The sequence below is a fragment of the Dendrobates tinctorius genome, unplaced genomic scaffold (assembly GCF_039654945.1).
Source record: "Dendrobates tinctorius isolate UK_male_01 unplaced genomic scaffold, ASM3965494v1 ptg000223l, whole genome shotgun sequence".
NCBI lineage: Eukaryota > Metazoa > Chordata > Amphibia > Anura > Dendrobatidae > Dendrobates > Dendrobates tinctorius.
The window spans coordinates 27298263-27370351 of record NW_027361890.1 but is presented as its reverse complement, the minus strand read 5'-3'; the positions used below and the strand labels follow the sequence as shown (position 1 = coordinate 27370351).

General features: G+C 44.6%; 2 protein-coding genes across 2 annotated transcripts in view; one reads left to right on the top strand and one right to left on the bottom strand.

Moving 5' to 3' along the window:
• Positions 1 to 23652: 23652 nt before the first annotated feature.
• On the top strand, positions 23653 to 49535 carry PIGU (phosphatidylinositol glycan anchor biosynthesis class U). The gene is made up of 12 exons (XM_073555412.1): positions 23653 to 23943; positions 29070 to 29134; positions 31973 to 32032; positions 32269 to 32331; positions 32790 to 32899; positions 35742 to 35842; positions 38559 to 38656; positions 38732 to 38886; positions 40349 to 40492; positions 45294 to 45418; positions 46135 to 46277; positions 46409 to 49535. Exons 1-12 carry the CDS (start codon positions 23742 to 23744, stop codon positions 46520 to 46522), a joined length of 1380 nt encoding a protein of 459 aa, XP_073411513.1. The 5' UTR covers positions 23653 to 23741; the 3' UTR covers positions 46523 to 49535.
• Positions 49536 to 61162: 11627 nt separating this feature from the next.
• The window catches only part of MAP1LC3A (microtubule associated protein 1 light chain 3 alpha), a 17551-nt gene continuing 6624 nt past the window's right edge, over positions 61163 to 72089 (bottom strand). The window contains exons 3-4 of the mRNA XM_073555411.1: positions 66890 to 66996; positions 61163 to 62756 (exon numbers count right to left, since the gene is read on the bottom strand). Of these exons, the coding sequence (XP_073411512.1) occupies positions 62597 to 62756; positions 66890 to 66996 (267 nt within the window). The 3' untranslated portion in view covers positions 61163 to 62596. The remainder of the gene's footprint in view (positions 62757 to 66889; positions 66997 to 72089) is intronic.

Here is a 72089-nt window from a genome sequence, read left to right as displayed (position 1 = left end):
AACAATGGTCATCCTCGACTATTCGGGAACCTGGAAGGCACCAATTCACATAAAACCAATGGTCTCTTTCTTCAGGGGTATTTAATCTACATTGCCAGAGATGCACTGACTCACAAAATACAGAGTCCAAGTTCTTTACATCAATAGACCAACACACAACAGTTTTGCTAAATAGTTCATGGCCCACACAACAATGATCCATCAGTCCATGAGCATAGTCCATTTTCTTCAACCTCGTTTGGACATCCATTTCCTCACCTACCCATTTTGTGAACAACAGTCCCCTTCATTGCACAATGCAGCTCTCTTGTCAAGCTCACTGTCCCTAAGGACAATGTGCACAGTGCATAGAAACAAAAAGGGTTTGGGACCCTTTGACAGTCCACAGTCCCTTTATCCAGCAGGGAGAAATGCAACCATGAATAAAATAAAACAGGGGAAGGGGACAAACCTTCATCTGTCCTTGCCCGGTCATTATAGGGCCTTCTGTTCCAGGAATGCCAAAAGTTCCGTTGCTGATTCTTTGGATCAAGTGCAACTAGCACAATTGCAAGGGTCAAGACTGACTTCTGCCTTTTTCTTTCTTACTTCTGCCATATTGGATCTCCATGGCTGCTTTCACACTCAGGTCTCCCTGGCACCACATAGGTGGTCGAGTAAGGGACTTGATCACGGACGGAACACTGGCCGCTTCTGTTAGGCCAGAGGTCTGTTTGTTGCCAGTAGGGTTTCCCCACTGCTCTTCTGGGAGCATTCTTTGGAGCCCAAGAGTGTAGGACTCGGAAGGGTGGGAGCCCTGGCTGTGGGCTGCTCTTGTCGGATGGGGCTGCTGCCTGGAGATTCGCTTCTTCTGGCTGGATCACTGCCACTCCTTCCACATGCCATCTGCCGTCCATCCTCTTTAACAAAGCAGGTACAGTACCCTTTTTGGCGTGGGCGGGTACTGCAGGTAACTGGCTTTCACATAGAATCAGTGGCCAGTTCATTCCTTCTGCACAAAGTCGTACCCCTTTCTTCTTTCAAACTATCTTATGCAACCGCTGGTCATCCGTTTGCTGACCTCTCCACCTCTGTGAAGGCTCAACAGGGCCTTTACTCAATTTTCCCGCTCTTTCTTCCCTTGGATCACCCTCATCATCCACCTGGTCTTAGCAAGTTCTAGGGCTGGGGTCTCTTCCTCATATACCAGTGGCAGGGAGGATGCTTTCAGGGTTGGTACCTCTCTAAGAGGCCAAGGTGTACTAACTGCCAATGTCGCCACCATGGCTTTTGGCCCTACTTGTCCAACCACAGGGCCTTTGTCACACTGACACGGTCGCCTCTGCCTGGGGCTTGGTTTCTGGTTTTGGGAACTGCAGTGAAACATCCATTTTGGGATCAGACCCTGGATCCTGAGCCTCCACTGGGACCTTCATAGGGATCGTCATTGCTCGCAATTATGCCTGCCGCATTTCTTCCTGAAATGCCTGGCCCCGCTATAATGCACCAAGAGCCTGTACTTGGTTTGAAAACTCATTCTATGTTGACAGAGTGTTTTTAATATTGCACTTCTGGCAGTAAACCACAATCAGCGTAGGGTGAAGTCAGTCATATATTTCTATGCAGCTGTCACCTTTTGTCAGTTGGGACGGTGTATTTAAATGATTGTCCATGCCTTTGTGCACCAAGTGGGAGTACTAGGAACAGTCATCCTATTTCAGGGCCTGAACCGAGGGGACTGTCACCAAGGTTCCTAGGGGGACTGTTTCCGGGGGACATAATTAGGGAACGGAACACAGAGAGTTCTAGAAAGGTTGGGGGTGGAGCCAGTATAAAAGGGGCCGAGGACGCCAGCAGTGGTCAGTCGACGGAGCAGGAGAGAAGGAGCAAGGAAGCTAGAGGGCGCCAGAGCGAGAGCCAGAGCTAGAAGAGGAGAGCAGTGACTGGAGAGACTGAAGGGAGACTCACCGCAGACAGAAGGGAGATGGCACCGAGCCATCCAGCAGAGAGACACTGACCGTCCGACCATGGGGACCACAGCCTTTCAGCATGTTGGTGTTGCTTGTCTGTTAACAAGATTTGAGGAGTTTTCTAAACAATATTGATAGAGCGTGTATATTATGTTCACACCATACATAACACTGTCCTCCTGCCTTTGCACATCCTTCTGTTTGATCACTTTGCAATATTACTACTTGTTAGTAACATTTGCTTCTTCACAATGAATTCATGTTGGTTGGCGCCACCTACTGTCCGACCTTATTGTGCCGTGTCATTTTTCTTCAACATGTATTTTTTTTACAAATGAGCTGGGAGAATATAGAGAGGCGATTCTTATCCGGAAGGCGATAAATAACAGTCTGCTACGAGGTTCCCCAAAAGAACAGTAGTTGCTCCAGGTGCACAATGTAGGACGCTTATTCTGAGGAGGTATAAAATGAGGAATGTTAGCATAGAGGAATGTTATACTGCATGCCCTATACAGGGTTATACAAAATAAGGTTGCACTCTATCATGCTAAAGCATGTAAATGTAGAATATAAGAAACTTGAACAGCAATACAGCTATGGAATATTAAGAAAAAATATGAGACTCTTAGTATATAACTTGGCCAAATTATATCTGCCCATCAACCAACATCAAGGTGGCCTCAAAATCTGATGGGTACCTACACTGTGTGAATACCTCTCTAAGGCCAGTTTCACACGTCAGTGGCTCCGGTACGTGTAGTGACAGTTTTCTCACGTACCGGAGACACTGACACATATAGACACATTCTAATGAATATGTCTATGCAGATGTCAGCGTGTTTTCACGGACCGTGTGTCCATGTGCAAAATACGCTGACATGTCCGTTTTTGTGCAACAGCACGGATCACACGGACCCATACAAGTCAATGGGTCCATGTAAACACATACCGCACATGGATGGCATCCGTGTGCCATCCGTGTGCGTTTTTAGGAGTCGTAGGGTTAATATTGAAACCAATTTTTCACTACACGGACCCACAGACAGCATACGGATCACACACGGATGGTACACACGGACATACGGATAGCACACGGATGGCCTATGTATCCACAAGAACACACGGATAGCTCCGGTACCGGTTTTTCCGGTACCGGCATTATCTGGACGTGTGAAACCGCCCTAAGGCTGGTCTGAATTCCTGGGTGAATATGGACACCTCTGTCAGCAATACCTGCATTTATGGGTAAGTAGAGACCTGCTGTAGTTAAAATCACCACCTGGTGCAGGGCGGAGTGCTCGGTCAGTAGGCTAATATACAAAAGACAAAAAACTCACTGGCACATCCAGACTAGTGTGAATAGGTGCATACCAGGAGGAGCTACCTCCATATACAATACACAAAATAAGGTTGCACACTATCATGCTAAAGCATGTCAATTTAGAATATAAGAAACTTGAACAGCAATACAGCTATGGAATATTAAGAAAAAATATTCCATAGCTGTATTTTAACCCCTTCCTGACATCCGACGTACTATCCCGTCCATGGTACCCGGGCCCGTATGACCGTGGACGGGATAGTACGTCTACCGCAATCAGCGGCGCCCACGTGGTGAGCGCCGCTGATCGCGGCCGGGTGTCAGCTGATTATCACAGCTGACACCCGGCACTATGTGTCAGGGGCGGTCACGGACCGCCCCCGACACGTTAACCCCTTGCACACCGCGATCAAACATGATCGCGGTGTACCGGGAGTTAAAGGGAAGCATCGGCAGGGAGGGGACTCCCTCCGTGCTTCCCAGAGCCCCCCACGGCAGCGCAATGTGCAGCGCTGCTGCGGGGGGCTCCTATCCTCCAGGCCCCCGAATCCAAGATGGCGACGGGGGCCTTCGGGGACCTGAGGAAGCTGGCTTCCTCAGTGCCTGCAAAGCGCAGGCAAGAGGAAGTCTGCTTCAATGCCTGTGACAGATTGCTGATCTGTCACAGTGATCTGTGATGTGACAGATCAGTGATCTGTGATGTGACAGATCAGCGATCTGTCACAGGACAGTGATGTCCCACCTGGGACTATGTAATAAAGTAAAAAAAAAATTAAAAAAAAATGTAAAAATAAATTTAAAAAAATCGCCAAATAAATTAGTAAAAAAAAAAATAAATATTCCCCAATAAATTCATTTTTTGAAAATAATAAAAAAAAAAACCAATAAAAGTACACATATTAGGTATCGTCGCGTCCGTAATGACCCGCCCTATAAAACTGTCCCATTAGTTAACCCTTTTAGCGAACCCCTTAAAAAATAAAAATAAAAAACGAAGCAAAAAATAATGATTTATTATCATACCGCCAAACAAAAAGTGTAATAACGCGCGATCAAAAAGACGCATATAAATATCCATGGTACCGCTGAAAACGTCATCTTGTCCCGCAAAAAACGAGCCACCACACAGCATCATCAGCGAAAAAATAAAAAAGTTATAGCTCACAGAATAAAGCGATGCAAAAATAATTATTTTTTATATAAAATAGTTTTCATTGCATAAAACCGACAAAAACATAAAAAAACGACCTAAATGAGGTATCGCTGTAACCGTACTGACCCGAAGAATAAAACCGCCTTATCAATTTTACCGCACGCGGAACGGTGTAAACGCACCCCCCCAAAAGAAATTCATGAAACGCTGGTTTTTGTTCATTCTGCGTCCGAAAAATAGGAATAAAAAGCGATCAAAAAATGCCACGTGCCCGAAAATGGTACCAATAAAAACGTCAACTCGTCCCGCAAAAAATAAGACCTCACATGACTCAGTGGGTCAAAATACGGAAAAATTATAGCTCTCAAAATGTGGTGATGCAAAAACTATTTTTACAATAAAAAGCGTCTTTTAGCGTGTGACAGCCGCCAAAAATAAAAACCGCCATAAATAGTAAATCAACCCCCCGTTATCACCCCCTTAGTTAGGGAAAAATAATAAAACTAAAAAAAAGTATTTATCTCCATTTTCCCGTTAGGGTAAGGCTGTGTGCACACGCTGCGGATTAGGTGCGGATTCTGTAAAATCCGCAGGTGAAACCGCAGGTCAAAAGACCTGCGGTTTTACCTGCAGATTGCTCTGCGGTTTTGTCCTGCAGTTTTTCATCTCCTCAATAGAGGAGATGGCAAACCGCAGGAGAATCCGCAGAAAGAATTGACATGTCAATTCTTTCTGCGGATTGAAAACCGCAGATAATCCGCGCGGAAAATTCCGCACCGTCTGCACTGCGGTTTTTGATTCCCATAGGGAATCATGGTACTGGGGTCCGCAGCAGCCAAAACCGCTGCGGAACCGCAGCAAAATCCGCAGCGTGTGCGCACAGCCTTAGGGTTAGGGCTAGGGTTAGGGTTAGGGCTAGGGTTAGGGTTAGGGTTAGGGTTAGGGCTAGGGTTAGGGCTAGGGTTAGGGCTAGGGCTAGGGTTAGGGCTCAGATTAGGGTTAGGGGTGTGTTGGGGTTTGGGTTGGAGTTATAATTGGGGGTTTCCACTGTTTGTGCACATCAGGGGCTCTCCAAATGCAACATGGCGTCTGATCTCAATTCCAGCCAATTCTGAGTTGAAAAAGTCAAATGGTGCTCCTTCCCTTCTAAGCTCTGCCATGCGCCCAAACAGTGTTTTACCCCCACATGTAGGGTATCAGCCTACTCAGGACAAATTGCAAAACAATTTTTGGGGTCCAATTTCTCCTGTTACCCTTAGGAAAATAAAAAATTGGGGGCAAAAATATCATTTTTGTGGAAAAAAAATATTTTTTTATTTTCACGTCCGAGTGTTATAAACTTCTGTGAAGCACTTGGGGGTTCAAAGTGCTCACCACACATCTAGATAAGTTCCGTGGGGGGTCTAGTGTCCAAAATGGGGTCACTTGTGGGGAGTTTCAATAGTTTAGGTACATCAGGGGCTCTCCAAACGCACATGACACCCGCAGACCATTCCATCAAAGTCTGCATTCCAAAACGTCACTGCTTCCCTTCAGGCCAAATTGGACAACAACTTTTGGGGTCCAATTTCTCCTGTTACCCTTGGGAAAATGAAAAAATTGCGGACTAATTGATCATGTTTCTGGAAAAAATACGATTTTTTTATTTTCATGCCCTGGCATTATAAACTTCTGTGAAGACCTTGGGGGTTCAAAGTGCTCACCTCACATCTAGATAAGTTCCTTAGTGGGTCTAGTTTTCAAAATGGGGTCATTTGTGGGGGGTTTCCACTGTTTAGGTACATTAGGGGCTCTCCAAAGGCAACATGACACCCGCAGACCATTCCATCAAAGTCTGCATACCAAAACGTCACTACTTCCCTTCCGAGCCCCGACGTGTGCCCATACAGTAGTTTTCACCCACATATGGGGTATCAGCATACTCAGGACAAATTGGACAACAACTTTTGGGGTTCAATTTCTCCTGGTACCCTTGGGAAAATAAAAAAATGGTGACTAAAAGATCATGTTTGTGGAAAAAATACGAATTTTTTATTTTCACGCCCGAGCGTTATAAACTTCTGTGAAGCACTGGGGGGGTCAAAGTGCTCACCACACATCTAGATACTGTAAGTTCCTTGGGGGGTCTAGTTTACAAAATGGTGTCATTTGTGGGGGGTTTCCACTGTTTAGGTACATTAGGGGCTCTCCAAAGGCAACATGACACCCGCAGACCATTCCATCAAAGTCTGCATTCCAAAACGTCACTACTTCCCTTCCGAGCCCCGACGTGTGCCCATACAGTAGTTTTCTCCCACATATGGGGTATCAGCATACTCAGGACAAATTGGACAACAACTTTTGGGGTCCAATTTCTCCTGGTACCCTTGGGAAAATAAAAAAATGGTGACTAAAAATCATGTTTGTGGAAAAAATACGAATTATTTATTTTCACGCCCGGGCATTATAAACTTCTGTGAAGCACTGGGGGGGTCAAAGTGCTCACCACACATCTAGATAAGTTCCTTAGGGGGTCTAGTTTCCAAAATGGTGTCATTTGTGGGGGGTTTCCACTGTTTTGGTACATCAGGAGTTTTCCAAACGCGACATGGTGTCCGATCTCAATTCCAGCCAAAAACGTCAAATGGCGCTGCTTCCCTTCCGAGCTCTGCCATGCGCCCAAATAGTGGTTTACCCCCACATGTGGGGTATCAGTGTACTCAGAACAAATTGCACAATAACTTTTATGGTCCTGTTACCCTTGGAAAAATAAGAATTGAGGGTGAAAAGATCATTTTTGTGGAAAAAATATGATTTTTTAACTGTATGGCTTTATGTTATAAACTTCTGTGAAGCCCATGGGGGTTCAAAGTTCTCACCACACATCTAGATAAGTTCCTTAGGGGGTTTAGTTTCCAAAATGGTGTCATTTGTGGGGGATTTCCACTGTTTTGGTACATCAGGGGTTTTCCAAATGCGACATGGTGTCCGATCTCAATTCCAGCCAAAAACGTCAAATGGCGCTGCTTCCCTTCCGAGCTCTGCCATGCGCCCAAATAGTGGTTTACCCCCACATGTGGGGTATCAGCGTACTCAGGACAAATTGCACAATAACTTTTAGGGTCCTGTTACCCTTGGGAAAATAAAAATTGGGGTGAAAAGATCATTTTTGTGGAAAAAATATGATTTTTTAATTGTACCGCTGTACGTTATAAACTTCTGTAAAGCCCTTGTGGGTTCAAAGTTCTCACCACATATCTAGATAAGTTCCTTGGGGGGTCTAGTTTCCAAAATGGGGTCACTTGTAGGGGGTTTCCACTGTTTAGGTACATCAGGGACTCTCCAAACGTGACATGGCGTCCGATCTGAATTCCAGCCAATTTTGCATTGAAAAAGTCAAACGGCGCTCCTTCCATTCTGAGCTCTGCCATGCGCCGAAACAGTCGTTCCCCCCCACAAATCAGGTATCAGCGTACTCAGGACAAATTGCACAATAACTTTTGCAGTCTAATTTCTCCTGTTACCCTTGGTAAAATAAAAAAAATTGAACCTGAAGTATTTTTTTTGTGAAAAAAAGTTAGATGTTCATTTCTTTTTAAATATTCAAAAAAATTCCTGTGACGCACCTAATGGGTTAATAAACTTCTTGAATGTGGTTTTGAGCACCTTAAGGGGTTCAGTTTTTAGAATGGTGTCACTTTTGGGTATTTTCTATCATATAGACCCCTCAAAGTGGCTTCAAATGTGATGTGGTCCTAAAAATAAAATGGTGTTGTAAAAATGAGAAATCGCTGGTCAACTTTTAACCCTTATAACTTCCTAACAAAAAAAAATTTTGGTTCCAAAATTGTGCTGATGTAAAGTAAACATGTGGGAAATGTTACTTATCAAGTTTTTTGTGTGCCGTATCTCTGTGATTTAAGGGCATAAAAATTCAAAGTTGGAAAATTGCGAAATTTTCAAAATTTTTGCCAAATTTCCATTTTTTTCACAAATAAACGCAAGTTATTTGAATGAAATTTTACCACTAACATGAAGTACAATATGTCACGAGAAAACAATGTCAGAATCACTGGGATCAATGGAAGTGTTCCAGAGTTATGACCTCATAAAGGTACAGTGGTCAGAATTGTAAAAATTGGCCCGGTCATGAACGTGCAAACCACCCTTGGGGGTGAAGGGGTTAACTACAGCAGGTCCCTACTTACCCATAAATGCAGGCATTGCTGATAGAGGTGTCCATATTCACCCAGGAATTCAGACATCAGCCTTAGAGAGGTATTCACACAGTGTAGGTACCCATCAGATTTTGAGGCCACCTTGACGTTGGTTGATGGGCAGATATAATTTGGCCAAGTTATATACTAAGCGTCTCATATTTTTTCTCCAAGCGCGAATGGCAACCTCCATTGATTCCAACCAATTTTGCGTTCAAAAATTCAAACGGTGCTCCCTCCCTTCTGAGCCCTGCCATGCAACCCTACAGTGGCTTTCCCCCACATACGGGGTATCGGCGTACTCTGGAGAAATTGCACAACAAATTTTGTGGTCCGTTTTCTCCTGAAACCCTGGAGAAAATAAAAAAGTTTGGCTCCAAACAAAATTTTTATGTAAAAAGTAAAATGTTCATTTTTTCCTTCCACATTGCTTTAGTACTCGTGAAGCATCTGAAGGGTTAATAAACTTCTTGAATGTGGTTTTGCGCACCTTGAGGGGTGCAGTTTTTAGAATGGTGTCACTTTTGGGTATTTTTTGTTAGATTGATTCCCAAACTCACTTCAAATGTGTGGTGGTCCCTAAAAAAAATGGTTATGTAAATTTTGTTGAAAAAATGAGAAATCGCTGGTTAACTTTTAACCCTTATAGCGTTCTAGTAAAAAAAATATGTTTCCAAACTTGTGCTGGAGTAAAATGTGAAATGTTATTTATTGCCTATTTTGTGTAACACGACTCTTTAATTTAAGGGCACAAAAATTACAATTTGAAAAATTGCAAAATGTTCAAAATTTTTGATAAATTTTCATTTTTTTCATAAATAAATGCATGTCATATTGAAGAAATTTTACCACTATTATGAAGTGCAATATGTCACGAAAAAGCTGTCTCAGAATCAGTGGGATACGTTGAAGCGTTCCAGAGCTATAACTAAGGAGGAAGACCGAGCTGCGGGTACTTGCACGACGCAGGGGTGTGCCACGCTCTGCAGACATAGGGAAAGTGCGGAGTCGGGACTCAGCAAAGGACTCGTGAGGGCCACGCAGAGACAGTTTGTGCGCAGAGCATCGGGCGCCCAGCCATACAGCATGCGGTGCTCGCATTGAGAAGCGAGTACCAGGTGCCGGACTGTCAGCATGATCCTACCCGGTTGGCCAGAGTGCTGCGGAGCACATACCGGGTAGAGACTTCCACCCCATTGCCTATTACAGCTTTGCAAATTGAAGGACTAGGGGCTCAACAGGTAAAACCGGAGGCCGCCTGTTGTCGCCAGAAGCTTATTCGTGTGTTTGCGGGTGACGCTTGAAGACTTCATACTGGCGGTTGATGATAGTACTACCCCCAGCGGACTGCCTGCGGCTGAAGAACATAAAGACACGATAAGTTTAACCCCTTAACGTCCAATGACGGACATAGCCCTTCATTGAACGTCTCCCCCGCTTTGATGTGGGCTCCGGCGGTGAGCCCGCATCAATGCCGGGACATGACAGCTGTTTTAAACAGCTGACATGTACCCGCAATAGGCGCAGGTGGAATCGCAATACACCTGCGCCTATTAACTAGTTAAATGCTGCTGTCAAACGCTGACAGCAACATTTAACCGGCACTTCTGCGCGCATCGCTGACCCCCGTCACGTGATCGGGGGTCAGCGATGCATTGGCATAACAAACAGAGGTCTCCTGGAGACCTCTATGGTTGTTGATGCCGAATTGCTATGAGCACCACCTGGTGGTTGGTGCTCATAGCAATGCAGTAATTCAGCTACATATAGGCAATCTGCTCACTGCCTATATGTAGCAGAGCCAATCAAGTATGGGATGCTTCTAGCCTCCCATGGAGGCTATTGAAGCATGCCAAAATTAAAAAAAAATGTTTTAAAAATTAAAAAAAATAAAAGTCTAAATCACCCCCCTTTCGCCCCATTCAAAATAAAACAATTTAAAAAAAATCACACATACCCATATTAGGTATCGCCGCGTTCAGAATCATCTGATCTATCAATAAAAAGAGGATTAACCCGATCGCTAAACGGTGTAGCAAGAAAAAAATCAAAACACCAGAATTAAGCTTTTTTGGTCGCTGTGACATTGCATTAAAATGCAATAATGCGTGATCAAAAGAATGTATCTGCACCAAAATGGTATCATTAAAAACGTCAGCTCGGCACACAAAAAATAAGCCTTCACCCGACCCCAGATCATGAAAAATGGAGACGCTACAGGTTCTTTTTTTTTTTTTTTTTTTGTTACAAACTTTGGAATTTTTTTTTTCACCACATAGATAAGAAAGAAATCAGACATGTATGGTGTCTGTGAACTCGTAATTACCTGGAGAATCACTTTTAGCATTTAGTGAACCTAACAAAAAAGCCAAGCAAAATCACAAGTGTGGGATTGCACTTTTTTGCAATTTCAACACACTTGGAATTTTTTTCCCGTTTTCTAGTACATGACATGGTAAAACCAATGGTGTCTTTCAAAAGTACAACTCGTCCAGCACAAAACAAGCCCTCACATGGCCATATTGACGAAAAATAAAAAAGTTATGGCTCTGGGAAGAAGGGGAGCGAAAAATGAAAATGCAAAACCAAGAATACCCCTGGTCATTAAGGGGTTAATAATTGGACTGTTGTGTTACATTGCAATTGCTTTTGTTGCTTTCCCTGTTGTCTCCCTGCTAGGAGTTCCCTTATTGTTAAAATTACAGGGTGGGCCATGTATATGGATACACCTAAATAAAATGGGAAAGGTTGGTGATATCAACTTCCTGTTTGTGGCACATTAGTATATGGGAGGGGGGAAACTTTTCAAGATGGGTGGTGACCATGGCGGCCATTTTGAAGTCGGCCATTTTGGATGCAACTTTATAAATGGCCCACCCAGGTGTATCCATCTAAATGGCCCACCCTGTAGATTGTTTTACTGTTAACCCTTGCTCTGCCTTCCCTGCATTGCTGCTTCTTCTCGTAACCTGCTTTCATAACCTGATAAAGTGACAGTGGTCAGAATTTTAAAAATTGGCCTGGTCATTAAGTACTAAATTTGTTCTGTCACTAAGGGGTTAAAGATTCCTCCTGATGTCTTTTTCAGGTGGATTCCACTTGTAATTCGCCTGAAAAAGTGGAGCAAACAATTGACCATAATGCACAATAATGTAAAAATGACATTGCTGTGCACATGTTAAGCTTTTTTGTTACTACTTTTAACCACTTCAGAGTTCGGAAACCATGAAGCTATTAAAGAATTAGCATGTTCATTCTTTGGGTGGTTATTGTTAGGAAAGATGCTGGTGACGGAGCCATCAAAAATACAACAGCAAAACTATCAATGGAGCTGCTTCATGGAAAAGATTTACTGAAGCAGCTTCACCTAAAAAAAACCCTGACAGCTCTGCCGCCGGAAAAAGACATCGTGTGCAAAGAGCCTGAAGGGTGGTTTATGACAAAATGGCATATACTCCCTGGCGTGTTTTGTTTACCTCAGTGATGCTATGACACGCTGTACATAGGTATGTGACCTCAGCAAATCATTAGCTGCTCACAAGCCATGGATGACAAGGTGGCTCCTAAAAATGGCGGTCCTGAGAAGATTACTACAATGTCCACAAGCAGTAATGGAGCCTGGGATTGGACATTCTTCCTAATGAGAAACCCACTGAACATTTTCCCATTCGCAAAAAATGGTGCAAAGGAGGCCACGTTAACACTTTCAGTATTTAGTCAGTATTTAACACCTTCACGACCTTTGGCTTTTCCACTTTTGCATTTTCGTTTTTGCTCCCCTTCTTCTCAGAGCCATAACGTTTTTATTTTTCCGTCAATATGACCATGTGAGGGCTTGTGTTTTGCGGGACAAGTTGTACTTTTGAACGACACCATTGGTTTTGACATATTGTGTACTGGAAAATGGGAAAAAAATCCAAGTGCTGTGAAATTGTATAAAAAGTGCAATCCCACAATTGTCTTTTGTTTGTTTTTTCAGCATGTTCACTCAATGCTAAAACTGACCGGCCATTATAATTCTCCAGGTCATTACAAATTTGTAGACACCAAACATGTCTAAGTTCTTTATTATTTAAGTGGTGAAAAAAAAATCGAACATTTGTTAACCCCTTTACCCCCAAGGGTGGTTTGCACGTTCATGACCGGGCCAATTTTTACAATTCTGACCACTGTGCCTTTATGAGGTAATAACTCTGAAACGCTTCCATGGATCCTGGTGATTCTGACATTGCTTTCTTGTGACATATTGTACTTCATGTTAGTGGTAAAATTTCATTCAAATAACTTGAGTTTATTTGTGAAAAAAACGGAAATTTGGTGAAAATTTTGAAAATTTTGCAATTTTCCAACTTTGAATTTTTATGCCCTTACATCACAGAGATATAGCACACAAAAAACTTAATAAGTAACATTTCCCACATGTTTACTTTACATCAGCACAATTTTGGAACTAAAATTTTTTTTTGTTAGGAAGTTATAAGGGTTAAAAGTTAACCAGCGATTTCTCATCCTTGCAACACCATTTTATTTTTACGGACCACATCACATTTGAAGTCACTTTGAGGGGTCTATATGATAGAAAATCCCCAAAAGTGACACCATTCTAAAAACTGCACCCTTCAAGGTGCTCAAAACCACATTCAAGAAGTTTATTAACCCTTCAGGTGCTTCACAGGAATTTTTTGAATATTTAAAAAAAAGAACATTTAACTTTTTTTCACAAAAAAATTACTTCAGGTCCATTTTTTTTATTTTTCCAAGGGTAACAGGAGAAATTAGACTGCAAAAGTTATTGTGCAATTTGTCCTGAGTACGCTGATACCTGATATGTGGGAGGGAACCACTGTTTCGGCGCATGGCAGAGCTCAGAAGGGAAAGAGCGCCGTTTGACTTTTTCAATGCAAAATTGGCTGGAATTCAGATCGGACGCCATGTCACGTTTGGAGAGCCCCTGATGTACCTAAACAGTGGAAACCCCCCACAAGTGTCCCCATTTTGGAAATTAGACCCCCAAGGATCTTATCTAGATATAGGGTGAGAGCTTTGAACTCACAAGGGCTTCACAGAAGTTTATAACGTACAGCCGTACAATTAAAAAATCATATTTTTTCCACAAAAATGATATTTTCACCCCCAATTTTTATTTTCCCAAGGGTAATAGGACCATAAACGTAATTGTGCAATTTGTCTTGAGTACGCTGATACCCAATATGTGGGGGTAAACCACTATTTGTGCGCATGGCAGAGCTCGGAAGGGAAGCAGCGTCATTTTACTTTTTTGGCTGGAATTGGGATTGGATGCCATGCCGCATTTGGAAAGCCCCTGATGTGCCTAAACAGTGGAAACCCCCCACAAATGACACCATTTTGGAAACTAGACCCCCTAAGGAACTTATCTAGATGTGTGGTGAGCACTTTGAACCCCCCAGTGCTTCATAGAAGCTTATAACGCCCAGGCATGAAAATAAAAAAATCATATTTTTTCCACAAACATGATCTTTTAGTCCCCAATTTTTTTATTTTCCCAAGGGTAACAGGAGAAATTGGACCCCAAAAGTTGTTGTCCAATTTGTCTTGAGTACCCTGATACCCCATATGTGGGAGAAAACTACTGTATAGGCACACATCGGGGCTCGGAAGGGAAGTAGTGATGTTTTGGAATGCAGACTTTGATGGAATAGTCTGCTGGTGTCATGTTGCTTTCGAAAGCCCCTGATGTACCTAAACAGTGGAAACCCCCCACAAGTGACCCCATTTTGGAAACTAGATCCCCTACGGAACTTATCTAGATGTGTAGTGATCACTTTGAACCCCCCAGTGCTTCAAAGAAGCTTATAACGCCCAGGTGTGAAAATAAAAAAATCATATTTTTTCCACAAACATGATCTTTTAGTCCCCAATTTTTTTATTTTCTCAAGGGTAACAGTAGAAATTGGACCCCAAAAGTTGTTGTCAAATTTGTCCTGAGTACCCTGATACCCCATATGTGGGAGAAAACTACTGTATGGGCACACGTCAGGGCTCGGAAGGGAAGTAATGACGTTTTGGAATGCAGACTTTGATGGAATGGTTTGCGGGTGTCATGTCGCGTTTGGAGAGCCTCTGATGTGCCTAAACTGTTGAAACTCCCCACAAGGGACCCTGTTTTGGAAACTAGACCCCCCACGGAACTTATCTAGATGTGTGGTGAGCACTTTGAACCCCCAAGTGCTTCACAGAAGTTTATAATGTCCGGGCGTGAAAATAAATAAATCATATTTTTTTCCACAAAAATGATATTTTTGCCCCCAATTTTTATTTTCCTAAGGGTAACAGGAGAAATTGGACCACAAAAGTTTTTTTGCAATTTGTCCTGAGTAGGCTGATACCCGATATGTGGGGGTAAACCACTGTTTGGGTGCATGGCAGAGCTTGGAAGGGAAGGAGCACCATTTGACTTTTTCAACGCAGAATTGGCTGGAATTGAGATCAGACTCCATGTTGCGTTTGGAGAGCACCTGATGTGCCCAAACAGTGGAAACCCCCCCAATTCTAACTCCAGCCCTAACCCCAACACACCCCTAACCCTAATCTCAGCCCTAGCCCTAACCCTAGCCCTAGCCCTAACCCTATCCCTAGCGGGAAAATGGAAATAAATACTTTTTTAAAAAATTTTATTATTTTTCCCTAACTAAGGGGGTGATAACGGGGGGTTTGATTTACTATTTATGGTGTGTTTTTATTTTTGGCAGCTGTCGCACGCTAAAAGACGCTTTTTATTGTAAAAATAGTTTTTGCATCACCACATTTTGAGACCTATAATTTTTCCGTATTTTGAGTCATGTGAGGTCTTATTTTTTGCGGGATGAGTTGACGTTTTTATTGGTATCATTTTCAGGCGCGAGATATTTTTTGATCGCTTTTTATTCCGATTTTTGGGACGCAGAATGAACAAAAACCAGCGTTTCATGAATTTCTTTTGGGGGGTGCGTTTACACCGTTCCGCATGCAGTAAAATTGATAAGGCAGTTTTATTCTTCGGGTCAGTACAGTTACAGGGATACCTCATCAATGTAATTTTTTATGTTTTGGCGCTTTTATGCAATGAAAACAATTTTATATAAAAAATAATTATTTTGCATCGCTTTATTCTGCGAGCTATAACTTTTTTAATTTTTCGCTGATGATGCTGTATGGTGGCTCGTTTTTTGCGGGACAAGATGATGTTTTCAATGGTACCATGGATATTTATATGCGTCTTTTTGATCGCGCGTTATTGCACTTTTATTTTTTAAGGGGTTCGCTAAAGGGGTTAACTAATGGGACAGTTTTATAGGGCGGGTCATTACGGACGCGGCGATACCAAATATGTGTACTTTTATTGTTTTTTTTTTATTTCCAAAAATGAATTTATTAGGGATTTTTTTTTTTTAAATTTATTTAGCAATTTTTTTAAAATTATTTTTACACTTTTTTTTTTTTTAACTTTATTACATTGTCCCAGGGGGGGACATAGCTGTCATGTGACAGGTCGTTGATCTGTCACATCACAGATCACTGTGACAGATCAGCGTTCTGTCACAGGCATAGAATCAGACTTCCTCATGCCTGCGCTTTGCAGGCTCTGAGGAGGACAGCTCCCTGCAGGCCCCCGAAGGTCCCTGTCGCCATCTTGGATCCGGGGACCTGCAGGGAAGGAGTCCCCCCCGCAGCAGCGCTGCACATTGCGCTGCTGTGGGGGGCTCAGGGAAGCACGGAGGGAGCCCCCTCCCTGCCGATGCTTCCCTTTAATCCCCGGTACAAAGCGATCGTGTTTGATCACGGTGTGCAAGGGGTTAACGTGTCGGGGGCGGTCCGTGAGCGCCCCTGACACATAGTGCCGGGTGTCAGCTGTGATAATCAGCTGACCCCCGGCCGCGATCAGCTGCGCTCCCCCCGTGAGCGCAGCTGATCGCGCTAGACGTACTATCCAGTCCATGGGCATAGGGGCCCAGGTCCCATGGACGGGATAGTACGTCTGATGTCAGAAAGGGGTTAAAAAAAAGGCGCTATTTTACGAGACCCGTAGCGTCCCTAATTTTCGGGATCTGGGTGAAGGCTTATTTTTTGTACACTGAGCTGACGTTTTGAATGATAAAATTTTTGGGTGAATACTCTCACCCGTTATTGCATTTAATAGCAATATTGCGGTGAACTAAAAAAAAATAATTCTGGAGTTTTTATTTTTTTTCTCGTTACGTCGTTTACCAATTGGATTAATTTAATTTATATTTTGATAGATCAGACATTTGTGAATGCGGCGATACCAAATATGTGTATTTTTTATTGTTTTATTTTAAATGGGGAAAGGGGGGCGATTTGAACTTTTAGATTTTTCTATATTTTTAAAACTTTTTTTTTACACTTTTTACTTGCTTCAATAGTCCCCTTAGGGTATGTTTCCACGTTCAGGATTGCCGGAGCTTTGGACGCTGCGGAAACCCTGGTCCGCCCAAAGCGCCACCCCCCTTTCTACGAGCGGTGATTCCAGATGTGCTCATTGAACACATGCGGCATCACTGCATCGTATCCATAGACTGTGTAATTTATCTTGCATTGATGGAGCATCTACACAAGATAAGTAGACATGCTGCCGTATAAAAAGATGTGCCGCATGTCAGTAATTTTGGGTGTGTCACCCGCGTTCTTGCACGCATAGTGGAGATGGGATTTCATAAAATCCCCTCCACTATGCTTTAACATATGGACGCTGTGGCTGTACGCAGCCAGTCCTGATGTAATCCTGAACGTGGAAACATACCCTTAGAAGACTTGAAGCTGCGATCTTCTGATCACTTGTGCTAAACATGGCATGAATTCAGCCCTGCTATGTGTAGCAGAAATCATTATCTTCTATGAGCGTCAGCTGCAGGAGAGCATTCATAGAAGATCTGCAATGACAAACACAGCACGGGGTCTTCTGCAGACCCCCAGCTGTCATGCCAACCCATTGGCACCCTGCGATCATGTGATTGAGAGATTGACAGCGGCATTTACATGTTAACAACCATGGGTGGATCGCGATTTCAATTGTTGCTGTTAGGGCCATATGACAGCTTTACAGATCACCTGTCAAAGATGGAAAGATGCCGGCTCAGCACCGGAGCCCGCATCAAAGAGAGGGATGCAACCAGGCTCGGACTGGCCCACCGGAGAACCGGAGGATTCTCCGGTGGGCCCAGGCACTGACACCTGCTGGCATACTGGCCAGCAGCTGCCTAGGGACCCCACTGCTCCAAGGGCCCCCACTGCTCGAGGGGCCCCGAAGCCAGTGGCTATGGGGCCCCTGAGTCAAGGGGGCCCGCCCTGTGCCAGCTAGCAGCAGCGGGAGACAGGATCCTGTCCCCGCTGCTAAAGCGAAATGAATATTCACGCTTCTCCACACCCCTATGGGTGCGGAGAGGAGTGAATACCATTCCTCTTTAATAGCAGGCAGACCATCCCCACCACTGCACCACACACACAGCACGACATCACTCTCTCACACTCACACACAGCACCGCATCACTCTCTGATGCGGACCGGTGCTGTGTGTGAGAGGGGTGGTGGGGAAGGACAATGATATTGGTGGGGGAGGCAATGATGGAGGTGATGGTGAATAATATTGGTGTGGGGAGGTAATAATGGAGGTGATGGGCAATGGTGGTGTGGGAGGCAATAATGGGGGTGATTGGCAATGATGGTGGGGGAGGCAATGATGGAGGTGATGGACAATGATTGGCGGGGGAGGCAATGATTGAGGTGGAGGGAGGCAATGATGGAGGTGATGGACAATGATGGCAGTGGGGGAGGCAATGATGGAGGTGAATGGCAATGATATTGGTGGGGGGAGGCAATGATGGAGGTGATGGACAATGATATTGGTGTGGGGAGGCAATAATGGAGGTGATGGGCAATGGTGGTGTGGGAGGCAATAATGGAGGTGATTGGCAATGCTGGTGGGGAGGCAATGATGGAGGTGATGGACAATGATGGTGGGGGAGGCAATGATGGAGGTGATGGGCAATGATTGGTGGGGGAGGCAATGATTGAGGTGGGGGGAGGCAATGATGGAGGTGATGGACAATGATGGCACTGGGGGAAGGCAATGATGGAAGTGATGGGCAATGATATTGGTGGGGGGAGGCAATGATGGAGGTGATGGGCAATGATGGCAGTGGGGGAGACAATGATGGAGGTGATGGGCAATGATATTGGTGGGGGGAGGCAAAAATGGAGGTGATGTGCAATGATGGTGGTGGGGGAGGCAATAATGGAAGTGATTGACAATTGTGGAGGTGATGGGCAATGATGGTGGGGGAGGCAGTGATGGAGGTGATGGACAATGATGGCGGTGGGGGAGGCAATGATGGAGGTGATGGGCAATGATGGAGGTGATGGGCAATGATGGTGGGGAGGCAGTGATGGAGGTGATAGGCAATGATGGTGGTGGAGGCAATGATGGAGGTGATGGGCAATGATGGTGGTGGGGGGAGGCAATGATGGAGGTGATGAAATGGACAATGATGGTGGGGAGGAGGCAATGATTGAGGAGGTGGAATGGGCAGTGATAGGGTGGTGGGGGAGAATGATAGGGGTGGTGGGGGAAAAGGCAATGATGGAGGTGGTGATGAGGACAATGATGGGGGTGGAGAAGGGCTGCATTACACTTTATGAGGGGGCTACATTATACTCTGCGGGGGACTGCATTATTCTCAGGGGACTACATTATATTCTGGGCAGGGGCGTAACTAGAACTGATTGGGCCCCATAGCAAACTTTTAAACGGGGCCCCCTCAAAGACACACCCCTCCAGGAATTACATTTCCCAGAGGTCCATGCAGCAGGCAGCACTGCAGAGAGATAATAGACAGTGAGGGCTCAGGGAAGGGGCGGGACTGAACTAGTCTGAAGCAATACACTCTGTGACTGGCTGCAGGCAGGGAGGCGGGCCCAATATGTGCTTCGCTCCGCACAGCAGGCACAGAAATGCAGCGTAGGCTGCAAAATCATAGTGTACATTTTTTTCCGCCGGGGCCTCGGATCCCCTACACCAGTGGTCCCCAACCTTTTTTGCACCAGGGACCGGCTTCAAGCAAGACCATTCTTCCATGGCCCGGCAGGGCGGGGATGGAGGTGTGACAGGGGTGGGGCTTTGGTCATAAGGGGGCAGGGCTATGGACGCGGTTGTAGTTTAGCAGTGCATACTTATCGTTTAATTATAACATTTATAATCTGACTAAACGCACCACAGGTTTTGAATGAGTGGGAGCACCTGGCTTGTTTGTTTGTTTCAGTGGGAGCACTGGGCTACTTCTACTGATGACCGTCACTGCTAATGATGATTGGAACCTACAAGGAAATGGAGCATTGAGCACTTAAGAAAAATTGTACTGGAGTACCGTACATGCTGATTATTTTCTAATCATCAGAAAATATATGTGTGGTTCCCCCCGTCCTGTCCAGCTCTGTGTGGCTTCCCCTGTTGTATGCATGGCTCCCCTGTCCCATCCTTATATACATGGCTCGGCTCCCACCCTCCCATCCTGTATACATGGCTCCGCTCCCACCCTCCCATCCTGTATACATGGCTCCGCTCCCACCCTCCCATCCTGTATACATGGCTCTGCTCCCACCCTCCCATCCTGTATACATGGCTCTGCTCCCACTCTCCAATCCTGTATACATGGCTCTGCGCCCACTCTCCCATCCTGTATACATGGCTCTGTTCCCACCCTCCCATCCTGTATACATGGCTCTGCTCCCACTCTCCCATCCTGTATACATGGCTCTGCTCCCACCCTCCCATCCTGTATACATGGCTCTGCTCCCACTCTCCCATCCTGTATACATGGCTCTGCTCCCATCCTGTATACATGGCTCTGTTCCCACCCTCCCATCCTGTATACATGGCTCTGCTCCCACTCTCCCATCCTGTATACATGGCTCTGCTCCAACCCTCCCATCCTGTATACATGGCTCTGCTCCCACTCTCCCATCCTGTATACATGGCTCTGCTCCCATCCTGTATACATGGCTCTGCTCCCACTCTCCCATCCTGTATGCATGGCTCTGCTCCCACTCTCCCATCCTGTATACATGGCTCGGCTCCTACCCTCCCATCCTGTATACATGGCTCCGCTCCCACCCTCCCATCCTGTATACATGGCTCTGCTCCCACCCTCCCATCCCGTATACATAACTCTGCTCCCACCCTCCCATCCTGTATACATGGCTCTGCTCCCACTCTCCCATCCTGTATACATGGCTCTGCTCCAACCCTCCCATCCTGTATACATGGCTCTGCTCCCACTCTCCCATCCTGTATACATGGCTCTGCTCCCATCCTGTATACATGGCTCTGCTCCCACTCTCCCATCCTGTATGCATGGCTCTGCTCCCACTCTCCCATCCTGTATACATGGCTCGGCTCCCACCCTCCCATCCTGTATACATGGCTCCGCTCCCACCCTCCCATCCTGTATACATGGCTCTGCTCCCACCCTCCCATCCCGTATACATAACTCTGCTCCCACCCTCCCATCCTGTATACATGGCTCTGCTCCCACTCTCCCATCCTGTATACATGGCTCTGCTCCCACTTTCCCATCCTGTATGCATGGCTCTGCTCCCACTCTCCCATCCTGTATGTATGGCTCTGCTCCCACTCTCCCATCCTGTATGCATGGCTCTGCTCCCACTCTCCCATCCTGTATACATGGCTCTGCTCCTACTCTCCCATCCTGTATACATGGCTCTGCTCCTACTCTCCCATCCTGTATACATGGCTCCCCTGTCCCATCCTGGATACATGGCTCTGCTCCCACCCTCCCATCCTGTATACATGGCTCCCCTATCCCATCCTGTATGCATGGCTCCGCTCCCACCCTCCCTCCCTTGTATATATGGCTCCACTCCCACTCTCCCTCCCTTGTATATATGGCTCTGCTCCCACTCTCCCATCCTGTATACATGGCTCCCCTGTCCCATCCTGGATACATGGCTCTGCTCCCAACCTCCCATCCTGTATACATGGCTCCGCTCCCACCCTCCCATCCTGTATACATGGCTCCCCTGTCCCATCCTTGTATACATGGCTCTGTTCCCATCCTGCCATCCTGTATACATGGCTCCCCTGTCCCATCCTGTATACATGGCTCTGCTCCCACCCTCCCATCCTGTATACATGGCTCCCCTATCCCATCCTGTATGCATGGCTCCGCTCCCACCCTCCCTCCCTTGTATATATGGCTCCACTCCCACTCTCCCTCCCTTGTATATATGGCTCTGCTCCCACTCTCCCTCGTATATATGGCTCTGCTCCCACTCTCCCTCCCTCGTATATATGGCTCTGCTTCCACTCTCCCTCCCTTGTATATATGGCTCTGATTCCACTCTCCCTCCCTTGTATATATGGCTCTGCTTCCACTCTCCCTCCCTTGTATATATGGCTCCGCTCCCACTCTCCCTCCCTTGTATATATGGCTCTGCATCCACTCTCCCGGCCTCTCTTGTATATATGGCTCCGCTCCCACTCTCCCTCCCTTGTATATATGGCTCCGCTCTCACTCTCCCTCCCTTGTATATATGGCTCCACTCGGCTCCCCCATCCTACTTACCCTCACGTCGCTGAACTTCCCTCCCTGCATCTCGCAGCGCTTCAGCTTCTTCCTGTGCGGAGCGGTCACGTGCTACCGCTCATTTAAGGTGCATGAATATGGACGCCATGCCTATGGGAGAGGAGTGGCGTCCATATTCATGACCTTAAATGAGCGGTACACTTGACAGCTCATTGCTGGAAGAAGCCGCCGCGCTGACAGGGACCGCTATGCAGGGTGAGTATCAGCTGCTACACAGCCGCCGGCTCCCCTTGTGTCCGCAGACCGGCAAGAGCACTGCAACGGCCCGGTGCTGGGCCGCGGACCGGTGGTTGGGGTAATTAAATTGCACTACCAGGTAGCGCCAATCGGAGCCGGGGACCAGGGCCCCTATATGGGCCAGGCCCCAAAGCAACCGCTTCGGCTGCTACCCCGGTAGCTACGCCCCTGATTCTGGGGGGCTACATCATACTATATGAGGGGCCTGCATTATATTCTGTGGTGGGGCTGCATTATTCTCATGGGACTACATTATATGCTGTGGGCTACATATTACTATATGAGGGGACTACAGTATACTCTATGGGGGGCTGCATTATATTCTGTGGTGGGGCTGCATTATTCTCTCAGGGGACTACATTATATTCTGGGGGGGCTACGTCATACTATATGAGGGGGGCAGCATTATGCCCTGTTAGGGGGCTACAGTATACTCTATGGTGGGGTTGCATTATATTCTGTGGTGGTGCTGCATTATACTATATGAGAGGGGCTGCATTATGCCCTATGAGGGTGCTACATTATATTCTATGGTGGGGACTGCGTTATACCTTATGAGGGGGTTATTTATTTATATAGCGCCATTAATTCCATGGTGCTGTACATGAGAAGGGGGGTTGCATTATATTTTGTGAAGTGCTGCATTATATCCTATGAGGGGGGCTGCATTATGTTCTATGAGGTGGCTACCCCTCTATGATTCTACGCCAACACCTGCCATATAATTAAGACGTGTACTACGTTATTTAATACCCTGATATTAGCGTGTTTTACCGCACAATAGGTGGTCTTGTATTTATTTCTAGTTACATAGTGGGCCCCAAGAATGTTTTTCTCTGGTGGGCCCAAGGTGCTGCAGTCCGACGCTGGATGCCACCCATGTATGACGTACCTATAGGTCGTGAATGTTAACATCAGTATTTGTAAGCAAAATCCAAGAGTGGGTGATAAATGCAGAAGTGGTGACGTTTTTCTATTATACTTTTCCTCTCCTGGATTTGGCTTACAAATACTGATGCAAAATACTGACATGATAGTTGCTGGAAACATGTCAGAAAGCAGCGCTGACTGTATGGGCAGAAGTCTGAATATTGCACGCCTAATAAATTAAGCTGCGCGATTTTTAAAAGCTTGTCCTACGCCGTCAGTCGTACTGTTCGGTACAATGCCGGAAGAGTAGACAAGTCTCTCGCCGCCGGGAATTGTGGGTATTGTAGTTGTAGCAGTCCGTCCTGCCTTGTCTGTTCGATGACTGCAGAACTACAATCCCCATGTTTCCACACGGTTCTCCGCGCTGCCCGAGCAGCCAGCTCTGGAAACATGGTTGCGCCTTTGGTGCTAGTGGTGTTGGTGGCAGTAACGATCAGGGCTGTCCTGTTTCGATCCTGTCTGACTGCCTTCATCTCCGAGCGTGTGGAGGTCGTGTCTCCTCTGAACTCATGGAAGAGAGGTGAGGAGGGCGGTGACGGCCATGTGCTGAGGCTGCAGGAGTGCAAATGTCAGTGTGAGCGGATGACAGGTGGAATGCAGCAGGAGGTTGGGAGTGGTTGTCTCCTGTGTTGTGGAGGATGGTGGGAGTGGTATCAGATAACAGCACGCTTACACATACACGGTGGCAGTGTAATGGATGGTGCTGGGCTGCTGTATCTGCCTACACGACGAGCACTGGCATGGCTGCCAGCCTGACTATCCCCAAAGTCTGGGCATCAGAGGGGCAGGTGCCTAGCAACCAGGCTGCAGGTCCAGTCAGGAGCAGAAGGCTGCAGGAATCCTCCCTTTTGGGGCCCCACTAATTCCCCATCAATCCAGTGGATAGGTGATAAATGCTTCCGGCCAGAGTCCACCTTCCCTTACTAGTGGCCATCAGTACTTCACTCATGGGAGACCTTATAATGGGATTCTGTCATGAAAATGGGTAAAATGCTTGTAAAAACGGGCAAGTTTGGAATTTACTTGTTAAAAATCCACTTCAGACTTTAAAATGGAGGGATGTTTAAATATATTGTTTACTGCTCTTTGCCTTGGTTCCTTTGGCCAATCAAGGAGCGCAGCACTTACAAACTCTTTGCTATACAAGAAGTAAGCGCTCCTCTGAATCTGGCAGTCTTCAATGGCTTTGTGCTCTGCTAATGTTGCAGAGGCAAAATTGTCTCTTATAGTAGTCAGAGTTTTGGCAGTGTGGGCAGCAGGCTTGACAGTGTCTCTCAGGAGCACGCTGTCCGCCGCAGACAGGAAGCCTGGAGACAGGACCGAGGAGAGGTGGTTTATGAAGTTGAACTAAGGCAAATATGTAGTTACTAGATGGAGGTCCAATGCTATCGCATCGGGAGGGCGGTAATGTCACGATGGGGCAGGCTTTGAAGCATTGAGAATCCCCCCCCCATGTGCTCACCCACCTATCCACTCTCCCTTTCCCCATGTGCTGACTTCTCCCGTCTGTGCTCTCTTCTTTGACCTGTATACCCCATGTGCAATCCCCCTTGTCTGCTGTCTCTCTTCTTCCTGTGCTATGTTCTCCCCTCATGTGCTGTCCCGTTTGAGCTGTCTCCCCCCTGAGCTCTGTCTCGCTCACCCCTGTGTCTGACCGTGTACAGAACACACCACAACTCCTGGGCAGGGGAGGAAGCAAAAGACAATACTTACAATACAGCAGGAGATTGCAGAGGATACATTTTCTGAGGTAAAATATTGTTTAAAAACAGTCAGTGAAATATTTTACCTCACAAAATGAATCCTCTGTGATCTCCTGCTGTAATGTCAGTATTGTCTTTTGCTTCCTCCCCTTCCCAGGAGATGTGGTATGCTCCATACACGGTCAGACACAGACAATTTTAAAATGAACTTTAGTTCGTGGGAAAACCCCTTTAATGAGACTGGCTTCCTCTGCCTGTAGACACATTGCACATCTGCTGCCGGGATCAGCCAAATGATTCACTGCGCCTGCGTGAAATTTACGCAGGCGCAGTGCGATGGTGTTCCGCTGGTGGAACCGTGACTGTGTGTGGTGCGACGGTGTTCCACTGGTGGTACCGCGCAATAGGTTGGTACCAGCAGTAGTTTCCATTTTGAGACACCCTTCACTTGGGTGTCCCCATATGGCGGTCGGTGAACTTCCTCCGCTTCGAATTCTAGGACCCGGTGACATCTGGACAGAACAGGAAATGAAAACATTACAAGGCAATTATATAAATAGATAATGTGCTATTCATATTGAAGGAGTAATCCAGGGCCTCTCCCTTCTACATGGGGTACGCCAGGGCCTTTCTCTTCTTCTACGCGGGGTACGCCATGGCCTCTCCCTTCCTTCTACGCGGGATACGCCATGGCCTCGCCCTTCCTTCTACGCGGGGGGGACGCCAGTTCCTCGCCCTTCCTTCTACGCGGGGGGGACGCCAGTTCCTCGCCCTTCCTTCTACGCGGGGGGGACGCCAGTTCCTCGCCCTTCCTTCTACACAGGGGGACGCCAGTTCCTCGCCCTTCCTTCTACACAGGGGGACGCCAGTTCCTCGCCCTTCCTTCTACACAGGGGGACGCCAGTTCCCCGCCCTTCCTTTTACGCGGGGGGGGACGCCAGTTCCCCGCCCTTCCTTTTACGCGGGGGGGGGACGCCAGTTCCCCGCCCTTCCTTTTACGCGGGGGGGGGACGCCAGTTCCCCGCCCTTCCTTTTACGCGGGGGGGGACGCCAGTTCCCTGCCCTTCCTTTTACGCGGGGGGGGACGCCAGTTCCCCGCCCTTCCTTTTACGCGGGGGGGGACGCCAGTTCCCCGCCCTTCCTTTTACGCGGGGGGGGACGCCAGTTCCCCGCCCTTCCTTTTACGCGGGGGGGGGACGCCAGTTCCCCGCCCTTCCTTTTACGCGGGGGGGACGCCAGTTCCCCGCCCTTCCTTTTACGCGGGGGGGACGCCAGTTCCCCGCCCTTCCTTTTACGCGGGGGGGGGACGCCAGTTCCCCGACCTTCCTTTTACGCGGGGGGGGGACGCCAGTTCCCCGACCTTCCTTTTACGCGGGGGGGGGACGCCAGTTCCCCGCCCTTCCTTTTACGCGGGGGGGGACGCCAGTTCCCCGCCCTTCCTTTTACACGGGGGGGACGCCAGTTTCCCGCCCTTCCTTTTACGCGGGGGGGGACGCCAGTTCCCCGCCCTTCCTTTTACGCGGGGGGGACCGCCAGTTCCCCGCCCTTCCTTTTACGCGGGGGGGGGACGCCAGTTCCCCGCCCTTCCTTTTACGCGGGGGGGGGACGCCAGTTCCCCGCCCTTCCTTCTACGTGGGGGGGGGACGCCAGTTCCCCGCCCTTCCTTCTACGTGGGGGGGGGGACGCCAGTTCCCCCGCCCTTCCTTCTACGTGGGGGGGGGACGCCAGTTCCCCGCCCTTCCTTCTACGTGGGGGGGGGACGCCAGTTCCCCCGCCCTTCCTTCTACGTGGGGGGGGGACGCCAGTTCCCCCGCCCTTCCTTCTACGTGGGGGGGGGACGCCAGTTCCCCCGCCCTTCCTTCTACGTGGGGGGGGGACGCCAGTTCCCCCGCCCTTCCTTCTACGTGGGGGGGGGACGCCAGTTCCCCCGCCCTTCCTTCTACGTGGGGGGGGGACGCCAGTTCCCCCGCCCTTCCTTCTACGTGGGGGGGGGACGCCAGTTCCCCCGCCCTTCCTTCTACGTGGGGGGGGGACGCCAGTTCCCCCGCCCTTCCTTCTACGTGGGGGGGGGACGCCAGTTCCCCCGCCCTTCCTTCTACGTGGGGGGGGGACGCCAGTTCCCCCGCCCTTCCTTCTACGTGGGGGGGGGACGCCAGTTCCCCCGCCCTTCCTTCTACGTGGGGGGGGGGACGCCAGTTCCCCCGCCCTTCCTTCTACGTGGGGGGGGGGACGCCAGTTCCCCCGCCCTTCCTTCTACGTGGGGGGGGGGACGCCAGTTCCCCCGCCCTTCCTTCTACGTGGGGGGGGGGGACGCCAGTTCCCCCGCCCTTCCTTCTACGTGGGGGGGGGACGCCAGTTCCCCCGCCCTTCCTTCTACGTGGGGGGGGGGACGCCAGTTCCCCCGCCCTTCCTTCTACGTGGGGGGGGGGACGCCAGTTCCCCCGCCCTTCCTTCTACGTGGGGGGGGGGGACGCCAGTTCCCCCGCCCTTCTACGTGGGGGGGGGGACGCCAGTTCCCCCGCCCTTCCTTCTACGTGGGGGGGGGGACGCCAGTTTCCCCGCCCTTCCTTCTACGTGGGGGGGGGACGCCAGTTGCTCGCCCTTCCTTCTACGCGGGGGGGGGGGACGCCAGTTGCTCGCCCTTCCTTCTACGCAGGGCAGGCATGACTTGTGCGTTTTGATTTAGGCAGATTTTTGGTCCTAGCCAAATCTGCCCCAATGAGGAAAGATGAGCATAATGTTTTTTTTTATTATTAGTCATTTCCCATCCTAAAAGAATCCAGCTAAGTGGCATTTCTAAGCTGGCTGCAATTTTTCTCAATTCAAGGCAGTCAAATTCCCCAAATTTCAGATTTTACATTTGTAGGAAAATTCATAGCAAAACCAATTTGTTTAGAATCTATTTGAATGAGGAAGTGAGAGATCATGAGTAACCTGTACATAGGAAGCCCAAGCGCAGGTCCAAGCGGCTGCTGTGATAGCACAGAAAATATTGTACACGTTGTATGAATTTTGGATTGGAAAGAATCTAGCCTGCCGTATTCATACTGGTGCTAAGTAATGACTAATAGCTGTGGCTAAGACAGCCTGAATGCAGAGGCTGTCACCACAGGAAGAAGGCGAGCGGCGCTTTTCTTGTGCAAGTATACTGGATTTATGAGGGCTAAATAGTACAGAGCCATGTGGGTACATTTAGTGTGTAGGCCAGGTGCCATACTTGGGCTCATAACCTGTTGTAAACAAAGGTTCTACTGGCCTTTTAGAAAATTAGCTGTGGTGTCTACTATGGGGAATAATAATGGTGCGCAATAAACAAACTGTTAGGATTTCGCTCTGTTTTTACAATTCGAGCTGTCATCACGTGACCTAACATGTTATATAAGCAGGAAAAGAAGCAAGACTGCCTGTGACAGCTACGGTGGTTTACAAATAACATTTGTGTAGTCAGATTGTCAGCAGAACAAAATCCTATCCATTTGTATGTTACACACTGTTAGGATTCCCCATATTATTACCATCGCTGATCTTATTACTGACCCACGGTGTGATCATTATATAGATATAGAGCCTGGGAATGAGACTGCACCTTGTGTCTTTGATATATCTGAGAATCATTTTATCTGAACTTTCCATTTAGGCCGGAATCACACATGCAAGAAACTCTGCCGAGTCTCACACGTCAATATCTGGCACTGCCGCCGGCACTCAGGAGCGGAGCGTGCAGATCCATGTATTTCTATGCAGCCGAACGCTCCGGTCCCGAGTGTCGGAGGCAGTGACGGGTATTAAGATGCGAGACTCGTCCCAAGTTTCTCGCATGTGTGATTTCGAACTTAAAGGGAAATTCCAATAAAGAGTACAGGTTCCTATGTCATTTTTCACCTATGTTATTTGCCATTACTGTCAGATTTTGGAATAATATAATATTTTATTTCTTTTGCAGTTGTGGAAGGAATGTCCCTTTTGGACCTTGATGTTTCCCCATACTCAGGAGATCTCTTCCATGAAGTGAGAAAAGTTCTGAAATCTTGCCTGTCTTTCTTCTATACTGCTTGCTGACCTTGTGCCAAAGCTTTGGCCTCTTTGGTATAAGAACGGCACTGTTGGTAAATGGTATGAGCTGTAATGGGCTTTTCCAATGATGCTGGTCCAGGCAGGAAACATTTATCTTCTCGGGACGTACAATACAGACCAAAAGTTTGGACGCACCTTCTCATTCAAATTGTTTTCTTTATTTTTATGACTATGAAAATTGTAGATTCACTCTGAAGGCATCAAAACTATGAATTAACACATGTGGAATTATATAATTAGCAAAAAAGTGTGAAACAACTGAAAATATGTCTTATATTCTAGGTTCTTCAAAGTAGCCACCTTTTGCTTTGATTACTGCTTTGCACACTCTTGGCATTCTCTTGATGAGCTTCTAGAGGTGGTCACTGGAAATGGTCTTCCAACAGTCTTGAAGGAGTTCCCAGAGATGCTTAGCACTTGTTGGCCCTTTTGCCTTCACTCTGCGGTCCAGCTCACCCCAAACCATCTCGATTGGGTTCAGGTCTGGTGACAGTGGAGGCCTTCTTGGTCAAATAGCCCTTACACAGCCTGGAGGTGTGTTTGAGGCCATTGTCCTGTTGAAAAATAAATGATGGTACAACTAAACGCAAACCGGATGGAATAGCATGCCGCTGCAAGATGCTGTGGTAGCCATGCTGGTTCAGTATGCCTTCAATTTTGAATAAATCCCCAACAGTGTCACCAGCAAAGCACCCCCACACCATCACACCTCCTCCTCCATGCTTCACGGTGGGAACCAGGCATGTAGAGTCCATCCATTCACCTTTTCTGCGTCACACAAAGAAACAGTGGTTGGAACCAAAGATCTCAAATTTGGACTCCTCAGACCAAAGCACAGATTTCCACTGGTCTAATGTCCATTGCTTGTGTTCTTTAGCCCAAACAAGTCTCTTCTGCTTGTTGCCTGTCCTTAGCAGTGGTTTCCTAGCAGCTATTTTACCATGAAGGCCTGCTGCACATCTCCTCTTAACAGTTGTTGTAGAGATGTGTCTGCTGCTAGAACTCTGTGTGGCATTGACCTGGTCTCTAATCTGAGCTGCTGTTAACCTGCGATTTCTGAGGCTGGTGACTCGGATGAACTTATCCTCCGCAGCAGAGGTGACTCTTGGTCTTCCTTTCCTGGGGTGGTCCTCATGTGAGCCAGTTTCTTTGTAGCGCTTGATGGTTTTTGCCACTGCACTTGGGAACACTTTCTAAGTTTTCCCAATTTTTCGGACTGACTGACCTTCATTTCTTAAAGTAATGATGGCCACTCATTTTTCTTTACTTATCTGCATTTTTCTTGCCATAATACAAATTCTAACAGTCTATTCAGTAGGACTATCAGCTGTGTATCCACCAGACTTCTGCACAATACAACTGCTGGTCCCAACCCCATTTATAAGGCAAGAAATCCCACTTTTTAAACCTGACAGGGCACACCTGTGAAGTGAAAACCATTTCCGGTGACTACCTCTTGAAGCTCATCAAGAGTGTGCAAAGCAGTAACCAAAGCAAAAGGTGGCTACTTTGAAGAACCTAGAATATAAGACATACAGTATTTTCAGTTGTTTCACACTTTTTTGTTAATTATATAATTCCGCATGTGTTAATTCATAGTTTTGATGCCTTCAGAATGAATCTACAAATCTTCATAGTCATGAAAATAAAGAAAACTCTGAATGAGGTGTGTCCAAACTTTTGGTCTGTACTGTATACTACACAGGTGATGCAGAAGTGCCACTGCGTCACCTCGGAGGTCCCAACATGTCATACGTCCCATATACATATATCCCATATCAAACGAAATAGAACTGTGGGGATTTCAAGGGTCATTAAATGGTTGTTCTCGTCTTCTTGGTTAGGCGTGCACACTACTCTGGCTTCTTGCCGGGGCGATTCGACCCTGCTAGATTGACAGTTTGGACTAGTGGCATAGTCGTGTTTTTACCCTGTTCATTCTCCGATGCTGTTATATGAGGCATCAGAGGAGTGCAGGGCAACGAACCTGGCCGAGACCAGAAGCTAGCAGTGTGGCCAGCTTCAGCCCCGCACTTACAAGCTCTATAGAAAAGAGATTGTGAGCGCTGCATATGTTTGGCCACCGCATATAGACTGCAACAGGTGTCAACAGTACACAGTAAAAATGTAAAATACCTGTGTTCTTGACCAGATAGGATTTTTCATATCAAGTAAATTGCAAAATTTTCATTTCTTACCAGAAATTTTGCCCATTAAAGTACATGGTAGAACCTCCTTATCCTAATCATCACTTACTGTGATATGAAGACCCCTTTTAATATTATTAAATACAATATAAAGTTCACAATTAAAGAGGTTATGACCTGTTCCTATCTTTTGCTGCTTGCCTTCCCGCGTTGCAATTCGGAAGATTGACAGGTCAGGTTGGCGGCAATGGCTGAACCATCAAGTTGACTCTCGCATGCTGATCAGATGCAGCCAGCTTCAGAGGAAACGGCTAGCGTGCCCTCCATGCCTATGAGACCCAGCCACCCCCGAGGTGGCCGGTAACCTTGGCAACAAGCTGTATAATGGAGAATTAGAAAATTCCTCCTCTCTTGAGAATGGAGAGGTAAATTACAGAGTTAATTGATTTTCCTAGCTCTTTGCTGTTTTACCCCTTTAATAAGATCAAATCACCCCATAACAGCTGCCTGGTTTCAATTGATGAATCACATTGATTGTGGACATCGACAACTATTTTCTTTACTTTTTCCATTTCCATCTCTGCAAACATAATTCTCATTTTGCTAATCTCTTTTCGTTCCGCAGACGCCGCTTATAATTTATCTCTTCCATTTCCTTGTGGACTATTCAGAAATAGTATTTATGGTAAGTAGACATTTAAAAGGAAACTTTTCCAATGGAGAAGATTTTCCAGAGTTGCGGGAAAAAAGGAATTTTCCCTTCGAACTAGCGCCACTTTTGTCTGTTGGTCATAACTGGCATTGCAACTCAGAGCCATCATTATAATAGGGGTCGGATGCACTATTGATCTTATTTCGAAAATCCTTGAGATTTTGCTGACCTGAATGCCGGCGTGTGCAATAATGTGTTTCTCTTCTCAGTTAACAGACGTACTTACTGCAGTCGCACTTTATTTGGCAGTTCAAGAATATAACAAAGTGCTGGTAAGTTGTGATTGTGTATTTTATTGTGATATGGGCTGAAAACTGAATTGATGAGAATTGACTTTGCAGTAAACCTCAGGTTACCTACTTTTGCATTGCTGTAAAATTAAATATATTTATAAGTAAAAAAAAATACAGCAGCTAATATGTGCGTTAAATACCTTCATTTTACAAGGGTATTCTATATAGCATAAATATCATATATTCAATATTTGCATACATTTTAGCACTTACACAGTGCTGCGGTATGCTCTGGTTTGTATCTTATGCAGTCATAGCAGCTTGCACCTGTTCACACTTGCTTTATTTTGTCAGGTCCTGGTCAGTTGTTTCTTTTGTTTTTTTATTGCAGTTTTATATTTGTAACAGTTGTAGCCAATATGCTGATTATTGGTATCGATTATATAGTGTTTGCTTAGCCTTTTTTTGTTTACCATTGTTTTGTTCTTCCTCCACAGTTTAAACAGCAGAAACTCTACTTGGAGCTCAATAAGTATGCCACAGGAGCTCATGAACTTCTCAGAATGCCAGCAGAAATGTACTACATTCCACTAAAAGTGGCCCTTTTGTAAGTGGCTTGTGGTAGGGATTTAATGTCAAGTTTGTTGTTGGGTTTTAATCCGTTTCCAACATATGTTGTGCGTACATTACACGTTTGGGTGTAAGGAGCTGAGCCTGCCCAATGCAAGGCAGGAGCCAGTTGTGGTATTGTAAGGTGCCTGTGAGCGTGTGCAGTAGGAAGCTCTACAACGGAGACCTGGAGATAGACAGGGTGGACAGCAATGTGAATGGCCTCTGCACTTCTCGTATCTCCATTAGTAGATCAAATAGAAATGGTGGGCAGCAGTGTGAGAAGCATCTTCTTACCTTAGCACCCCACTATTTACAGGATGGGATCATAAAAACATGGTGGACAGCTGCATTAGCAGCCTCTTCTTGCCTAGCATCCCATATTTCCAGTATTAGATCATTTAGATATGGTGAACAACAGTGTGAGCAGCCTCTTCTTGCCTCCACATCCCTTACTATCTCCAGTATTGAATCAGATAATAGGGAAGACAACAGTGTGAGCAGCCTCTCATCCCTTACTATCTCCAGTATTAGATCAGATAATAGGGAAGACAGCAGTGTGAGCAGCCTCTTCTTACCTCTACATCTCTTACTTTCTCCAGTATTAGATCAGATAATAGGGAAGACAGCAGTGTGAGCAGCCTCTTCTTACCTCCACATCCCTTACTATCTCCAGTATTAGATCAGATAAACAGGGAGGACAACAGTGTGAGCAGCCTCGTCTTGCCTCAGCAGTCCTGGCATCTCCTGCATTAGATCAAATAGACATGGTGGACAGCAGTGTGAGCAGCCAACCCTGGTATCTCCAGTATTACATGAGCATAGCCACTGGGGACACATCTTTTACACATGAATTGGAGGGCAGAGCTTTCCTACTGCACAGGCTCCGGTACTAACAATCTAGGGCTAGGTTCACATTTGCGTTCAGGAGGGCTACGGATGGCTGCCTACTTCCTCCTTTCTTCCTCCCTGAAGCTCCGCCAACTTATGTATGCGTCCTGCGTTTCCCTGCGACGACCACTTATGTATGCAGGACGCATACATAAGTAGGCGGAGCTTCAGGGAGGAAGAAAGGAGGAAGTAGGCAGCCATCCGCAGCCCTCTTCGGCGCAAATGTGAAACCAGCCTAGGACAGGTTTCTGTCAGTGTAAGTAGGCGGCGGCCATTTTAATTCTGTAGTGATTACCACCCTAGACAAAATGATTGTGATTTTATTTAGGAGTGTATTTCTAAGTACGTTTTCTTTAGAATATATATATATATATATATATATATATATATATATATATACACTCACTGGCCACTTTATTAGGTACACCATGCTAGTAACGGGTTGGACCCCCTTTTGCCTTCAGAACTGCCTCAATTCTTCGTGGCAGAGATTCAACAAGGTGCTGGAAGCATTCCTCAGAGATTTTGGACCATATTGACATGATGGCATCACACAGTTGGCGCAGATTTGTCGGCTGCACATCCCTGATGCGAATCTCCCGTTCCACCACATCCCAAAGATGCTCTATTGGATTGAGATCTGGTGACTGAGGAGGCCATTTGAGTACAGTGAACTCATTGTCATGTTCAAGAAACCAATCTGAGATGATTCGAGCTTTATGACATGGCGCATTATCCTGCTGAAAGTAGCCATCAGATGTTGGGTACATTGTGGTCATAAAGGGATGGACATGGTCAGCAACAATACTCAGGTAGGCTGTGGCGTTGCAACGATGCTCAATTGGTACCAAGGGGCCCAAAGAGTGCCAAGAAAAAATTCCCCACACCATGACACCACCACCACCAGCCTGAACCGTTGATACAAGGCAGGATGGATCCATGCTTTCATGTTGTTTACGCCAAATTCTGACCCTACCATCCGAATGTCGCAGCAGAAATCGAGACTCATCAGACCAGGCAACGTTTTTCCAATCTTCTACTGTCCAATTTCGATGAGCTTGTGCAAATTGTAGCCTCAGTTTCCTGTTCTTAGCTGAGAGGAGTGGTACCCAGTGTGGTCTTCTGCTGCTGTAGCCCATCTGCCTCAAAGTTCGACGCACTGTGCGTTCAGAGATGCTCTTCTGCCTACCTTGGTTGTAACGGGTGGCAATTTGAGTCACTGTTGCCTTTCTATCAGCTCGAACCAGTATGCCCATTCTCCTCTGACCTCTGGCATCAACAAGGCATTTCCGGCCACAGAACTGCCGCTCACTGGATTTTTTTTCTTTTTCGGACCATTCTCTGTAAACCCTAGAGATGGTTGTGCGTGAAAATCCCAGTAGATCAGCAGTTTCTGAAATACTCAGACCAGCCCTTCTGGCACCAACAATCATGCCATGTTCAAAGGCACTCAAATCACCTTTCTTCCCCATACTGATGCTCGGTTTGAACTGCAGGAGATTGTCTTGACCATGTCTACATGCCTAAATGCACTGAGTTGCCGCCATGTGATTGGCTGATTAGAAATTAAGTCTTAACACACAGTTGGACAGGTGTACCTAATAAAGTGGCCAGTGAGTGTATATATTTATATATTTTCCTGGCGAACCCTTTGAAAAAAAAAAAAAAATGTATGCCAGTCATATGAACTGACATAGTATTGGCCAGAATCTAGATACTCCTGCTGTCCATCGGTTCTTATCACAATTGTAATGGTTATGGCTAGAAGGCATCAGCTGTGACTTCACGTCATGAGCAGGGATCTTGTTACCTTTTAACCTGTTACATGCTGAGTTTTAAGAATAGGTTCACTTTGCCCATGCATTATGTTTTAATTAGACCCGTTGTACAATAAAATAGATGGTTTTTCTTCCTTTCTCATTAATGGCTATCTAACCTTCTTCTTTCAGCTACTTGTTGAACCCGTATACCGTCCTATCCTGTGTGGCCAAATCCACCTGCGCCATCAATAATGCAATAATTGCTTTATTTATTTTGGCTACGGTGAAAGGTGAGTGTGGTTTTTAGAAACTTTAGACAGATGATTCAGGTTTTTTTTTTTTTTTTTTTTAAATTTATATTAAAACTGTCTCAAGCAACACGTTTTCCCCCTGAAAAAATAACACTTCTACTCCCCTCCGGTGAGTCAGTGCCGATAACATTGTAACGGCATCAGAGGTGAGTATGAAGCCATGTTAAGTATTTGGTCAGTATCTGTAAGCCAAAGCCAGGAGTGGGTGAGAAATGCTTTCCCCTGGTTGTTGATTTTGGCTTACAGTGATGTAAAATACCGAATGTGTCCAAAGTGTTATTTTACTAGGGGGAAAGATACTGATTGAGAATGGGTTGTCCGAGTAGTGGGCAACCCCTTTCATATAAAGGAATCCAGAGGGATTCCCTAATTCCCTTACATATGATGTAGGCGACTTGGAATTCAATGTAAAAAGCTATGTACAAGGTTGTCTTTACTTTCGTAGGTAATATATTGATAAGGGATAGAAGAGGTGCATGATAATACTTATGATTGACATATAGAAGTGAGAGTAATAATCTACCAGTAAAAGCTGTCCAGATCTCTGGTAGTTTTCTGCAGCGTATCAGGTTGTAGGCCAGGCTCCATTACTAATTCCAGCTGTGTAATGCTTCATTTCCTCTGTGGTTTGTGCTGTTGGGGTAGTGACAGATTACAGGAGATTTGTCAGCCCTAGCAATAGGAAACACTGTAAGGCCTCATTCAGATGTCCTTATTTTCACATGAGAAAACGGACCTAGTTTCATTAGTGGTTTTATTCAGTGTCATCCAAATTTTGTCCGCATTTCATCAAATGAGAGAAAAATAGCTTCTACTAACAAGCAGAAAAAATGGATAGCGCTGGTACACTGTCCGCAAAAATATCGGACATGTGAGCTGTCAATATATACTATACTAGGTGTGAATTTTATCTCTGAAAAACAATAAAAGAACTTGTATTTGAAAAACGGACGTCTTAATGAGCCCTAATCCTCTTATTCTAGAAAGACCTGTTAATGAAAAGAAAGTGTCAAAAGTAGAAACTAGTGATGAGTAAACATGCTGGGATAAGGCGTTATCTGAGCATTCTCGGGTGCTAAGGCCGGTTTCACATTTGCGTTTAGGGCCGCAGCGTCGGCCTGCGCATGGGCGCCGCTAAGCCCCGCCCCCTGCCGCGCCTCCTCCGGTAGCTCCGCCTCCGGGCGCCTGACGCTGCATGCGTCATGCGTCCCCTATCTTTATCACTGAGGATGCAGGCCATGTGCAGTATGCGTTTGGCGGCGCCTGCGTCCTTTTGATGGTGCGCCGAGCGCAACCAAATTGCAACAGGTTGCGTTTGGTGCTGGTCGGCACACCGTCAAAAGGGCGCAGGCGCCGCCAAACGCATACTGGGCACGGCCTGCGTCCTCAGTGATAAAGATAGGGGACGCATGCAGCGTCATGCGCCCGGAGGCGGAGCTACCGGAGGAGACGCGGCAGGGGGCGGGGCTTAGCGGCGGCCATGCGCAGGCCGACGCTGTGGCCTTCAACGCAAATGTGAAACCGGCCTAACCGAGTGACTTCAGCATGCTCAAAAATATGTTTAAGTCCCTGCAGCTGCACGTCTCGTGGCTGTTCGAGCATGCCGAAGACGCTCGGCACACGAGCATGGTCTGATAACACCTTATCTGAGCACATTCGCTCATCGCTAGTAGAGGCCTTACAATACTGAGTAATGTCAAAACTGTCTTAAAGCGAACTTGTCTCTAGAAAATAATAGAAAAAGAAAGGAGCACCACATATTGATGAGCGCACCCAAATATCAATAAAGTATGCAAAAGTCTATTGATTAACATGAACAATCATTTAAAATTGACGGCTGCTCTAAGACAGAGCCAGAAAAAAACACGTTACTAACCTGCCCGGCACCTACACGTAGCCAACCACTGCCAGGAGAACACGAACTTTATTGCCCCAGCCAGGATTCGGGTTCAGTCACTGCTCTGAGTATACAGAGTGGCAGACTTGACCGCACGACTGGTCCTGACTGACAGTCGGCCTTAATCGCGCCAGTGTGACCGATACCTGAACGCTGCAGGGGCAATAAAGATAATTTTCTCCCTGCAGCTTTCGGCTAAGTGCAGGCGCTGGGATGGTTAGTAACACTATTAACCTGCAGATTATTCCCATATCTGCAAGTTATATAGCATTTTTTCTTGTGACAGGTTCCCCTTAAGACGACATGTCATCCCTGGGTGTGTTGGTAATGGCCATGCTTTAGAAATACTTATGTCAAAATTGACTGAACCATTTTCACCAGAATTTTGCCTAAAAACTGTATGGAAGACACCACCTTAGTTGCAGAAAAACTTTTTGCCAGTCAGTTCCGCCAAATTTTTGAAAAATAGATAGAGCTTCATGGAGAGAGGGGGAGTGATCGAGCACGGCAGACAAATTCATCATAATTTATGATGTGTTCTCCAGTACATTTCTTACTGGCGCACGGCAGCTGAAAGATGCTCTAAATTTGAGATTCGCCCGCCTAGGAATGAATTTGGTGCACCCTTCATCCAGACTGGAGTATAAAACGCCCGTCTTGATGAATCGAGACCTTGGTGTGTATAAATGTTTGCACCTTCCTCCACTGTCTCCACATCCGAGGATATAGCAATGTTTGCTTACTATGGTGTGTACAAAAGTTGCATGTTTTACTCATGTTGTCCTGGTTTTTCCTTAGGTAGCCCGCTCCTAAGTGCAGTGTTCCTGTCATTAGCCACCTACCAGTCTCTGTACCCCGTTACCTTGTTCCCTGCAGCTCTCTTATATCTGCTTCAGGTACCATATTAAAGTCATAAACTTGTGGTAATGTCTGCGGAGAGGGGAACTAACGCATCTTCTGCTTCTCCTCAGAGAGAGTTTATACCTGTGAAGATGTCAAGTTCCGGCTTCTGGATTCTGACATGCCAGTATTCTTCCCTTTACCTGGGCAGCTTGGCCATCTTGATGTGCCATTCCTTCTTCTTGTTGAACTCCTGGGATTTTGTACATTCTGTGTATGGCTTTATGTAAGTAGGAAGATGTTATCAGTATGATGAATGAGATTTTATATAATCCTTTGTAAACTATGAGGTCAGGCTAAAGTTAAAAAAATAAAAAACTTTGCAGAAATACTTAGACTGCCATTATACTGTGTGAACCTTTGTGTCATATCCTCTAGGAGGCATCATTGCTCTGATATTCTAGTTAGAAGATGGCATTGTGTCATGTCACATTCTTATACCATACCGATATGAACCATGTTCCCTATGCATTTTTAATGGTACTTTAGAATTGTAACTTTGAAACATTGGATCATCTATTTCTATATTTACTATAAGGGTTTGTCCAGTGAAAACAAGATGTCACCTGTCCCAAGGATAGCTGTAACTAATAGATCAGTGGGACCGCTGCTCCATTCATTCTCTATGGGAATGCTTGGTGTTCTGCCTTCTTCCACGTATGACGCTGTGTGGATTCCAGCACACAGCTTAACCTTTTGTCCACTCCCAGAAACAAGACTGTATGGGTGCTTAAGTCTATTATTTATTGGGATGATATGGACAAAGATGGGAGAATGATAACAGATGGTATAGTAGAACAATAGTAGATGATATCAGAGGTTGTTGAACACAGTTATGGAAGATTCAGTAGATTGTTGTACAAAATGTGGATGATTCAGGTAAAAACGACAAGAGACAGATAATACAGCATGTCAGTACTAGTAGACAGTATACAATACACAAATACTGGCAGGTAATAGCAATGCAGGGTATTATCACAACAGTAGCAATGATACAGGATGCTGTTATCATGCATTATATTAAAGCTGAGCAATATAACATACACAGCAGCAAAGGAGAAAGAAATAACTAACACAACTAGTGGCTGCCAGCTTTACACTCAATGAACAGAGGATGCATAACTAGAGAATGCTTATAACAAACATGCAGTGAATTAACATCACAGGAGCTGAGCATGCAATGCAAGCATCTTGGGGGGCTGCATTATGGCTGCTAACACAGATGCATAACTCATAATTGCATTAACCTTACCGGAATCCGCTTGTTTTAACAATGGTTTTGCAAAGAGCTGAGCAGGTGCGAGCTACTCAGGAGACGGCTGGAGAATGGTTACATGTTGTTGACCAGGGCAGAAAGAAAGGGTGGTTCTGAACAATTAACCATTTGTGAGAACAGAAAATTCCAAACACATGAATAAAAGAGAAGGGCAACTTATGACACCTAGTGGCCATAGCTGGAACAGCACTTAAAAATATCTAGCTGCACAGAATGGGCAGAACACTTGGAGAAGCTTGGTTCAGAGCCGGCAGGACCATAAGGAATGAATGGAGCAGCAGACGAGCATGTGCATTACATCTCTCCATCAGGGATAAGAGTCTCGTTCTGATATATATTATAATATATTTGAAGCTTTGACCTTGTTATAAATCATGTATTGACCAGTTTTCCTCTTTACATCTGTTTTTAGACTTTCCGTTCCTGACTTGACACCAAACATCGGCCTGTTCTGGTACTTCTTTGCAGAGATGTTCGCACACTTCAGCCTGTTCTTCGTCTGTGTCTTCCAGATTAACGTGTTCTTTTACACTGTGCCACTGACCATTAAGTTAAAGTAAGTAACACACTTAAATGAGTCTCATGTTTTGAGATTCCCGCCACCTCCCCCTGCCACCTTTGTTCTGTCGGGAGGCTGGCTCTGATATCACATCATAGTGATAAGTGCTTAGCACCTTTGTATGCCATTACTATACAAAGTCCAAATAACTCACGCCAAATGGATACTTTGCAGTAAACTTGTAACAGTGAAACGTATTGAAGGTGCTTTCCAAATGATAAATTATATTCTTAAAGAATAATCATTTTAATTTTTTATCATTAAATAATTAGTACACATGAAAAGAATCATTGGAATATATCTTATCACAGGAATCTGCTGCTTTCACCACCAGGAAAGATGTTTGTTTCTCAAATTCTGAATTTGCAGGTAAAAATCTGCCTTCAGGGAATACAGACTTTCCCATTACTGAGATCGGAGATGGCAGTTGGTGATCATAAAACTCTATGAAGAACTTTAACCATTTCAGTCAAACTTGCAGCAGAATGTCTGTGTCTGCCTCCAGCGCCTTCACCCTCTTTAGAATTTTAAAAGCACCAATTGTAATCTCCTATCTTAGTATTGGGAAAATCTGTCTTAATTGAATACCGAATTTACTCATGAATTGAGAGTAAGGCTATGTGCCCACATTGCAGAAATGCTGCGGAATTGTCCGCAGCATTTCCGCAACTCCCCGCCGTTAGTAAAACGTATGCGGAATTCGCATGTGTTTTCCCGCAAAGCACAAGCATTTTGCAAGCGTTTTTAGCTTGCAGAATGCTAGCACTTTTCCAAGCAATTTGAAGCATCGCTTGGAAAAGTGATTACAGGTTGGTCACACTTGTCAAGCATAGTGCTTGACAAGTGTGACCAACTTTTTACTATTGATGCTGCCTATGCAGTCCTCCCGGCCCTCATCGGCGCTGCCGGCAACTTCCGTTCCCAGGGATGCCTTGCGATAATGACCTCTGATGACGTCAGAGGTCATTCGCGCAATGCATCCCTGGGAAAGGAAGTTGCCGGGAGGGCCGGGACCACTCCGGGGCCGACAATGTAAGTATATCCCTATTATTTATTTTGATTCTATTTTTTACAGGAATATGGTACCAAGGGCATGGAGGAGAGTCTCCTCTCCTTTAGACCCTGGGTACCATCCACACATGAAGCGCTCACTTTACGCATAGTGGGCATAGCCGCATGCATAAAGTGAGCGTTTCAATGCAATCCTATGGAGGAGGAATCGATTCGATTCCACAGAATTAATGGACATGCTGCAGATTTTACCGCTATGCGATTCCGCAGCGGAAAAATCCGCATTTTGCACAGCAACTGCGGAATCCCATAGGGATGCGTTTTAACTAGTGTTTTTTAAGCGTTTCCGCAGCGGTGGAAACGCTTAAAAAAACGCAACATGGGCACACAGCCTAAAAGTTTTTCATAGAACTTTAGGAGCACCAACTGTCAACTTTCTCGGTAATGAAAAAAAAAAAATTATGTTCACGGAAGACAGATTTTACCCGTGAACTGAGACTTTAAAGAATGAAAGATCAGTCCAGGTGGAGAAAGAAGCAGATTTCTCTGATAAGATATATTACAAAGATGTTTATTCTCGTGTACTATTGATATAAGAATTAAAAATTTAAGAGAGCTGAGACAGGATAAAGATGACAAAGAATCAGTAGTTAACCTAACTGATCCCATGCAGTTCTTGTTCTGGCGATTATTGGGCACTCTCTAGAGGGTGCCTCCTAGCAGGGCTGTGGAGTTGGTAAGCCAAACTACTGACTCCCGAGCACTGGTCACTACTGAGCATGTGCATAAAGTGCAGCACAGATTCATCTCCGCTAAAAGCCCAGATCCACAGATCAGGAACAGAGCAGACATTTATAGGACATTTCATAACTCCGACCCCACAGCACTGGTCACTACTGAGCATGTGCATAAAGTGCAGCACAGATTCATCTCAGCTAAAAGCCCAGATCCTTTGATCAGGAACAGAACAGACATTTATAGGACATTTCATAACTCCGACCCCACAGCACTCGTCACTACTGAGCATGTGCATAAAGTGCAGCACAGATTGATCTCAGCTAATAGCCCAGATCCTTAGATCAGGAACAGAGCAGACATTTATAGGACATTTCATAACTCCGAATCCACAGCACTGGTCACTACTGAGCATGTGCATAAAGTGCAGCACAGATTCATCTCAGCTAAAAGCCCAGATCCTTAGATCAGGAATAAAGCAGACATTTATAGGACATTTCATAACTCTGATCCCACAGCACTGGTCACTACTGAGCATGTGCATAAAGTGCAGCCCAGATTCATCTCAGCTAAAAGCCCAGATCATTAGATCAGGAACAGAACAGACATTTAGGCCATGTGCACACGATGCAGATTTCCAGCGGATCCGCAGCGGATTTTACTGCGCAGAAACGCTGCATATCCGCATTGTGATGTACAGTAGCATGTTAATCAATAGAAAAAAAAACCGCTGTGCAGACGCTGCGGATTTTTCCACGCGGTTTTCTTGTGGTTCAAAATAAGCAGCATGTCACTTCTTTTGTGCGGTTTTCCACCTGCTCCATTCTCCAAATCCGCAGGGGAAAACCGCAAAAAAGCAGGAAGAAATCCGCAGGAAAAATTCAGGTCATTTGACCTGCGGATTTCTTCAATTCTGCGCGGACAAATCCGCAGGGCAAAAAAGACCCCCGACCCCAAAGCACTGGTCACTACTGAGCATGTACATAAAGTGCAGCACAGATTCATCTCATCTATGACTCCACAGCACTGGTCACTACTGAGCATGTGCATAAAGTGCAGCACAGATTCATCTCAGCTAAAAGCCCAGATCCTTAGATCAGGAACAGAACAGACATTTCATAACTCCGACCCCACAGCACTGGTCACTACTGAGCATGTACATAAAGTGCAGCACAGATTCATCTCCGCTAAAAGCCCAGATCCTTAGATCATGAACAGAACAGACATTTATAGGACATTTCATAACTCCGACCCCACAGCGCTGGTCACTACTGAGCCTGTACATAAAGTGCAGCACAGATTCATCTCCGCTAAAAGCCCAGATCCTTAGATCAGGAACAGAACAGACATTTATAGGACATTTCATAACTCCGACCCCACATCACTGGTCACTACTGAGCATGTGCATAAAGTGCAGCACAGATTCATCTCATCTACGACTCCACAGCACTGGTCACTACTGAGCATGTGCATAACGTGCAGCACAGATTCATCTCAGCTAAAAGCAGAGATCCTGAAATTAGGAACAGAACAGACCTTTATAGGACACTAGCTGAAGAGCCCGGCGCTGCCCGGGCATAGTAACTAACTGTGGTTAGTTATAACAAATTATAATTATCCTCCATCCCATAGTCCCGTGCCCATATACCCATCATACACATCCACCATCCCATAGGCCCGTGCCCATATACCCATCATACATATCCTCCAACCCATAGTCCCATGCCCATATACCCGTCATACATATCCTACATCCCATAGTCCAGTGCCCATATACCCATCACACATCCTCCGTCCCATAGTCCAGTGCCCATATACCCATCATACATATCCGCCATCCCATAGTCCCGTGCCCATATACCCGTCATACATATCCTACATCCCATAGTCCAGTGCCCATATAACCATCACACATCCTCCGTCCCATAGTCCAGTGCCCATATACCCATCACACATGCTCCATCCCATAGTCCCGTGCCCATATACCCATCATACATATCCTCCATCCCATAGTCCCGTGCCCATATACCCGTCATACATATCCTCCATCCCATAGTCCAGTGCCCATGTACCCATCACACATGCTTCATCCCATAGTCCCGTGCCCATATACTCATCATACATATCCTCCATCCCACAGTCCAGTGCCCATATACCCATCACACATCCTCCGTCCCATTGTCAACCATTATGACATCATAATGAGCGGCGGGGCTTGATGACATCAGCGTCGCCATGGCAACCATTGTGACATCATAATGAGGGGCGGGGCTTGATACGCACACACTTTTTCCCCAGTTTGTAGATGGGGGCAAAATTGTTTGGTGAATTGGAATGCGCGGGGTTAAAATTTCGCCTCACACACTACGCACACACTTTTCCCCATTATGTAGATAGGGGCATTATGACATCATAATGAGGGGCGGGGCTTGACGCGCATACACTTTTTCCCCAGTTTGTAGATGGGGGCAAAATTGTTTGGTGAATTGGAATGCGCGGGGTTAAAATTTCGCCTCACAACATAGCCTATGACTCTCTCGGGGTCCAGACGTGTGGCTGTAGCTGCGACGGTGCGGATGCCTATCCCGGACATACACACATACATATATACATACATACATACATACACACTTTATATATTAGATTTCATAACGTTCCTAAATTCTTATGAAAACATTTACAGCACATCCTGCATTGTACTACTGTACCCAATGTATTATATATTTTAGGAGTTAGAGTCGGTTCATTTTATACTAACTTCAACTCTGACTCCACCAAAATGGTGTCTCTTCCCATCTTAAAGACACTAAGTGATCACTCAGCAAGTCACTGGCCACCACCCCCGTCTCTGTTAATGACTGACTGCATGTGACATGAACACTAAATTTAAAAAAAAACACAGCCTTATATTGCAGCAATCCCAAATACAGTAGGTCCTTACAAAGTAGATACGACATATACATATATATATACATTTAAAGAAGCATATCTAATATTACATTGCTGTTTTCCTGTAGTGCTGTACTGCTAGCTTGCCTTTTTCTTCTTGCAGAGACCATCCAGTATTCCTGATGTTCATACAGATTGCAATTATCTGCATCTTCAAATCCTACCCCACTGTGGGGGATGTGGCTCTCTACATGGCTCTCCTTCCAATGTGGTCTCATCTGTCAAGGTGTACGTTTCTGGATAAATCTCTGTGGTGATATTTAGAGTTGGTGCCAATTGATTCACAGAATCCAGTCTATCAGCCACGTCTGTAATCACTGGCAATCAGAAAGGAGCTGTGAGGACCACCTCTTTCTTGATGGTACCTGCAGCTCTTCTTTTGATTGGCGTGTCTGGTGCGACGTCATTGTTGCAGCTAGACACACACGTGACATCTCACTAAGCCAGCTAATAAGAAAAAAAGATCCATGGATGCTGAAAAGTGGAAGGCAGTTCTCGAGACTCCTGTCCAACAACCATAGATTACTGATGTGGCTGATGGACTGGGTCTTTCGAATCATTTCGCACCAGCTTTAGTGGTAGTTTGTCACAGTAACAGTAATTTTGTGAGCTGGCTATTAAGAAAGTGGAGAACCCCTTTAAGCCAATAGATATGCAACCAATGTTGATGGTACGATATGCAACCAATGTTGATGGTACTCACGTTTGACATGAATAGGGCTATAGTATATATTACAATGCCATGATAGGGGCCCAATCACATAGAACAGATGTGCCAGTTAGTGATTTTTACCACTGCGCTTGTAACCCTATGATCTAATGTATGGATGGATAGCATAACCATGGCATGTCATAATGCTAGAAATCACTTGAGGTGAAATGAAGATCACCACTTAGTCTCACAGGCTTCATTATTGAATAACTTTGTCGTCTTCTTCATACAGTTTTACGTAACATCTTCATAGTCTCCTGCATGCTGGTGGTGTGTTCACTTCTCTTCCCGGTCCTTTGGCACTTATGGATATATGCTGGTAGTGCCAACTCAAATTTCTTCTATGCCATTACACTCTCATTTAATGTGGCACAGGTGAGTTTTAGTCCTTTCATTTTTCTTGTTTTAAAAATCGAGCCTATTGGTACATGATTTTCATCACAAATTTGTGCACCCCACATGCCAGTTTGTTACTAAATTCTTTTTTTTTTTTCATTCCCTTTTAGATTTTGCTTGTGTCCGATTATTTTTATGCCTTCCTACGGAGAGAATACCATCTTCACCATGGCTTGTATCTAACTAAGAAAGATGGAACTGAAGCAACGTTAATCCTGAAATAAAACTCTGATGGGTGGAAGAAGGCCTGTTTACAATGTGGGATGTGGGGAGATAGGGCAGTGCCCTTTTGTGGCAGAAAGCAGCCATATGTTCCCCCTCAGCCTGTCCGGCCACATCCTAAAGGACAAATAAGGACTGCGTATTAGTAATTTTTTTACAGTTCAATGATTTTGACAAGGTAAAGCGGCATGGAAAATCACTGCTCCCTTCTAACAAACGTGCTACAGTATAGATCGCTGCTCTGCATGAAGCAGTATTGAGAAGAGACCGCCGCTTTATTGGTTTTGGTTAGAAAGTCAACTGAAGGTGATCGTTGCCCAGGGGGGCTTCAAGCAGTGCTTTTCACATTTTCTGTGAATTACTTGCCACATGAGGTGAAGAGATGCAGCCACTATATACCGCGGCATGTTTGGATAGAAGGCACGCAGATTTTGGTTCATACATGGATGGAGACGATTCTATGTTCTGAGTCTTTCTCCTGCCGTTTTTTTTCTTTTTTATATTCTAATCATAAGCAGGGTGATACTGTATCCCATGTGATAAGCGCTGCATACAGTGCAATCAATATATGGCTGGATCCAAGGAACAAGCAGCCAAGTAAGTATTTGCTAGGCCCTTGTATTTATGGCCAAGCACTGATTGGATATGGTGTTTTATTCAATTTTTGGCACAATGGCCCCACAGGCTGACTGCAGTTGGATTCAGGGTGCATTTTATAATATGGCAGTTAAGTGTTCTGCTTATGGTCTTTCTTTGAGATAAGCCATCAAAATTTGAATGGTGGGGGTGAGATCTATGAGGCTCTTGCAGATCAGCTCCCCGAAAGAGCTGCAACTGGTCAACAATGTTAAGGAAAGACTCACAGCAAAGTTTTGTTAGCTAGTCCCTTATAAAAGACGTATGTAGTTCCGTTTGGATGGGTTTAAATACTGTTCGCCTTGTTCTCTGGTTCCGATCCTCTTCTGAACCGAAATTCAGCTTGCCCAACTCGCAGAGAGTCTGTTTGGAGCAGAAGTTGGTTTACCCAAGTGAGCCTGTGAGACCTCCATCAAGGCCATTATTGGCCAACATTTGGGAAGCAACGTCCGGTCTACACAGAGGCCACTGTGGGAGTCTGCTAAACGTGGTTCAGAAGAGGATCACAACATCACTGGTGATAGGCGGTTAACACATGTCCTTTATACTACTTACATATTCATAAAGGATCAGGAAATAACCTTTCTGCCGGGAGTTCTATAAAGTCTAAGAAAACCCCTTTATTGTAATTGCCCACTGAATAACATTATTAGATCGTTACACATGGGTCAGCGTAAATTAAATAGCATTAATAAGTTATTTATGTTCAGATAATTGGATTTTCCTATGTTTGCAAAATTGACATTCCTTAATTTTTGATGATTTATGGATATATGGCCATTTATTATTTTGGACTGTAATACTTTTTGTGCTCTTCATTGCCAATATTTGGACTGTTTTCGTATGATTGAGGTTAGTTTTCTTTCAAGGGGAAACATGTCATGGAAAGTAACACTAATAACTTGCAGATATGGTGTTAATCTGCAGGCTAATGGCGTTCTGACACCATGGTGTGCCCTCGCTGAGAGGCCCGCGGCCAGGAGGAAATAAACCTTATTCCCCCTGGCAGCGTTCGGCTTTCAGTCATAGGGGTGTCGCCGACACGGTTTCAGTCACTGCTTTAGAGGGTTGACTGAAACCGTGTTGGCGCCACCCCACGGGTAATAAGGTTTTCCACCTGGCAGCGGGGGCTCTCAGCGTGGGTGCCGCACGGTGTCAGAAAGCTATTAACCTGCAGATTAATAATGTTACTTTACATGACAGATTCTCTTTAAAAATATAGAACAATGGGCTTTTACAGTATTGTCTGTGAAAAAGACCTCCTAGAAGAAACCTAAAGGGTCCATTAGTGTAAACTAAAGTGTGAACATTTTTTTTTAATTACTATCTTCCATGCCGAGTTACTAAAGTCCAGATTTTTCTCATGTTTGCGCTTCACCAGTCAGTAATTAAACACCCCCAAGCTACTGCAGATAGTGATGAGGATGGGGGCTTAGAGGCTCCCAAAGTCTCTATATGGAGAGAATCTTGTAACTTAGCGCACTGATAACTCTCTGCAGAGAAGATACCAGAAAACCATGTTCACATTCTCTGTGTACACAGTGGCCTTTTATAGACGTTAGTAGGGATGATCAGTCACTGAGACGTATTGTAGTTATTTTGTCTCACATATGAATTGGTTATTGGGTCACATAGAGGACCTGTCACCTGCTGTAAATGTGCCATTATTTTATTTGGTGTAGATGCAGCTGTTTTTTTTTTCTTTTTTTTTGTTTGTTTCGGCACCTCTCCATTCGTAAGATACGGCTCCCCGCTTTACTGTGTGTTCATCTACTTTTGTTACCCAAGTGGCCATGGTCCCCAATTTTTCTTTTCTTGAGGATCACGCCCCCTTGGCTAACACCATTGAATTTATATACATCGAGGAGGGGGCCGTATCTCCATTACAGAGAGGCGCAGGAACTAAAGGAATACCACTCCCTATTTGGGAGAACAATGGCATTTACACAAGGTACAACACAAATGACATATTTATCGCCAGTGACCGGTTCTTTTTTTAACCCCAATGTTTCTGCAAAAGACAATAGCAATATCGAACGAGCCTTTTATTTTCAGTCCTTCTTTCACCCAATATGAAGTTTATAGGAGCTAAACTTTGGCAGGTTTTTGATCCTTACCTCCTCTTGCAATGTCTCCTGTGATTGTAGACTCAGAGCGTCAGGAAATGGCCTGTTGTCAGATAACTTTACAAGACTGTAAACCATGGCTGTTGGCCTCTCCAGTTACTATGGGGTTAAACAGCAGCCTTTGCACTGGACATTGCCCGCCTGCCTCTCTTTTTTAAGTATATTGATGCACTGTTTATCTTTTTGTTTTATTCCATTTCTGTTTGTACATTTTATTTATTTGTGGGGCTCAAATAAATCAGCTGTATCTGGATGCCGGAGTTCACTGTCGTTAATATCGCTGTGTGCTTCCAGGAGCAATAAGGAGATCTACTTTTTATAAATGACTACTCCTGGAAATATCCTGATGGAAGCAGAAGTGCAAGAAAAATTGTCAAAAACCGTAACTTGCTGTGAAGCAATTGGTACATCTGCCAAAAGTTATGAGAGTAGAAATAGATTTTAAGCAGACGAACAATATAGTTTAAAAAGATTGTCCCCATTAAGAAAACTTTGGACTATAAGTTGTGATGGTTAAAGAAATGCTCCCACAAAACTTTATTGCCTAATCCCATATAAATGTATATGTAGGTGCAGTAATATACTCGTCATGACCACTATTCTAACTTGCTGCCCGATACTGGGGTCTGTGTGTGAGCTAGAAGTTGATTTTGCAATGTAAGACTATGGAGCTTCGTTCTGACGCTCCATAGACTTACACTGTAAAAGTGACATCTAGCTCTCACACAGACCCCAGTATGATCCAGCAAACAGGATTAGAAGTCATGTGACCCAGAAGAGGACTAGAGCTGGACAGTTTTCTTCAAAACTACAGAACACAGACACAATAACATACTACTGAAACTGGCATATCTGTCGGTGTTCATATCTGTTGTGGAGTTAGTATAAAATGGACCAACTCCTAAAATATATAATTGGGTTCAGTAGTACAATGCAGGATGCACTGTAAATGTTTTCATAAGAATTTAGGAACGTTATAGGACATTTCATAAATGTCTGTTCTATTCCTGATCTAAGGATCTGGGCTTTTAGTTGAGATGAATCTGTGCTGCACTTTATGCACACTACCGTTCAAAAGTTTAGGGTCACTTAGAAATTTCCTTATTTTTGAAAGAAAAGCACAGTTCCAATGAATCTAACATTAAATGATTCAGAAATACACTCTCTACATTGTTAATGAGGTAAATGACTATTCTAGCTGCAAACGTCTGGTTTGTAATGCAATATCTTCATAGGTGTATAGAGGCCCATTTCCAACAACCATCACTCCAGTGTTCTTATGGTACTTTGTGTTTGCTAACTGTGTAAGAAAGCTAATGGATAGTTAGAATACCCTTGAAAACCCTTGTACAAATGTTAGCACAGCTGAAAACAGTTTGGCTGTTTAGAGAAGCAATAAACCTGACCTTCCTTTTGAGCTAGTTGAGAATCTGGAGCATTACATTTATTGGTTCCATTAAACTCTCAAAATGGCCAGAAAAAAAGAACTTTCATGTGAAACTCAACAGTCTATTCTTGTTCTTAGAAATGAAGGCTATTCCATGCAAGAAATTGCCAAGAAACTGAACATTTCCTACAACGGTGTGTACTACTCCCTTCAGAGGAGAGCACAAACAGGCTCTAACCAGAGTGAAAAGAGAAGTGGGAGGCCCCGCTGCACAACTGAGCAACAAGACAAGTACATTAGAGTCTGTAGTTTGAGAAATCGACGCCTCACAGGTCCTCAACTGGCAGCTTCATTAAATAGTACATGCAAAACGCCAGTGTCAATGTCTACAGTGAAGAGGCGACTCCAGGATGCTGGCCTTCAGGGCAGAGTGGCAAAGAAAAAAAGCCATATCTGAGACTGGCTAATAAAAGGGAAAGAATAATATGGGCAAAAGAACACAGACATAGGACAGAGGAAGATTGGTAAAAAGTGTTATGGACATAAGAAACCAAGTTTAAGGTGTTTGGATCACACAGAAGAACATTTGTGAAATGCAGAACAACTGAAAAGATGCTGGAAGAGTGCCTGACGCCATCTGTCAAGCATGGTGGAGGTAATGTGATGGTCTGGGGTTGCTTAGGTGCTGGTATAGGGGGAGATTTGTACAAGGTAAAAGGGATTTTGAATAAGGAAGGCTATTGCTCCATTTTGCAACGCCATGCCATACCCTGTGGACAGCGCTTGATTGGAGCCAATTTCATCCTACAACAGGACAATGACCCAAAGCACATCTCCAAATTATACAAGAACTATTTAGGGAAGAAGCAGGCAGCTGGTATTCTTTCTGTAATGGAGTGGCCAGCGCAGTCACCAGATCTCAACCCCATTGAGCTGTTGTGGGAGCAGCTTGACTGTATGGTACGCAAAAAGTGCCCATCAAGCCAAACCAACTTATGGGAAGGGCTTCTGGAAGCATGGGGTGAAATCTCTCCAGATTACCTCAGCAAATTAACTGCTAGAATGCCAAAGGTCTGCAATGCCGTAATTGCTGCTAAGGGAGCATTCTCTGACGAAAGCAAAGTTTGAAGGAGAAAGATTTTTATTTGAAATATTTATTCTAACCTTGTCAATGTCTGGACTAGATTTTAAATTCATTTGGCAACTCATTTGATAAGAGTATGAGTTTTCATGGAAAACACACAATTGTCTGGGTGACCCCAAACTTTTGAATGGTAGTGAACATGCTCAGTGACCAGTGCGGTGGAGTTGGAGTCATTGGGTCAGGGAAATTGAGGAGTCGGAGGTTTGGCTTACCAACTCCACAGCCCTCTCTGTCAAAGACCATGATCTATTAATTTTAAGATGTCTAACACTCCTGTAAAAAGGCCACCCCAACAAAAAAGAAAACTGATCTAATGCAGCACATGTAAAATCTCACCTTAGATGTGTACACTGTGGGGAAAAGAGTTTAATATGAGCAATTTACGGAGCAGCAAATGTTCTATTATGGTATGTGCAGATGCTAAGTGTTTAGTCCTGAAATTTCTGCACCTCTTGGCAGGAAAAATACTGCAGAAAAGTGTGCATTGTTGCTCTTTTTTTTACTTGCATTTTTGGTGCAGATTTTTCTCCACTCATCAGCATGAATGAAATCTGGTGAAAGCCGCTGAAAGAATTGACATGCAGACTCAAGTGGCAAATAAGCAACGTGTGCATGAGGCTTCAGGACTCTCATGCATTTTGCTGGCATCAGGAAACCCTTCAGGTTTTGTGACATCCGCTCGGAAGAAAAGCAGCAAAAATGCCACGTGCACACAGCCGATGGGTATATTTATGGAAACCATAGGGCTTCATTAGTGACAAGTTACCGCTGCGGTAATGATCAGTGAATGCATATTTTATTACAGGGATGGATCCAAGCAGTCACTTGACCTGCGGTAAGAATGCCTGGCAGTCCACACTGAAAATGATCCCTGCTCTTGGGGGTTCATATAAAACATTAAGCAATGTCGGTAAGCACACACTGAGCAGTTTGTCACGAATGTCCGGTAGAGTATCTGACATCTGCACCTCACAGAAAAAGTACTATTATTCAAGAGGATTTCCATACAAAAGTTGGCATTTTCTAACTTGCAGTTATTGGTCTTTAGTTTTTAAGTATCACTTTGATATTGACAGGACTGAATGATATAGCATTGGTCAATAGTTTCAAAGTTGAAAAAATACAAGTTCATTGCGTTCAACCTATAATGTAACGTGTTGATCCAGAGGAAAACCAAAAACCTCACAAGGCAGATGCTACTCACCCCATATTAGGGTAAACATTTCTTCCTTAGGCCGCTTTCACATTTCAGGCTTTCGGTATCCAGCATGGGGCGGCGAAAAACCGGACTACCGGATCCGGCCGCATACGCATTCACCAGATCCTTCTTTCTGCCGGATATATTCCTGGCAGAGAAGGTTTCCGGGCATGCGCAGTGTGAAAAACCGGTCCTGCATTGGGAAAAAATGTTGCACGCAACGTTTTTTCCAGACGCCAGACCGGCTATTTTCTCCGGATCCGGAAAAAAACGGACGCGCCGCATTGCCATCCGGTGCAATGCGGCAGCAATGATACAGCACGGGGAAAAAGCCAGATCTGGTCGTAACAGGCGCCGGATCCGGCAGTCCGGTTTTTCTCCGCACCATGCCGGATACCGAAAGCCTGAAGTGTGAAAGCGGCCTTACTCCACCTAGGACAATCTGAATAGTTCCCGGGATTGACCTCCCATCACAGAATCTAGTCAGCTGTAATACGATAATTTTCCAGGAAGGCAGCTAGGCCATACTTTAAACTTTTGTAGTGACTCAACCACCCCAACATCATGTGGCAGAGAGTTCCAGAATCTCACTGCTCTTTCACTATCTGTGATGAGACCTTTCCACTAGACGTAGAGGATTCCCCTTAGTCACCATTGCTGCCTATCTAGGTGTTAAAAGAGCATTAGAAACATCTCTGTACTGTCCCTTCATATATTTGTACACTGTAATAACATCACCCCTAAGCCTTTGCATTTCCAAATTGAATAACCCCAAGGTTAATATTCTGTCCTGGTACTGGAGTTCACCCATTCCCGTAACCCCTTAGTGACTGAGCCAATTTTGTACTTAATGACCAGGCCAATTTTTACAATTCTGATCACTGTCACTTTATGATGTTATAGCTCTGGAACGCTTCAACTATCCCACTGATTGAGACTGTTTTTTGTGACATATTGTACTTCATGATAGTGGTAAAATTTCTTCAATATGACTTTTGTTTATGAAAACGGAGATTTGGCCAAAATTTTGCAATTTTCAAACTTTTTTTTTTGTGCCCTTACATCAGTGAGTCATATCACACAAAATAGTTAAACAACATTTCCCATGTCTACTTTACATCAGCACAATTTTGGAAGCATAGTTTTTTTTTGTTAGGACGTTATAAGGGTTAAAAGTCGACCAACGATTTCTCATTGTTTCAACAAAATTTACAAAACCATTTTTTAGGGACCACCTCACATTTGAAGTGCGTTTGGGGAGGGTCAAGATAAATGGCCAAAAGTGACACCATTCTAAAAACTGCACCCCTCAAGGTGCGCAAAACCACATTCAAGAAGTTTATTAACCCTTCAGGTGCTTCACGAGAACGAAAGCAATGTGGAAGGAAAAAAATGAACATTTTACTCTTTTTCACAAAAAAATTTACTTCGGAACCAAACTTTATTTTCACAAGGGTATCAGGAGAAAATGGAGAGAAAACCAGACAGGCCTAAATACATCTGCACTAACCAGGGTGCAGCGGACCCAAGTAAAATGGCAACTGTACAGGTTCAATAATACCAAATGAAACAGCCAGCCTACAATCAGGGATTGGCCATGTGGTACACCAGTCTGGTTTTCTCTGGATTTTTAGGAGGATTTTTTCCTCTTTCTGAGGTTTTCATGTTAGAGTAGGACTGGCAAGAGTAAGGAACTTTTACGCAGTTTGCCAACTTCCGTATTATGGCCTTAATATCAACCAATACCTTACATATATGTTTTTTTTGTGCACTTTTTATATTTCTTTCAGGGTGCAGTTGGGCCCAAATGTTTCTGCAAACTCGTGGCCTCTGTTCACACGGGATGCATTCTAGTTGGCACTGGGCAGCCCACCTATATGGTGTTACTAAGGGGTTGTGAACCAAAATGGACCAAAACATTTGTTGTGCAATTTCTCCTAAGTACGCCGATACCCCGCATGTGGGGGAGAACCACTTTTTGGGCGCATGGCAGGGCTCAGAAGGGAGGGAGCACAGTTTGACTTTTTGAACACAAAATTGGCTGGAATCAAAGGCAGGTGCCATGTTGTGTTTGAAGACCCCCTGATGTACCTAAACAGTGGAAATCCCCCAATTCTAACTCCAACCCTAACACAGCCCTAACCCCAACCCTAAACCCATCACACCCCTAACCACAATCCTATCCTCAACACAACACTAACCCTAGCTCTAAACCCAACCCTAACTCAAACCCTAGTCCCAACCCTAACCCTAGCTATAACCCCAACCATAACCCTAACTAATGGAAATAAAAAATAAATTATTTTTACCTAACTATAAGGGAGTGATAAAGGGGGGTTTGATTTACAATTTTATTTTTATTTTGATCAGTGTGATAGGGTCTATTACAGTGATTAAAATGAACCAATAGAAAAAAATCTATTGGTGCCGGCAGATATCGGTGGGCGCACTGCGCGCCCGCCCGCCCTTTTATTCATGGAAGAAGATGCCAGGGGACAGGACCGGGGGATGCAGGAGGTACCGGTGGGGGCTCGGGGGGGCCAAGAAAAATATCAGAAAGGCAGAGAAGAAGAATGGTGAGAACAGTCAAGGACAATCCACAGACCACCTCCAAAGACCTGCAGCATCATCTTGCTGCAGATGGTGTCACTGTGCATCGGTCAACAATACAGCGCACTTAGCAAGAGGAGAAGCTGTATGGGAGAGTGATGCGAAAGAAGCCGTTTCTGCAAGCACGCCACAAACAGAGTCGCCTGAGGTATGCAAAAGCACATTTGGACAAGCCAGTTACATTTTGGAAGAAGGTCCTGTGGACTGATGAAACAAAGATTGAGTTGCTTGGTCATACAAAAAGGCGTTATGCATGGAGGCTAAAAAACACAGCATTCCAAGAAAAACACTTGCTACCCACAGTAAAATTTGGTGGAGGTTCCATCATGCTTTCGGGCTGTGTGGCCAATGCCGGCACCGGGAATCTTGTTAAAGTTGAGGGTCGCATGGATTCAACTCAGTATCAGCAGATTCTTGACAATAATGTGCAAGAATCAGTGACGAAGTTGAAGTTACGCAGGGGACGGATATTTCAGCAAGACAATGATCCAAAACACCGCTCCAAGTCTACTCAGGCATTCATGCAGAGGAACAATTGCAATGTTCTGGAATGGCCATCCCAGTCCCCAGACCTGAATATAATTGAACATCTGTGGGATGATTTGAAGCGGGCTGTCCATGCTCGGCGACCATCAAACTTAACTGAACTGGAATTGTTTTGTAAACAGGAATAGTCACAAAAACCTTCATCCAGGATCTCATTAATAGCTACAGGAAGCGACTAGAGGCTGTTATTTTTGCAAAAGGAGGATCTACAAAATATTAATGTCACTTTTATGTTGAGGTGCCCATACTTTTGCACCGGTCAAATTTGGTTTAAATGCAGATTGCACATTTTCTCTTAGTACAATAAACCTCATTTGAATCCAGAAATATAACCGAGTCTATCAGTTATTAGATATATGAAACTGAAATAGCTGTTGCAAAAACCAAAATTGTTATAAAGAAAAAAGGTTAACATTAATAGGGGTGCCAAAGAAAAAAGGTTAACATTAATAGGGGTGCCCAAACTTTAACATATGACTGTATATCCTTCCCGAGCACCGGTGCCCAAAACTGTACACAGTACTCCATGTGCGGTCTAACCAGGGATTTGTACAGAGGCAGTATAATGCTCTCATCAGGTGTATCCAGACCTCTTTTAATGCACCCCATGATCCTGTTTACCTAGGCAGCCGCTGCCTGGCACTCGCTGCTCCAGGTAAGTTTATCATTAGCTAGGATCCCCAAGTACTTCTCCATGTCAGATTTACCCAGTGGTTTCCTGTTCAGTGTGTAATGGTGATATTGATTCCTTCTTCCCATGTGTATAACCTTACATTTATCATTGTTAAACCGCATCTGCAATCATTCGGCCCAAGTTTCCAACTTATCCAGATCCATCTGTAGCAGAATACTATCGTCTCTTGTATTGACTGCTTTACATGGTTTTGTATCATCTGCAAATATCGATATTTTACTGTGTAATCCTTCTACCAGATCATTAATAGATATGTTGAAGAGAATAGGTCCCAACACCGACCCCTGCGGTACCCCACTGGTCACAGCGACCCAGTTAGAGAATATACCATTTATAACCACCCTCTGCTTTCTATCACTAAGCCAGTTACTTACCCATTTCCACACATTTTCCCCCAGACCCAGCATTCTCATTTTGTGTACCAACCTCTTGTGTGGCACGGTATCAAACGCTTTGGAAAAATCAAGATATACCACATCCAATGACTCACCTTGGTCCAGTCTATAGCTTACCTCTTCACAAAAACTGATTAGATTGGTTTGACAGAAGCGATTCCTCATAAACTCATGCTGATATGGAGTTAAACAGTTATTCTGTTTAACTCCATATGTTTATGTATCTGTTTAACTCCGTATGAGCTGACCACCTCTGCACTATACATTGTTTAGTGGCTAGTACTGGGTACTGCAACTCCCATGCACTGATAAAAGATCATGTAAACTACCTGGGAACAACCACTACAAAAGAGCCACACTGAATCACTTACCTACAGCTCCACTGGAGCAGGTAACATAATTGGTGGGTGTGGGGGTAGTCACTAATATGGTATTAATGAGTATGCCACAGATAGTTGATCAATATGTTAGCCCTGAACAACCCCTTTGATGTGACGTATTGTACACAAGAAATATGCTTTATAGTTGTAAGAATGACTGCTTAAGTTGCTTTTTTTGGCTTTCATGTTATTCTTGGAGACAGTGCCAGGAAAGTTTTAAAACATACAAACATAGCATGAAAAAAAAAATCTCAGTCAAGTTCAACCTGTTACAAAACTATGAATCTGTCAGTCTAAAGAAAGGCACAGAAAGAATCCAAATAGCAGCTGCCAAGTCAAGTTCTAGAGCTAGAGGAAAAGGAATAGGCCTCTTTAAAGAGGACCTGTCACTTACTTAAAAAAAAAAAAAAAAAAATAGTTAAACACTTTGTAAAGATCCCTTCCCTCCCCTGATTCTGTCGCTTTTTTGTTTTTACACTGCGTCGCTCCATTGCAGAGATATTCATATTTACTGCTCATGAAGCACAATATGTGAAATCTATGCTTGTAGTGCAACTTGGACATTCCTGTAGCTTTTTTTTTTTTTATTGGGGGTGTACACTTTCATCACCCTCTCAGATGCTGCCATTCACAGTGTTGACAATCTTTTTTTTCTGGGGACAAGAAATTTCACCTCTCACTCCCACATGCTGCCAATCACACATCAGCAGCGTTTGAGACTGCTAGATCAGCTGTGATTGGCAGCATCATGCAGAGAGTGGTGCAACAGCACGCACACAGAGAAAACTCTGAAAAAACTCCCAGATGGTCTGCAAAGTATAGAATTCACATACTGCACTCCAAAAGCATCAAATCTGAAATCTCTGCAATGGAGTGCAAAAAAAAGAAAAAAGCAGCAGAACTAGTGGTGTTTATAGGGTTTATTAGTCCACGTTCACAGGTTGAGTATTTGGTGAGTTTTTTACCTCAGTATCTAAGGCAAAACCAGGAGTGGAACAATCAGAGGAAATGTATAATAGAAACCCGTCACCACTTCTGGATTTATCACCCACTCCTGGTTTTGGCTTACAGATACTGAGGTAAAAGATTCAACAACTACTCAAAGCATGAACATGGCCTTACAAGGTACTTAACGCAATTTTTTGGAGCAGGTGACAGGTTATCTTTAATCAGAGCTTGTCAGCAGGACTGGATACTCTTTATATTACATGTATACACTGCCATGTCAATGCTGAATCAGTGTGCACAATGGTTCCATTCCTCAACTGGGGGGCTAGAAACACCCCCATGTGTCTTCCTAATTATTAGTACTAGTCAGAGCTAGATTAATCTGAATAGCTGTGAAGGATCAAGGAGGGACAACTACTTTAAGGGCCTGTCACACTAAGCGATATCGCTAGCAATATCGCTATAACTTGTGACGTTATAGCGATATTGCTAGCGATATCGCTGTGTGTGATACTTACCTACGATCCGCTCCCCCGCTGGTTATCGCTGATCGCGCGAGAACGTTCAGGACCGCTTCTCGTCGTCAGCTTCCTGTGGAGAGACGAGCGACGCGTGGACGCGGGCAGGAGGACGTCAGGATCACCTCATCTGACAGGTAAGTAGCGACCCCCGACCCCTGCTATGTCACTGGTGAGATCTGCCTGTGTGACAGCTCACTAGCGACCACTTAGCGATGTACCAGCGATCCTGACCGCGTCATATCGCTGGTCGGGATCGCTGGTACATCGCTAAGTGTGACAGTACCTTTAGCCTCTTGACTGGCAGATTCACCCTGTAGTATGTAAAATTAATTAATCCATGGGGCACCTTCCACTGTTTTTATCTGATATTTGATTTTTTTGTTGTTAATAAAAAAAAAAAAAAAAAAGACGGGACCGTTTTAGGCCGGTTTCACATTAGCGCTTTTTCAGCGCGCGCACGGCCGGGGGTAGCTCCGCCCCCGAGCCGGCTCTCTGCCCGGCGTGTCCGCCCCTTGCTTGTAGCGCCGCCTACTAGCGGACAGCGGCGCCTGCGATCGGCGCACCCTATCTTTAGCATAGGGTGCACAGATCGTGCGCAGGCCGTGCGCTAGTTGCGCTTTGACCTGCGCTGCGCACTTTTGACGGTGCGCCGTGCGCGCCAAAATCAAACTTTTCGGATTTTGGCGCGCACGGCGCACCGTCAAAAGTGCGCAGCGCAGGTCAAAGCGCAACTAGCGCACGGCCTGCGCACCCTATGCTAAAGATAGGGTGCGCCGATCGCAGGCGCCGCTGTCCGCTAGTAGGCGGCGCTACAAGCAAGGGGCGGGCACGCCGGGCAGAGAGCCGGCTCGAGGGCGGAGCTACCCCCGGCCGTGCGCGCGCTGAAAAAGCGCTAATGTGAAACCGGCCTTACATGGCTGCAAAAGCAGATATAATCATGAGTGATAACCAGTCTGACCAGCATGCTAACCAGTGGATGGCCCTTCAGGAGTTTGGTAGAGCTTGGACTAACAAGAATAGCAAGTCAGATGACAATTTTATGTAGAATTTTCACTTTTGCTCCCATGCAAAACACAGTGGTGGAGATTCCTTAACCCAAGGGCATACAAAAAAACCCCCAAAAAACGGCCTTATATGCATTCCACCACATTTTTCAGGCATCACTTCAAGGATGTGGCTTAAAATCTGATAGTGTGTGCCAAAATTTTGTACAAAATATTGATACTAGGTAAGAAAAGAAATCGTTGGTGTAAAGTTATCTAACAGTGATGAGCGTACGTTCTTGGATAACATGTTATCCGAGTATCTCGGGGCGTGTTCGCCTATTATGTTCGAGTCCCTGCGGCTGCATGATTTGCAGCTGTTAGGCAATCCCTGCATGTGTTGCAGCTGTTAACAGCTGCAAAACATGCAGCCGCAGGGACTCGAACATAATAGCTGAGCACGCCCGAGATACTCGGATAACGTTATCCAAGAACGTACGCTCATCACTATTAGATAGCAATGTCTAAAGATGCACCAAATAAATAAACCAGCATGAGCCAGAGATACATTAGGAACAACTTAATATTGTGTAGAATCTAAACTAAGCTTACGTAGTGTAGGCCCTTTTACATTTAGCGATGCACCAGCGATCCGACCAGCGATACGACCCGGTCAGGATCGCTGGTGCATCGCTAAATGATCGCTAGTGAGCTTTCATACAGAAAGATCTCACAGCGATGCAGCAGCGATGCAGCGGACGATACTCACCTTTCACACACAGCGATCCTGACATCCTCCCGCCCGCGTCCACGCGTCGCTCGTCGTCACAGCAGGAAGCACCCGACGAGAAATGGAGCTGGACATTCTCGCGCGATCAGCGACGGACAGCGGGGGAGCCGGTCGGAGGTAAGTATCACACATAGCGATGTCGCTAGCGATATCGCTATGTGTAAAACCCCCTTAAAAGATCACTGTAGCAAATATTCCCCCCACGTATAAGTTTTACATGGAGTATTCTTTTAATGACCTCTGCCAATAGAATTTGGATCAAGCAAACTGGAAGACCACAGCTATTACATTTATACTTTTATTCATCTTTATACATATGGAACATCCCTCTTTATATACACATCAGCATTTATACATTTTTTTTTTGTTTGATTTTCTTTACATTTTTCAGGATTTTAGAAGGGCGTTTGGTTATATTGTCACACAGCATATTATTCATACATAGCAAAAGAACAGAAAATGATAGCAAGACAATAGATAAAAGTGTTAAAGATAGAAAAAAAATCCTAACATCACTTATAACAGGACAGGCAAGTCAAGAGGTTAGAACCTGAAGAAAACCATAAGCAATTTGCCCCTAGAAAGGTTTGTCTTGTCAGTTTTACCACATAAAATCAGCCTAATAACCTAAAAGAACAAGATACAAACGTGTTGGCGTCCGACGTGCCCCTCATTATGTACTGCAGAACTACGCCTGAGTCAAGTTGGATGGAAATCATACACATTTTGTGACTCGGTTATGGCCTCGTTCACACAAGTGACTGGCATGACTAAAACTGGGCCTCATTTAAAAGAAAAACTGGCTGTTGCCCACAGCAACCAATCAAAGCTCAGATTTTTTTTTTTTTTTTAAACCAGTGTTAAAATGAAAGCGGCAGTGATTAGTTCCTATGGGCGACATAGGCCGGTTCTTTCAGACAACTGTGTTTTAGCTATGACATGGACGTCCAACTAAAGGCTAGAGGACGAAAAACAATATGCATTAGTTATGCCTATCGTACGGATACTACTCTATGGAAAGTGTGAACAGGACTGTCCAAATATCAGAAACGATATTACGCTCCTGTACCTTCCACATTATCCTGCATGATTACGGAGTTACTTGCAGAAGGCTGCAGCCTTTTATACCAAACCTAAGTTGGCCTACAGCGAGACCTCATTCTGGCAGCAATATGTTCATACCTAGGAATAACCCGAGAGAAATTGGTCTACAACTTCTTTCAGATTTTTCTGAACCAAGAGGAGTTCCAGTTTAAAACAGGAAAAAGAAAGAGCCAACTCACTGACTATTTGAAACATGTATGTTAAAAATGGCGAAAAGAACAAATGGTGGCCACTTGTCAAGTCAACAAGACACAGACACATGCTGGGGGTTCCTTGTTGCACAAAACATGTTGAGAATATATGTGTCACTTAAAATCTTGTTCTACTTGTGTCCCCCAGCCTAGTGATGAATGAGAAGTATCAATGATATGGAAGCATTAGCACATGCAGTGTATAGTGTCCTGGAAGAAGGAATGGGAGACCGAGTGCATAGGGTGGGTGAAGATCTGCACACAGGTAGATGTGGAATGTCCGTGTAACAATACTGGAGAGAGAATATGTAGATGTGATTGCGTCAGCGTGAAGACACGGTGTTCGAACGTTACAGTCAGTGTGCACCATATTACTATATGTGTATATGAACATGGCCGAGTGCACACTATCAGCCTTATTCATTAACCAAAGGTTTCCTGTGAGGCGTACACCATATACAAGAAGCCGTCTTCATCTTTCTCCTGTTCATATATATCCAAGATGGCAGTGGATACACTAACCATGCTCCTCTGGTTCACCAGCAGAAAGAAGGCTTGTGTCGGGTTCAGCTGTAGTCGGCGCCTACAGAAGAAAAACAAGATATTAAATTAGCTATAACTAAATGATCTAAATGAGTGCAAAAAAATCATTTACACCATCTATTTATTATAATTGCCTTGTAATGTTTTCATTTCCTGTTCTGTCCAGATATCACCGTATCCCAGAGTTCACCGACCACCATATGGGGACACCCAAGTGATGGGTGTCTCAATATGGAAACTGCTGGTACCAACCTATTGCGCGGTACCACCAGCGGAACACCGTCGCACCACACACACACTCTCTATACGCTGTAGGCACCACTCACACACATACGCAGCCTCTTGCGCGGTACCACCAGTGGAACGCCTGCGCGAATTGAATCATTCGTCTGATCCCGGCAGCAGATGTGCAACGTGTCTACAGGCAGAGGAAGCCGGTCACATTAAAGGGGTTTTCCCACGAACAAAAGTTAATTTTAAAATTGTCTGTGTCTGACCGTGTACGGCGCATACCACATCTCCTGGGCAGGGGAAGAAGCAAAAGACAATACTGACATTACAGCAGGAGATCACAGAGGATTCATTTTGTGAGGTAAAATATTTCAGTCTACGTTTTTAAACAATATTTTACCTCACAAAATGTATGCTCTGTGATCTCCTGCTGTAATGGCAGTATTGTCTTTTGCTTCCTCCCCTGCCCAGGAGCTGTGGTATGTTCTGTACACGGTCAGACACAGGGGTGAGAGAGACAGAGCACAGAGGGAAAACAGCTCAAACAAGACAGCACATGAGGGGAGAACACAGCACAGGAAAGAGAGAGACAGCAGACAAGGGGGATAGCACATGGGGTAGACAGGTCAAAGAAGAGAGCACAGACAGGAGAAGTCAGCACATTGGGAAAGAGAGCGTGGATATGTGGGTGAGCACATGGGGGGGGGGGAATTCTCAACGCTGCAAAGCCTGCCCCATCGTGACATTACCGCCCTCCCAATAAGATAGCATCAGGCCTCCATCTAGTATATTGTATATCCTTGTAGAGCAAAGGAGCAGGTGAGAAAAGCCAACAATTAACTGGTGCGCTGACAAGTCCAGATCCATTTTCTATACATTTCTGGGATAGAAATGAATGAGCCTTGCAGAAATCCATGCCATGGTGCAAAAACAAACCACATTCTCATGCATGAAACATGAAAAAAACAGGAGGAGTCCAAATAAGACTGCAAGATGCAACTGTAAGGCTGCTCTATTCCGGGGGCCTGCTGAGCATGGCAGGGGACCCCTCCAGTGAAAAGCATGGAGGCAGATTATAAAACAGGTTTATTGCTATTGTATCATATTTAGCTGGTGGTAATATCTTTTCCAGTAATATATTATACATCTTTTCACTGCTTGTATGTTTTTTTTTGTATTGTTGTGTCTATTTGCTATCATTTCAGCCATTGTGTGTGCAGCCATTTATTCTTACATCTTCAAGGTCAAACCTGGCTACACACATAAAAGTGCAGTCAGCTGATAGTCATTATCTGAATGATCACAAGACTGACTATTAAATATATGTAGATCACTGCATATAGCAGAAATCAGTTTTTGAAGCCCAATGACAAGCATGGGGGGCCCTAAGCTGACCCCCAAAGGTTGTGACAATCCATCGGTGACCCGCGATGACATCACGGACGTACAGATGGGCGGAGGTCATGATGTTCGGGCACGTCGGTGAGTGATAAATGCCTGTGGCATTTAACAAATTAAAAATCGCGGTCAGAACTCTGCTCCACATGCGATTATTAGCGGCAGGTCGTGGCTTTAACACTCAGCCATCACCTGCTGAGTATGGGGCAGGCTCGCTAAGTGAGCTCGCGTATATATGGTGGATGTCATGAAGGGGTTAAAGTAATTTTTTTAAAACAGTGTTTTGCAGCCTGTGTCGTGGGGAAAAAAAATTAAAAAAAAAAAAATGCCACAGGAATAGTGGATTTTCCATTGAAATGAGTGGGAAGAGTAGTGATCTTTGATGAGGATTGTGGAGCAGATCTGCTAACAAATACTATAAAAAATTTTGTGCGAACCGAAAGTTCAAAGTCTAGATTTCAATTCTTTTATCTCACTGTGGCGAGACCATGCGTACTTTGATTAACAGAACTGTAGACCTATCTTTTTAGCTTGACCCCTAAAGAAAGCGGAACAATGAATTTTTTTTTTTTTTTTAAACAAAAGCAGGTAAGCATGCCTATGTAAAATGTAGATGCAGTATTTTTAACCCCTTCACCTCCCCCAAGTCTGTTTTCACCTTTATGACCAGGCCCAATTTTACAATTCTGACCTGTGACATATTGTACTTCATGATAGTGGTAAAATGTGTTTGTTATGATTTGTTTTTATTCGTGAAAAAAGTCAAAAATTTCGCGAAAATTTAGCATTTTTCAAACTTTTAATATTTATACCCTTAAACCAGAGTTTTGTCACACAAAATAGTTAATAAATGTCAATTACACCATATATACTTTACATCAGCACAATTTTTGAACCATATTTTTTTTGGAAGTTAGAAGGGTTAAAAGTTGACCAGCAATTTCTCAATTTTCCAACAAAATTTACAAAACCATTTTTTTAAGGACCAGCTCACATTTGAAGTGATTTTGAAGGGTCTAGATGACAGAAAATACCCAAAAAGTTACAACATTCTAAATACTGCACATGTCAAAATACTCAAAACCACATTCAAGAAATTAACCCTCCAGGTGCTTCACAGTAATTAATGGAATGTGTACGGAAAAAACTAACATTTAACTCACAAAATTTTTACTTTAGACCCATTTTTTTATTTTCACAAGGGTAGCAGGAGAAAATGGACCCCAAATATTGTTGTGCAATTTCTCCTGAGTACGCAGATACACCATATGTGGGGCAAAACTACTGTTTGGGTGCATGGCAGGTCTCAGAAGTGAAGCATCATTTGACTTTTTGAACACAAAATTGGCTGGAATCATGAGAGGACGCAATATCGGGTTTGGAGAGCCCTTAATGTGCCTAAACAGTGGAAATCCTACACAAGTGATGCCATTTTGGAAATTAGACCCCTCAAGAAATGTATCTAGATGTGTGATGAGAACCTTGAACCCTCATGGGTGCTTCACAGAGGTTTATAACGTAGAACTGTGAAAATAAAAAATAATAAAATGTAAAAAATAACATTTTTCCCACAAAAATGTCCTTTTAGCCCCAAACTTTTTTTATATTCACAAGGGTAACAGGAGAAATTACACCATACAATTTGTTGTGCAATTTCTCCTGAGTATCCCACTATCCAATATGTGGTTGAAAACTACTTTTAAGGCATGGTGCAAAGCTCAGAAGGGACGAGGCGCCATATTGGATTTCAGGATTTTCTGGAATGGTTTGAAGGTGCCATGTCACATTGGCAGAGCCCCTGAGGTGCCAGAACAACAGAAGCCCCCCATAGCTGATGTCACTTTACAAACTATACCTCAGAATAAATTCATCTAGGGGTGCAGTGAGCATGTTGACACCACATGTGCCTCCCAGAAATTTATACCATTGGACAGTGAAGAAATAATAATTACATTTTTACCTCTGAAATGTTGTATTAGCCTCAAATTTTTAATTTTCATAGGATGAATAGGAAAATATAGACCTCAGTTTGTTGTACAATTTCTCCTGAGTTTGCCAATACCTTACATGTGATTGGGAACTACTTTTCAGGCACAGTGTAAAACTCAGGAGGGAAGAAGCGCAATAATTTAGTGCAGATTTTACTGTTAATGTTTGATGGGTGCCATGACCCACTGGAAGATGCCGCGCATTTGGGCTGAGTTTAAAACGCTGCTTTCTACATTACAAGCACAGTGGATGGGATATATATAAATCCCATGCCCACGGTGCTTCTATTTACCGCTGCAGAAACTCACCCGCGGTTCGGGTTTATGAGCCGCGGCATGCCAATTTCGGCAGCAGAGACGGTGCATAGTTTCCCCCCCATAGCCAGTCATTAGAGGAGTTAAATCGGCAAAGTTCACTAAGAACATGCGTTATTAGAAGGCAGCGAAAATACGCTGGGTCCAAAAGGCTGCTATTACTGATCGTGGCCACATAGCCTAAAACCTGCAACAAAATGACACATTTTAAAGTTAAAGGAGACATTAATATTTCTATTACCTGATGATCTTCACTAGCTCACTCATGTTCACATGATCCGGGACCAAGAATTTGGTTTTATCCAACACTGGAAGCTGTTTTTCTCCCTTGTATCTCTCGATAATGACCTATATACAGAAGAATCACAGGTCAGATCTTTGATGTATATAATTATTGATAAACTAACAATTTAATACAGAAATACAGAGGTGCCATGCTGTGTAAGAGGACAGGACATGTGTTTATGGCTGAAGTTACCCTAGTGCCTTATTTTTACGGACTGTCCTAGAATTTCTGGATGGTTGGCAACCCCGATAGTGACTACAGCACGAAAGATTGCCATGTGCGAAATCCTGTGAAACACAGGCAATGCCTACCAGACTGCCCGCCAGTGAAAAGCCCCATTCAGATGTCCATTTTTCATATACGTGTTTTATCCATGTTTATGGGTCAAAAAAAAAAAAAAAAAAAAATTGAAACAAATAACACTCAAATGCCATCTGTGTGTCGTCTGAGAGACAACTGTTCCTACTAGGTTACAAGTATTAGAAGGTTAAAAAAAATACTTGACTTCTGTATTGTAGTATATTTTCCCATCCAGACACAAAACAAATTGTCTTTCATTAGTGTGCTGTATCCAATTTTCATCCATTTCTGGTCCATATGTGCGGAGTTTTTTTTTAGGTTTTACTACTTCGCTTTTTTTTTTCCATACAGTCAATGGTGTAAAAGCAAGTCCCAACAATCAAGTACCATACTGCTGTTATTTCTATTCTCCTGCCCTCAAGGAAATAAATATAATTTGTAGGCCCAGAAATGGCGACATTAAAAGAACAAAATTTTCGCCCAGCTACATCAACTGAAAAATATAAAATTGTAAAGCTATAGCTTTTGAACGTTGGTGATTAAAAAAAAAAAACAACAACAAAAAAAAACCAAAAAAAAAAAAAAAAAAAACACTGCGTTGTTGAAGAGTTATCGCAGTCTGTCAGAAACAAAGGACCATGGATAAAACTAGTCAGATGATTTCATAAAGTATACAAGGATAACAGTGCAGGCAGCCATTATTTTAATTAAAGTCATGCTGCCAAAAGAACTCATGAAAACTGATGGATAAAGGCCTTAGTGCATTGAAAAAGTATTCATATCCTGTGTACTTTTCCACATTTTTAAGACTTGACACAGATTCTCAATGGGATTTAGGTCTGCACTGTGACTGGGCCATTCAAAAACGTGAATATGCTTTAATCTACACCACTCTATTGTAGTTCTGTCAGTATGTTTAGGGTTGTTGTCTTGCTGGAAGTTGACTCTATGCCCCTGTCTCAAGTCTTTTGCAGCCTCTAAAAGGTTTTCCTCCAGGATTGCCCTGTATTTAGCTGCATCCATCTTCCCATCAACTTTGAGCAGCTTTCCTGTCCCTGTTGAAGAAAAAGATTCCCACAGCATAATCCTGCCACCACCGTGTTTGACAGTGGGGATGGTGTTCTCATGGTGATGTGCAGTGTTAGTTTTCCAGCACACTTAGCGTTTTGCATTTATCCCAAAAATTCTACATTGGTCTCATTTGACCAAAGCACCTTATTCTACACGCCATGTAAGGAACAAAGGTACAGGGTATGAATGCTTTTTTAAGGCACTGTATATGTACCAATATGAAATATATCTGAAAGTTAAAACATATATATCTCTCTCTCTAATATATATACAGTACAGACCGAAAGTTTGGACACACCTTCTCATTCAAAGAGTTTTCTTTATTTTCATGACTATGAAAATTGTAAATTCACTCTGAAGGCATCAAAGCTATGAATTAACACATGTGGCATTATATAATTAACAAAAAAGTGTGAAACAACTGAAAATATGTCTTATATTCTAGGTTCTTCAAAGTAGCCACCTTTTGCTTTGATTACTGCTTTACACACTCTTGGCATTCTCTTGATGAGCTTCAAGAGATAGTCACCAGAAATGGCCTTCCAACAGTCTTGAAGGAGTTCCCAGAGATGCTTAGCACTTGTTGGCCCTTTTGCCTTCACTCTGCGGTCCAGCTCACCCCAAACCATCTCGATTGGGTTCAGGTCTGGTGACTGTGGTGGCCAGGTCATCTGGCGTAGCACCCCATCACTCTCCTTCTTGGTCAAATAGCCCTTACACATCCTGGAGGTGTGTTTGGGGTCATCGCCCTGTTGAAAAATAAATGATGGTCCAAATAAACGCAAACCGGATGGAATAGCATGCCGTTGCAAGATGCTGTGGTAGCCATGCTTGTTCAGTATGCCTTCAATATTGAATAAATCCCCAACAGTGTCACCAGCAAAGCACCCCCACACCATCACACCTCCTCCTCCATGCTTCACGGTGGGAACCAGGCATGTAGAGTCCATCCGTTCACCTTTTCTGCGTCGCACAAAGACACGGTGGTTGGAACCAAAGATCTCAAATTTGGACTCCTCAGACTAAAGCACAGATTTCCACTGGTCTAATGTCCATTCCTTGTGTTCTTTAGCCCAAACAAGTCTCTTCTGCTTGTTGCCTTTCCTTAGCAGTGGTTTCCTAGCAGCTATTTTACCATGAAGCCCTGCTGCACAAAGTCTCCTCTTAACAGTTGTTGTAGAGCTGTGTCTGCCGCTAGAACTCTGTGTGGCATTGACCTGGTCTCTAATCTGAGCTGCTGTTAACTTGCGATTTCTGAGGCTGGTGACACGGATGAACTTATCCTCCGCAGCAGAGGTGACTCTTGGTCTTCCTTTCCTGGTGCGGCCCTCATGTGAGCAGTTTCTTTGTAGATCTTGATGGTTTTTGCCACTGCACTAGGGGACACTTTCAAAGTTTTCCCAATTTTCCAGACTGACTGACCTTCACTTCTTAAGGTAATGATGGCCACTCGTTTTTCTTTAATTAGCTGCTTTTTTCTTGCCATAATACAAATTCTAACAGTCTATTCAGTAGTCTATCAGCTGTGTATCCATCAGACTTCTGCACAACACAACTGATGGTCCCAACCCCATTTATAAGGCAAGAAATCCCACTTATTAAACCCGACAGAGCACACCTGTGAAGTGAAAACCATTTCCGGTAGCTACCTTTTGAAGCTCTTCAAGAGAATGCCAAGAGTGTGCAAAGCAGTAATCAAAGCAAAAGGTGACTACTTTGAAGAACCTAGAATATAAGACGTATTTTCAGTTGTTTCACACTTTTTTGTTAATTATATAATTCCACATGTGTAATTCATAGTTTTGATGCCTTCAGAGTGAATCTACAATTTTCGTAGTCATGAAAATAATGAATACTCTATGAATGAGGTGTGTCCAAACTTTTGGTCTGTACTGTACATGCACAGTTCAAACTAGAAGTTTACATACACTATATAAAAAGACACATATACATGTTTTTCTCAATATCTGACATTAAATAAGAATAAACCTTTCCCGTTTTAAGTCAATTAGGATTACCATAATTATTAATATTTGCCAAATGCCAGAATAATGAGAGAGAGAGAGAGAGAGAGAACGTTTTAAGGCATTTTTATTACTTACTGCAAAGTCAAAAGTTTACATACACTAAGATTAGTGTCATGATCCCAGTGCAGGTTTTGACCTGCACGTCAGGGGTTAATGTCTTGAGCCAGTGCAGGCTTTGACCTGCACGCCTGGGGTTAATTATTGTGGCCTCTCTTTGGTTCAAGGAGAGCTTCTTATAGCCCTGGGAAACTCCAATCCCCGTCAGTTATACTTTTGCCTTTGGCCGAGTGTGGTGACCCCTGTGTGCCTGTGCCTTCTGATTGTCTTCTAGCTTGGTTATATGGTTCTGACCCGGTTCTGTCCCCTGTTGTGAGTTTGCCTCTTGATTCTGTACTGTGTATCTGTTTCTCTGGTTTCTGACTCATTGCCTATGTCCTGACTAGTCTCTGATTGCCCCTCTTGTACTGTGCTGCTATCTCCGTGTATGACCCATTGCTTACGTTCTGACTAGAGTTGAGCGACTTTGGTCGGATCGGGTTTCGTGAAACCCGAATGAAACAAAATAAGTTTCAGATGAAACTCGTCCGACTAGAGCAAAACAAAGTCGGAGTTTCGTCCGAAACCCGACCCCAATGCAAGTCAATGGGAAATAAAAGTCGGACGAAACTCCGACTTTGTTTTGCTCTAGTCGGACGAGTTTCATCTGAAACTTATTTTGTTTCATTCGGGTTTCACGAAACCCGATCCGACCAAAGTCGCTCAACTCTAGTTCTGACTACTCTCTGCTTGTCCCTTTGGTACCGCGCCGCCCTCTCCGTGTATGACCCCCGTTTGTCTGACCTGAGAATCCCTGTAGTAGAATCCTGCATTCATCTCCAGCAGGACGCTAAGCCCCGTCCCCTGCAGTCACATGATCGTAGGTCCTTCACTGCTTGCTACCTTCAGCGTCCCAGGTCCTGTCTGCCTGAGTTTTCCCTGCTGTATCTGACCCCGGGCCCTCCCGCAGTGTGGGTAAGTCACCCTGTTCAGTCGTGGCAGTTCGCCGGCGCTGACAGGACCCTGACAATTAGTATGCCTTTAAACAATTCTGGACTGCCCATATGATCATGTCATGTGTTTGAAAGCTTCTGTTTTTTAGCAATATCCGAGTTAGAGACACACCTGTGGATGTATTTTAATGCACACCTGAAACACACTGCTTCTTTGTGTAGCATCATGGAAAAGTCTAAAGAAATCAGTCAAGATATCAGGAAGAGAATTGGGGTCTTGTACAAGTCTGGCTCATCCCTGGGTACAATTTCAAGATACCTCAAGGTGCCTCGTTCATCTGTACAATTATACGCAAGTACAAACAAGATGGGAATGCCCAGCCATCATACTGCTCAGGAAGGAGATGGGTTCTGTGTTCCAGAGACGAACGTGCTTTGGTCCGACAAGTGCATATCAACCCAAGGACAAAAGCAAAAGACCTTGTGAAGATGATGGTGGAAGCTGATAAGATTTTGTCAATATCCACAGTGAAACGAGTACTGTATCAGCATGGGCTGAAATGCCATTCTGCCAGGAAGAAGCCATCACTCCAAAAGATACACAAAAAAGCCAGATTAATGTTTGCAGATGCACACAGGAACAAAGCCCTTAATTTTTGGAGACATGTCCTGTTTGCAGATGAAACTAAAAATTGAACGATTTGGGCATAACAACCATCATTATGTTTGGCGGGAAAAGGGAGATGCCTAGCAGTCTAAGAACACCAT

Bases quoted from the DNA above. Each gene is read 5' to 3' on its own strand.
- PIGU (XM_073555412.1), top strand. From the start codon at position 23,742: ATGACTGCAGAACTACAATCCCCATGTTTCCACACGGTTCTCCGCGCT. The intron at 32,033-32,268 runs GTAAGTAGACAT...TTCTCTTCTCAG, and splicing joins ATTCAGAAATAGTATTTATG to TTAACAGACGTACTTACTGC. The intron at 38,887-40,348 runs GTAAGTAGGAAG...ATCTGTTTTTAG, and splicing joins CATTCTGTGTATGGCTTTAT to ACTTTCCGTTCCTGACTTGA.